General features: G+C 33.9%; 2 protein-coding genes across 3 annotated transcripts; both read right to left on the bottom strand.

Annotated features, from left to right (window-relative positions):
* Positions 1 to 6,922: 6,922 nt before the first annotated feature.
* LOC128214185 (caspase-3-like) lies at positions 6,923 to 18,025 on the bottom strand. Its single transcript, XM_052920530.1, has 6 exons — positions 17,976 to 18,025; positions 12,624 to 12,663; positions 12,196 to 12,409; positions 11,247 to 11,422; positions 10,033 to 10,162; positions 6,923 to 7,173 (listed from the first exon to the last, which is right to left on the bottom strand). Exons 1-6 carry the CDS (start codon positions 18,023 to 18,025, stop codon positions 6,923 to 6,925), a joined length of 861 nt encoding a protein of 286 aa, XP_052776490.1.
* Positions 18,026 to 30,491: 12,466 nt separating this feature from the next.
* On the bottom strand, positions 30,492 to 54,364 carry LOC128223575 (caspase-3-like). Of its 2 annotated transcripts, XM_052932859.1 has the most exons (6): positions 53,841 to 54,364; positions 37,929 to 38,179; positions 36,001 to 36,176; positions 34,670 to 34,799; positions 31,700 to 31,963; positions 30,492 to 31,093 (listed from the first exon to the last, which is right to left on the bottom strand). In XM_052932859.1, exons 1-5 carry the CDS (start codon positions 54,038 to 54,040, stop codon positions 31,713 to 31,715), a joined length of 1,008 nt encoding a protein of 335 aa, XP_052788819.1. In that variant the 5' UTR covers positions 54,041 to 54,364; the 3' UTR covers positions 30,492 to 31,093; positions 31,700 to 31,712. The 2 variants fall into 2 exon arrangements, with proteins under 2 accessions (XP_052788819.1, XP_052788814.1); XM_052932854.1 differs by lacking the exon at positions 30,492 to 31,093 and having other exon boundaries at positions 31,131 to 31,963.
* Positions 54,365 to 72,089: the final 17,725 nt, after the last annotated feature.

The raw sequence follows: 72,089 nt of genomic DNA, 5'->3' as shown, positions 1-72,089 counted from the left end.
CCTTGTTTTGTGTAATAAAGTGAAGGGAGGCTACTACATCGAAACGAAAGTCAGAAATTCACTTTATCGAGCAAAATAAGAACAAAATAATTTATGTGCAAAATTAATAAATTGCTAATACGAAAACAATTATTAAATGCCAAACCACAAGAAAACAACATCAAAAAACGGTACTTATTTTACGAGTATACACTGATCGTCATTTCCTGTTGAAGTAACGCTACCATTTTTAATAAAGTTAATATTCGTGGGAGTTTTTGACGATCATAATATGCAGAATTGAGGGAAGTTCGTGAGTCAGTCACTATTTATATCGAAAAAATTGACGCGAATTCGCCTTCTTCTTTGTATTGGCGAGCTGCTCATATTTATGATAATACACATGGATAATGCAACAACTTATTAACTTCGAAATGGCAAATTACTAGTTCACTGAAGTAGCTGTCTAAATACTTAAAGATCTGGAGCGTGAGTAAAATTGGACAATTTATTGTATTTAAAGGTTGACAGGTTTTACCAGGTTTTTGGTCACGCTATTTTAAGCAACGCGAAAGTAGTTCCGAGACTACACACGGTACTCGCATGATACGGAATCAGAAAACGACAGTATCATGATACGGATTTTTCAATACGGCGTGCTGTATTTTCAATGTTGGATATGGAAAAAGAATTGATAGCCATATAATAAAGTTTAACATACGTTTATTGCCGTGAAATGAATCCACACCATTCAATCTGAAGCATACTCCTTTATCAAAGATTTGACAGTGATAAAACTAACCTCTGATTCAAACGCTCTAAAATTGAGTGTTTAAACTATTATAAATACTTTTCCTGATATAATCGTCGATCAATCAAAATGGTTGTTAAATTAAGTATGGTAGCATTTCGTTCATTGCCGCCGTTTTGTATTCTTTCTTAAATTAAGTTTGTAAGACTCTTTTTCTTTGCTTAAGGAAATATACATTGTATCAATTTCCCTATTACTATTATATATAAATGTGTAACATTAAATAGTCATTTTTTTGTTTTTCTCTTCTAATTATTATTGAATTATTAAATGTATGTTTTTAAACCTTTTCGGTATGGACAGTACAAGAAATATACTTTTTTTAACCTTAGCTAAGTTTTCGTCGAAACGCTTCGTGCACGGAACATTGGGGTTATTTTCATGCGTAAATTTGTATTGCATAAGTGAGGTTAAGTGACAGGAATATATTTAAAAGCCAAAACAAATGCAAAATGTTTAGCATTTATCTGAAAATTGTTTACTTTTTCCTATTGTTTTATTATGTGTCAATGTGGACTTTGTTTGGACATATGACGATCGATGTAAAGTCATGACTTTTACAAGTTTTTAATGTGAAAACAATCGTAAAAAAACAGTCGCTTTTTATCCACTAATTACTAAGTTCTTTATTTTTAAATCGTGAACCGGTTTCAGTTTTAATATTTGTGAAGATCAGATGCATGAATTCTATCCTTACTGGTAATAATTTGTGATTTCAGAAGTCCTCATTACCATTACTCGTTAAATATTAAATGTAATCTGAGAGAGACTTTTGGACTGCTTGGCTTGTCTCTTAAGTTTTCATTGTTTTATTGTTGTCTTGTTAAGAAATAATGTAAAGTTAAGGTTTTTTTTACTACCTTTGAATATTAATGATTACTTTGAACAATAATAATACTCAAGTTTATATTTTACACAAAAGAAAGATCAGTTCGTCTGAAATAAACAAAGTACCCTTTTTGGTTCGATAAATTATTAACAAATCACTTTCACACGGAATTTTATCTTAAAAATGTCTAGACAAGAGCAGAATTTTATCTTGAGAATTACGTGAAGCAATCATCATTAATGCCTTTTGAAATTTACTTTTGCATCAGTAAAAGACAGAATGGCTTTATTGCCCACTTGAAATGATTAATGAAAAGAAATGGCAAGTCTCACACGGAGACAAATTGCACCTTGTTTAAAGCCCTCATCGTCGCGTACAGCAGTTCAATTTTTTGCTGTTAGATCCACGACATACAATCAAATATAACGTCTGAGACGCAAAAATTAACCTGGATACATACAAACTGATATATTGGACTTTAGGATCTGTTCTTGTTAGAACACAGAACAAATAATTCCTTGATGTAATTCTCTTCTTAGGCAGATATGTGTTCTGTCAATATGCAACAACAGATAATCAGCTTTTCTTACGATTCAGTTTAATGCATTCCGCATAATAATACGGACGATGAAGGAAAAAGGCAATAACATCCTTCCGGTATTCCTGCAATATCTTTGTTTTGTACGCGAAAGACAATTGTGACAATATAATGGATGTCTGCAAAACTGTAGTAAAAGTGAAGCTGTTAAACATCTTAATATATTCTACCAATCAGTAACAACATCAATACAAAATAATTATACAATCCAGGAAAAATCATCCATTGATATTTGGCTTTTTGGGTCTGAAGTGGTCTAAAGTGGTCTAAAATGGTAGATGCCTACATCAATTGATATTTGGAATCTTTGGTCTAAAGTGGACTAAAGTGGTAGTTGTCTACACTTTAACAAAAAGTTACCTCCAAGAATAATCATCCACTGATAGTTGGCTTCTTGGGTGTAAAGTGGCTGTCTACAATTTAATATATATATACAGAGTTTCCTTCAAGACTCATCATGCATTGATTGTTGGTTTCTTGAGTCTGAAGTAGTCCAAAGTGGCAATTGTCTGCAATGAAATATGAAGCTACCTCCAAGAATAATTATCCATTGATTTTTGGCCTCTTGTATCCCCAAAGGTTGGAGGAATTATTTATCTTTACACATAATATAAAATGTGCATTGTTGCTTAGGTTGGTTCAAAGAGAAATGATTAAATTGAGGCTAATATATAAACGTTTTCCACAAACATGTTCTTTTTTAGTTCCTGATATACTACTACTAAATTATAGTTTTATTATGTCTTCAATTGGCCCGTCTACATCATGTTTTGACCATTCATATAAAATTTATTATTAGTTGCTTTTTCTCTTGAAATCATAGACATATTAAATTGCATTAAAATTAAATCACACGCTTCAAACAAAGCACCAAATGTACATGAGAAACAAGCAGTATAGCTTTTTGGTTATAAAAGCCCAGTAGAACTGATAACATTTCCTGCGTCTCGTCTGCTCGATGACTACGAGCGAGGAGTGCTCAAAATATCATAAAACAAATAAACAGACTAGTTGATAAACAAAGCAGTGAGTTAATTCTTTAGTTAATATTATGCTGATGTACGAATTCTACCAAACTTTATGACATCACCGGAAAGTTGACCCAAGGTCCGTTTTGGGCGATCAGAAGATCGATATACTAAGGTGAAAATGTGTATCGGTTCAAGAACATCATATATAACTGAAGATAAGCGCTTTCTCTTTATTTATTTGACATATTTAAATAGCCCGTTTATTTGTGAGTACATCATTTTAATATTTTCTTTACATTGGTGATCGGACACATAAACTGGATTGCAAAATAAACCTGTTGAGCACTAAACTCTATATTTTACGAAGTGTTCACGATATTAAATATATATTGCGATTTTACACTGAAACAACATTTTTTTTATTTTATGCCTTAAGATATCATAAAAGGATATTTATCAATTCCTTTAAATAATATGCTAATTGCAAGTTAAAGTTATGCCAGACCTGTCAAAGACTATCCACGTCTTTAAGCCTGATCAATCACACGCAAAGAGGTCCATGAGGAATTGATCAAGATGTTTTGTTAAGCCTGATAAGGATATGACAGCTAAAGACATATAAAACACAAAGGGTACCGATGTGAACCAAGGGAGGCGTCAAACAAACGTCAAACTAGGAGGTCAACAGCTTTTTTGCCAGTTTTATAACTGATTTCCGCAGTTAGGTGCTGTTGTCATCGTACAGCTACTCACGACACGAACATGGCGGACGTTCTTTTCTCAATGTCTGTGTCTCAAGTTTTTATCTACAAACACGTGTAAACTTGGTAAAATGGTAGAGATCGTATCCTACAAATTGTTTTCGGTTCAATACAACTACGAACATCTAATATTACACATGTGCAATGTAACTTTGGCAATAATTCAAAAACTATATTACTCCGCATAATTATGTGTCAACAATTTTATTGGGAAAAGTTTTTTTTATCTTTTCTGCTCAAGTTGTATGCGGACATAATGACATGTCGAAAATGACTTCGTGGAAATTGTGTCCCACCCCTGTGCGCGGTAACGTTTGATTTGGAAGTGAGACGTTTTTGTTTCACTAACAAATCTCTAAACCACCGGAGATCATATAATACAGTTAAATAATGGATTTGTAACATTTATCCGAGGAATGCAACCACTGTTTTTCATGCATTCTGGAAATATTTTACATGGAATGAAGCAATGATTGGTTTGCTGCTTTCCTGAAATGAATAATGAATAAGAAATACATGTCGCAAACCGAAACGAAATCCATCTGATTTATGTCAAAAAGACAATTCAAGACCTTCCCATTATGCAGTCGATAGTAAAGATTTGTTAAGCTTGAAGTGTTTGATGCTATAGCTTGTATATTGACCTTGTTGTTCATTAGAACAGAACGTAACATAACATAATTTAACAGAATAGAACGTAATGTTTTCATATATGCTATCGTTACTATATATGAATAATTTTGCCGTATACTATTTACAAGCATGCTATACAATACCATGAAATCTAATACTGATGTTAACAATAACGTAACTATGTTATTGAATATGTAGCTGAAACAAATATACCAAACGAATGCTTTTGCTTTAACTTCGATCTTGAATCGTGACGACGTCGTTTACATTTGTTCTTGCTGTACTTGTCTAGCTGAATGTACATGTACGGTCCTTTGGTTTTCCCCACGAGCGAGAATGTGCTGCCTAAGAATATTTTGATACATATTAATGCAGAAAACTAGCCCTTTATAAGTCTTATATTCGTACAATATATCCATGCATGTAATATTTCTAGTTAATTTATCTGAGATACTGCTCATTTGAAGATATGTGTCAAAACAACAAACACGAACATGTATGGAATCCCCTGATATTGCCCAATAAATTCGCGGAGTTTCATTGGACATCCTTGCATATCTTTTTTTCGATCATTTTATGCAAAAAATCATTAGTTCACACTGGGGGGGGGGGGGGGCGAATGACGAAGACACGATGGCCCAACAGAATTCTGTAAAGTGTAAAAATGCAATGACGTGTTTGAACACTTGACGCTTGGTAGTGTTATGACCATAACATAGTATAGCATTTGTTTATTGCAGAGATAGGCTTCCTGCCCTCAATTCAAATGTTAATAAGGATATGGTACATACAACAAACCGTATTACTGAGTTGGAAGTAAAAGCTGGTAGACTTCATACCATTTGGATTTGTTTTTGTATACGTTAACAAATGTCGATCGAAATATAGTCACGACTACTACAAGTTTTAGTTGGGGGATTACAATCGTCATAAACTTAATACAATCTCTTCCTAACAATCCTATTTATTTATGCAAAGGGCCGACTTGTAGTTCATTCGCGTAAAATCGAGATCGGGTTTTAGCTTTTTTGTTTATCTTATATAAAACAGTATGCGTCATATATAGATTGATACGTATATGTTTATAGCAAGGCATAGAGATTTCTATTACTTCTAGTCATAAATTGTTATTTTCTAAACCCTTATTACCATCACAAGTTAAATGTTAAATGCAATCCAGTAAAAATTTAGGCTTCCAGGCTTTTCCCTTTAATTTGTTGTTGTGTTTAGAAATAGTATATTAAGTTAAATGCCCTTTACTTCCTTTTGAAAATAGGCGTAATGAAACGTTGCAAAATTTCGTCTGAAAAAAACACAACAATACGCTTAACTTTGGTTAAAAATAATAATTAAGTTGAAATATTATTCTTTTCTAACATTTTATCTCGAAAATGTCAAGACAATAGCGGCGTATTTCCTGATTTTTTTTTTAATCAATCATCACAAATGCGTTTCGAATTTTAATTTGACATCGGTAGCAGACAGCATGGCTGTATTACCTCTTCTAATGATTAAAGAATATAAGGACATGTCAGATACGGAGACAAATGCATCTAGTTTTGTGCCCTTGGTGTTATAAAACCTTTTTACTATTTGACTCATGATATGTGTTCATGCAATCAAAGTTGTCTTCATCAGTCACGCTTTCGAAGATGGGTTTTCTTCCTCCAAACTACAATAATGAAAATATCATCTCTTCTGTAATTGACATTCTGTTTATAACTAAATTTATACATAATGATATAATATTATTAAGACCTAGTCAGAATGCTTACACTGAATAACAACTGTTGAACGTCGTTAGGCGTATACAATCAGCAGAAGTTACTTTTGCATAAATAGAAAACACATAACAAAAATAATAAAAGGACAACTGAAAAAACGTGATTGAAACAACGCCGTAATTTGGTGTTTAATTTGACGTTAATATCGACGAGATCCAATTATATGATTGCTTCGTTGAAGTGACGATACATATGTTTTATTTTTATTTCATATCCACATACAGTATATGTAAATCTGCAATGATAAACATTCCAATACGAAAGTAATCATATGTAACACAGATGGAACATTTTGGTAATGCAATACTATAACAACACAGCGATAAGTCAATAAAAACAACAGTTGATCAAAGAAGCCATATCAGATTTTCATACCGTTCAGTTGTATGTATTCCACATAATTATACAAACGATATCTTTAAATGTAATAACATACTTTCACGTTTTCTCATTCGCATATAATAACGAAAGACGCGATTGTGGCAGTTTGGTAATTGTCTCCACGAAAGTAGAAAAAATCTAAATTTAAAGTGTTATTAATACATTCCAGTAATACTCATCCACAGATATCTGGCTTCTTGGGCCTAAAGTGCACATATCTCGTGAGCATAGATGTTATTGAAGGCATCTGTTTTTGACTTTCTGTAAATTCCTCATCCGAGCAAGATTCGAACTCGTAGGCCACCATGCGGTTGACCTGGGTAAGCATTTGCACCAGTTCTATTTTGTTGGCATAGTTTTCCAAGACTATACATAGTGCTTGTATATACCATGATCCCTCTTGGTGATTTCGCCACGAATAATAGCCTGAAATACAGAAATACTATATGATATAAGTACTTGTTACCTAAAGTTACTTGACAAAAGTCAATGACCATTAATAGAGATAACTCCTCCAGTTAAAAAATACCAAAGCTTCACTGCTGTTTGTGAATATGGCATGCAGTATAATACCTTAAAAAAAGCCTGACTGCTGCTTGTGAATATGGCGTGCGGTTGACCTTTAGAAGAACCGTTCCTAATGTTAGAAAGTTATTTTGTAAACTTCTGTATCCCCTTATTTGAATAAAGTTTTTACAAATAATGATTTAAATTTTAATTTCACACATGAAGTTGTAATATTGTTTTATTATACACTCGTTTTGTTTGTTCTTTTTCACTTCTTATGACTATGCATGAACACATTGACGAAAAAAATGTTAACACATTATACAAGTCAGAAATTAACTATATGTCTTTCTGGCCCGACTGTAAACCGAGTTTACTACTGTGTTTACGGACAAAGAAGGTTGTTGAATGTACAACTTGTGATTGTGTAATGATCGACTTAAATCGAATTTTCGTCGAAGGACGCCAGATATTGGTGATAATGGATCATGATCATCCAAACTCCATTTTCAACTTCATTTCTGACTTAGAAACCATAAAATACAAGTGTTTGATATTATATGTTAAGTCATTACAACGCATATCTATTTTTGACCTTAGAATGAATAATTATTCAAGTTTTAATTTCTTCTCCATGCACATATGTGTTTACACTAATATTTAGTAATGAAATAGGCCTAGATAATTTCCGGTACAATGGTCGATAACGATTATTCATTTTGATTACATTATCGAAAATGAACTTGATGTTCGAGTATTTGATAAAAAGATTTTCTTCATCGATGGATGTATACTTTGTTCCTAAAGTTTGTCATGTACATATGGAGAACAAGTCAGTGATTAAAAGGCATGTACGACCTCATACATAAAATGGAAATATTTCTTGTTAATATACAGTGTCCTATGACACTACATATCCCACAGCCTTGTCCTTGCATGAAATGAATCAATGATACATCGTCGCCCCGCTAGAGATTATGGTATAATTAGAATTCACATAAAAGCATTAATTGCTGGAAAATGCGTCAGAATCTGTTAATATGCGTAGTAAATTGCCTTTTGACATTTGAAAAAGGGTGTTAAGCAAAGTTAGTATGCATTTAAATGTCTTTGAAGCAAATGCCTTGTCATACGAATGATTTGTTAATAACACACTATTTCGCATCAACAAAAAACATATATTAGACTAATATCGCATTGAAACCGAGGATGTTTTCAAGCTAAAAAGGTTCTATGTTTTAAAGAAGATAAAAAACTTTGTCTCGGAAACAAGTCGCTTTGAAGATTGCAACGATCCTTGCCAATTTATTAAACACAGAACATACAGACTGCCTGTCGTACTTCAACCATGTTAGCATGCGTATTATATCACAACCTGCATACATCACAATCTTTCTTGACAATGAAATTGCCACGAACCATGCAACCACCCTCTACATTCAAGATTTAATTTGAATTGTCTCGAAATGGTAAAGGTTTCGAGAACTTTACTAAATCTGTGTTTTAAGTCAATACATTATTTTGTTTAATCCATTTGAAAATGTATATAAGTTGATTGGAAGGGGACTCAATTGACCTTTTAGCATGGTGACCATGCCAATACAGGTGGCCGTAAGGAAAGGTTCGATTTTAGTTAAATATTCTTATGAGGTTAAAAACTTTGAAAACATGAAGTAATTTTATCGAAATTGAAACTGCCTTGATGGAATCAAATCATATCCAAAAAATGAATAATAATAGTTTAAGCACTTAGCTTAACTGACTACACATATTCAAGTGGACTCCAACCCATTGGTCAAAGATTCAAGCCGGCAAACATCATAACCTGGTCTCTCAAAATGGACACAAGTACTTTTCTCAAGCATGGTTCACATACTTGTATTGATGCATTCACAATTTGGCGAATATAAATGAGTATAAATAAAAGAATACAATACTGCAATCAATAATATAGACTATTATGAACTGTTATGGCACTAGTTAAGTTATCCAGAATTGATTTAAGCTAGTTTGCACATAAGAGTAAAATAAATGTCGACAGTTATAAGTGGATAAATATTAATCACTCAATAAATGTTTTGACACACTCTTACCAAAAAAAGAAGATTTATTCAATGGGATACTGTCGGAGATCAGACACGTACGTGTTTTGTATTCATTCTCTGCAAATGCCTCGGTATCTAATATAAGCCGAACAAATGCCTCCGAACTCGAATTAAGTTATCTAATATACGCCGAACAAAGGCCTCCAAAGTCGAATTAAGTTATCCGATATACCCCGCACAAATGCCTCCAAACTCGAATTAAGTTATCTTATAAACGCCGAACAAAGTCCTCCGAACACGAATTAAGTTATCCGATATACCTTGAACAAATGTCTCCAAACTCGAATTAAATTAAGCGATGTACATCATACAAATAAGTTGAACCTTTATCTGAGAAATGGCCATTTGGATGACTGGTGACCCTTAATCTTTACAAAATAATTTGAAATGATGTTACTTAATGATGACCGCACTGTAAATCGTAAAACAAAAGACAGAAACACGTTATAATGTCATTGCAATATGTGGTTTTGATCCGTATTTCAATTTAAATCTAACGTGAAATGAAATAATGTGCATTCTTTTAAGGCTCATCTTAATTTTTCAGGAATAATTGTACGTTTTCCTTTAATACATACCAAAACCTTCAAAACAACGTATACTTTAAGATACACAAATACTTAATAGAAAACTCATGAAATTAAATTAATGAATTTTATATCAATCCGCCTACCAGGCACAGTTGAGTATGAGTAGAGAATATCTGCTTCTACAGGGATGCGTCTGCATCCAGATTCTCGTCTGCTTGGGGATAAGTCCCTGTGGTGCTGTCCACTTTTTTCCGCCCGTCTGTCCGTACACGCCTGCAAAGAAAATGTGCTTTTAGTCAGCTAATTATTTATGGAATGATGATATGATGAAAATAACAGAATCTTTCTATTCCACCATATTTAGTGGGTCCGATATGTCATCGTATTTACCGGTTTATTACAAATTAATATTGTGCTTACATTTCTTACACATAATATAACTATATCAAAAAATATTTTTACAACATAATATATTAAATGTATTACTTCCGAAGATGAAGATATATATTTGTTGTTTTTTTAAAAATCAGCCACAAGGAAATTGACATTGACAAATAATTATAGAATATGCTTCCAACAACAAATGTTAATGTATAAAAATGAGTTTTATGGATCACACCAGAGTCATAACAACCGATTCAATACAATAAATGTATTGTTCAATACATAAATGATTTATTTTCGTGTTCAACGCTATTAACGCCTCATGTTATAACGTGACTGGATCGGAGTTGCCACCCTAAAGGCGGATGATTCTGATGTAATCGTGCAATGCTTTTATAGCTTTTCAGAGCATAAAAACTAGCTGAAACAATATTCATGACTGAGCAAATAGAGTGCACATGCAATCGGTACTAAATGTTTATGTTACTGAGTGAACGAAGGAATGAATGAATGGATGGATGAATGAATGGATGGATGGATTGATGGTGGATGGATGGATGGATGGTTTGGATGGTTTGGCTGTATGGATGGGTGAATGAGTGGTTGGTTGGATGGATTACAAAGTGGTTTGAGAGATAAGATGAAATTGGATGCACGGATGGAGAGGCGAACGAACAAAGGAAAGAATTGGTTCATGAATTATAAGATGCAAAAATATCGATTGTCCGATATAATAATTGATTTCATGCGGATGTGAGTAAAAGTGAACATGCGCGCGCAAATACCTTAACAAAAATGATTTAATTGATGAATTGTTATCTTAAATGAATTGAGTGGGTATGTTAATGAATGAATAGACGAATATACTAAGACATGCATGAATAAATTAATAATACAACCGATTTTTGAATACAAGTTATAGGGGTAGACGCATTTGAATACCAATAATATAGGCTTTAAATACACAAAATACCTGAATGAAGAAAAGCTTTGGTTTCCCGACTAGAGAAGGGCACCTGTCCCCTTTGAAAGGCCACGTGAGTGTCTCGAGAGGCACTGGTCGGTCTGTGGCGTATATATAGCCCTCCCGACCGCAACTTAGCACGGCACAGCCGGAGCAATCACAGTCAGAATGGTCAGCAGAGGCTACTGGAAACAAACGAAGGGTTATCAGAGTGTAAATGTTCAGCAAAGACTACTGGGAAAAATCAATCGCAGTTAGAATGGTGAGAAGAGGCTACTGAAACAAGCAATCACAGTCAAAATACTCAGCATAGGCTACTAAAACAAACCATTCACAGTCAGAATACTCAGCATAGGCTACTGAAACAAACCAATCACAGTGTAAATATTAAGCAAAGACTACTAAGAAAAAGCGATCACAGCATTGTCAATTTGAATGGCCAGCATATACTACTAGAAGCAAAGCAATGACAGTCAAAAAAGTCAGCACGGGCTACTGGAAACAAAACAACCACAGTCTGAATGGCCAGCAGAGCTTTTGAACACAAGGGCATCGCAGTCAGATTCATCAGAAGAAGTTACTTGAAAGACAGCAATGACAAAACTATAAATACAGTGACAAGGCCAGTAGCAATATCATTTAAACAACTGTATAAAAGTTCATGCCTAAGGCCTACCATACACTAAACGAGAAAAATACAACTCACAAACAATACAGACAAGTTTAAAGATTTTTGGAAGGGTCAATTCGTACGTTTATATAGATATGCAGTGCAAAGCACATATATGATGCAATGTTTTTATTGTAGAAAGTATGTTATTATATATTACCAAAGGTATTGTGTGCAAACTTTTCTCAGCGATGTTCGAAACCAAGGTATTATAATAACAGATGTAATGGACACATAGCAATGGTGCTTTTTAGTTTAAAAGTCAGGGGTTCATTCACATTTACATACCTTCATCCATTAGTTTCGTCATTCGGGCACATGTGACGTCATTATAACGGCGCATATCAAATCCCGTGTCCTGAAAGCGTTCTTCCAACCGTTCAGCGTCGACGTCAATTCCATCACGTTCTTTTTGACCCATACTTTCGTGGAAATGCTTGTTATTGAATATAAGAAAGATGCCACGTCGTCGGTAATTTAATGGTTTTTCATCTAAAAACCTCTAAAATAAGTTCTATACGCAACCACATTTAATTGAACATCGGTTTATATTACAAGCAGATAGTGGTAGAATATCCTGAGTGATGATGATTAATTTCAAAGATTCTAGTGATTTATGCATTGACATTCTCGATGTTACAGCAAAACAGAATTGTATTTTTTAGATTAGTTATTTTCGAGCTGGACTGTTACGTAACTGATACATTGTAGCGTACCAAGTCACGCTCGATGCTATTTCCCAGGTGGTAACCAGTACTGTTTCACATTTGAAGAGGCAATAAGTAAGTTGCAATGTTCTGAATAGAATCAACAACCTCCTTGATTCGATAATGACACTAGACAACTGCAATGTGCCTTTTCAATACCATTAGAATGATTTAGGTAAAACTTTAAATGAAGAAATTCCTAGTTTGAAAAGAATAAAGGTATGTATTTTCTAGCAAATATTAATTTTATACTTCTGATTAGATTTAACAGAAATGTTTTGATCTGGATGCTACTGATGCTCATGAACTGTTAAATTGTCCCAAATCTCAGAGAAATTGAATTGTCCTAAATTTAAGGATAAAACTTTCATTTTGATGGTATCATATAATTCTGATCTCATTAGCTAGGCTGCTGAAAGATAATAGAAAAAGAAATGGAATTTGGCGTCGAGCCAAAGGTTGAAAACGGTGACATTTTAATGATACCTTAAATCTGTAAAATGTTGCCAGTTTACGGTAGAAGATATTTATTTTACTCAATATGTTTCAAGACCGACCTACATATTTTGCTTGAAGAGTGTAATAAACCAAAGCAATTACCTAAACGTAATTGGCTTTCTTGTTTAGTTTCTCTTCTGTACCAAAACTATCTGGTTTATGTTATAATGTTTCGATATACTTTGAGATAAATATCTGAGAAGACGGCTGTAAGCATTTTTACAGCTGCACTAAGAAAAAGACGACCATGGAAATAAGGGCTTTATGATTCCTTTCTTGTGATATCCTTTTTGTATAATGCAGTTGACATGGTCTATTAACTTAGATTTGTTGTTTTCCTTATGTATAATGTCTTCATGTTTTATCAATTGTATGTAAAAATTAAATATATCCATCTATCTAAGACGCATTCAACTATTCCGTTTCTCGGTCAGAAATATAAATATGTATACATGTACGCAATATCATAATTTTCAATTTTCAATAAGGTTTTCACATACTTTCACAATTCGTTTATGTTTTAGTGTTTCTTTAGTTTTTTAGCTTGTTAAAAATATATTGGCATAAGCATTAATAACTTTTATTCGTTTTTTTATGCAATGTACCATTTCATGTTTTTAAAAGGGACTACAATGCGACATAAGATTTAAGAATATACCAAATCTTGTTTGAATGCATCAAAAGTCAAAATGCAATCGGAACACCTCGGCCATGATTCCACGTATATATTTAAGCCTATTAACGAGGTCTGTCCCGAAGCTTGACGTAGATAACCTAGTTGGTATGGTTGACTCACCAAGGTCCAATATATCAGATGTTATAGATTTGCTTAACGCTATGCGACAAAGTGACAACGTCTGTTTTGAAATGTCAGGCGGTATAGTGTGTTTATATCTTAAATTAAAAAACACATATTCAGAATATGACAAGAATATATCTGTTCAATAAGTTGAAGGTAGTTTCCATTACCAAATAAGATATGTAGCACATATTATAAATATCAGTTTCATTTGTTCAAAGAACTACCCAACGCAGTATTTATTATATAACATTTAACAGTCGATACGAGATACAACACATAAACCAATGCCTGTTGATTGTTGTTACTTGGTGTCCTTCACAAGTCTTGTCAAATAGATACAACTTACTTGAATCCTATGAAATGCTTCCCTAAAAGGTAACTTTTATTCTAAAGGAGATAGCCTCAGATTCTGATTCATTTTGATCTTAGGAACATGCAGCTTTTATATCTAACAGCTTAATCAGTTAACTATTTGAATTATTAAATTAGGTAGGGTAATAAATTATGGACTCAGTCCAGGCAACTCTAAAGATAAATAACGCATTGAACGCCTTTACATTGTTATTGATAATAAACATCTTCATCATAATAAAAAAGTATGAACAAAGGACTGAAATTGAGTCCTTTGAAACGTTCCCGATTAAATAGAAAATTTCAAGTTCTATCATTGTGGTGGAGAGATATCTCTCCTTAAGAGACATAATTTCGTGATCACTTCTAACACATTACATCTTGTTAATCTGGGAAAGATACCGGACATAAAGCGATTATGTAGCGGTTATTCAAAGGTACTTTAGTCAGCATCGATTCAGAAACGAAATAAGATAGATTTTTGAGTTACTTTTGTGTTAAGTACTTACCGTTATACGATTTGCAATGGATTCATTTTAAAAGAAAATATGCGCCAGAAATCTAAAAACAAAAATGATTTCGTTAATTGTTTTTTATGAGAATGCCTTTTGAAAACTTGTCGTAACATCTATTAATTGGTGAACCATCATTTGGTAATTTCTCAATGTAATCATAAGACTCCATAAATAGAACTATCACGAAATCAATAGGCTCATTTAAAATGTCATGCTTCAAACCTCAATTAAGGTTCTTTATGTCGAACTGGAAGATGATGTTTCAAGTAATTTGACAATGTTGCTTATACAACTGAGATGACACATTTCTTTCGTGAAAGTAGTTACATAGCTAGGGTGAGTAATCACGTGACTTAAAGGGGTTAATACAAGGGTCACCAACGGGTCACAGCCGATGTGATCAAACCCGTTAGTCACGTTTACTTCTAATTCATATTTTGACAGAAAAGCCTTGAAATTTTGGGCAAACTTATGTTTGATTCACAGCCAAGTTGCCATGGAAATACCGGACGGGGATATCATTGATACATTGTCGCAATTTACAGCCATAATGGTAAAATAACCATACACTCCAAACGGGCTTCTTTTCCAATTTACTCATATGTTTTTGAATGTTTTATTTGCACTGTCGTTTTAAGAATGCCATTTAAATTGCAGACGATCACCTCGAAACATATTTGCTGGTACATTTAATCGAGTCTATAACATATAGGAACAGTTAATATAGAATAACTTTAAGTTTATTTTCGACCATTCGCACAAAAATAACTGTGATTTGTGGAATTATATATAAACGTGTTAGTTAATTAACTGTAATGATAATGTTTATTTAATGCCGTGTCTGTGTTTTATATCTATTTAAAAATTCACACTATATTTCGGAGTGTTCGGACCTTTTTCACATTGTACGAAAAAAATATCAAGATTGAAGGCATGTTTTCCCATAAGTCAATATTAACTCATTTGATAAATGCTATTTTGACGGATTAGAGATATTAATATATAGTTTCATTTCGACGAAAAGCTGCATTAAAGTAAACCAGGAATGCTTAAATTTCATTTAATAAGACGTTAAATGACGAACGGTCATCAATAGACAAAACATTAATCAGTACATTATCGATTGATTTTCCTTTTGAGGTAATGCGACATACATATGCCTAATTTTACATCGGTACATCAAGAAACACGATAAGCTCGTTAAGCCATAAGTTATTTTAAATAAAAATCCAAAGGTTGGACAAATTATCTTTACACACAATTTGAAACTTCAAAGGCTGCTAAGAGTCGTTTGGCGTGGAAATAACAAATTGATATTAATCTAAAAAACATTGTCCACAAACAATTTATCTTTTAGTTCTTGATACTTGAGTGCACTGAATTGCAGTAAAACAACTTTATTACGTTTTGAAGTGCCCCGTCTATATCGTGGTATTGATCGTTCATTTTATCAGCATTATGAGTTGCCTTTTTTGCAAATTCACAAACATAATAGATAGCATAAACGTTTGAAGAAACCAATACAAAGTACCAACATACAAGAAGAACAAGCGATAGAATCTTTCTTTGAAGTACAAATAAATGATCATGTTAAAAGCCTAGAAGGTTTTATATTTTTTCCTCAGTCTGATCTGCACGGTGACTACTGCGTGTCTTATACAACATAGAACAAATCAACGGAATGTTCGATTTTAAAAGAATCTGTGAAATACATCTTTAGTTAATATTAAAGACATCCAAAACATTGTTTCCGGTTTAATACAACCATTACGACCATTTAATACTACACATGTGTCATGTTACTTTGGCAATAATTCAAAAACTATATATTATTTCGCATATGTGTAACTAATGCCTTTTAAGTAGTCTCGTAGTATGGGTTAATGTTTCACATATGTATTAATATAAGCTTGGCTTTCGATATTTGTAGGTGTCAAGAGTTGTCGGTCATACTAAGTAAGGCATATGCATCACTATGTTAAACTTAGAACTGACGAATTTGTTGCTATATAACTCTTGTCAAGGTGTGCTTATTTTGAAACGAATGAACTCGCAGATTCCCATGTACGGTTTTGGTGACAATAAATGGAAGAGTAGCACACTCAGGTATATAATGCTTCGAACGAATTGGAAGCCAATGCACGTCTGCGAGATTGATTACATCATTACTTTAAGATTGTTACTGTATTTTTCTCAAGTGCTGGGCTGCTTAATTCAATTCTGATTCAAAACCTTGATTTGATTTACTTCATCCACATATTTATTTGAGATGTTCTTTGACAAGCTTCACCACGAAATGCGTAAAATGATATAAGGAAGGCAATTTTTGTAGACAATATTAATCAGACATTCTTTGTAACTGTGTGCTATCTGAAAATTGTAATGTCTTTATTGAGAATGTGCTGCCTAAGAATATGTCGATAAATATTAATGCAGAAAATTAGCCGTAAATAAGTTTTATATTCGTACCAAATTTACAGGCATGTAATATTTCCAGTTAATTCATCTGAGATATTGATCATTATATGATATGTGTCAAAGCAACAAACACGCAATTGAACGGAATCCTGTAAGGGTCATAGCGACTTAGTCCATCGCCTCTTTTATATTGCCCAAGAAATAAACGCGAGATTGCATTGTACATCCTCACATAATTCTCATTTTAAGTTGCGCACATCTTTCTATCACATCAGTAGTCAAATAAATACGCTTAAAGGTTTGAATTTTACATCCTCGCTTCTTCGTTTCTTTGGCCCTGGACCAAATTTCAAATACAGGAAATTTATACACCTACATCAAAGAATGGATCGCAGTATTGATTGTGATCAGGGGGTCCAACTGCATCACACAAAAACTGCATAATACTTCCACGCCCAACATAAAACGTGTTTCAACATAGAAAAATCGGCCGTATAGTGCCCATGAATGTGAACTTACCGTCGAAAATAAAAAATATTCAAACGAAAAATAGCTAAAATAGGTACAAGAAAGGTGTGTTTTGACTAAAAAACACAGTTTCAAGTCACGCAAATTTCTATTTTCACTTTATAAACCACTAATTGCTCAGCTTATACATTCAATAACATTTTTGTTAATGCCTGTAGAAATATAGGTTTAAAAACTGAAAGAAGCTTACACGTGTGGCCTCCGGGTAGGTGTATTTATATTGCGAAAAAAGTGATAACACTTACTTACCAGGTGAAAATATCCTCCAAAAACACCAAACTATCTTCGAACACCGCCATTTTATTCCGCTTCACAAAATTCCCTCACTTAAATTTCGGCAAACGCAAAACACGTTGGACCCCCTGATAATATGTGTCGTGTTTTGACTCCATTTGATTTCATTACGATAACGTAGAGCTTGTAGTTTCTCTTATAATAGTCCAAAAGGTAAAGAAAGATAAGTCCGCTCTCTTTCAGCGTTTTTAGTTGTACTTTGATATACTTACAATAGAAAACCTCTAGTAAGCCAGTTAACAAAGTACTTAGAATTACGAATATGTGGCATTGGGATTCCTGACGTCGTTCGCGGCAATTGTTTCAAATGACATGCTTCAATGTTGGTAATAATTCACTATATGAAAGACGTTTTAAGGACAGACGGATGGAAGAACAGGGCTTAAATTTAGCCCATATAAACAACCGCTTAAGAGTCCTTGACGATTTTTGACTCTATACGTTAAGGGAACACACTGAATGTCTAAATCTTTAAAAAGTTCCTTTAACTCGCATTATTGTGGCTAGGCCTTAAATACAGTTATTTTGTCCAGCTCAAGTATGATTGTTATGTAAAGTATGCATACACTTTTACAAAACATAAGGCACCTGTTTTGCAAACTTATTGCAGCTCTTGTCGACGTGAATTTCCTCAAGAGGTCTTTTATTATCTCAAGTACAAACTGAAAGTGCTCCACGGGATCATGAAGGACTCCATAGGTCATGATTCGCAATTGTATCGCTTTTGTTATTTTATATCAGTATTAATACTCCTCGCAGGTGTTGTACATACTATCGTGTTCATTTTTTTTCACGCAAGTGATAGCAATATACACAATTATGATAATTTCACTTTTATTTTTTTTTAATTTTTCCACGAGCGTTCATAAGGAGGGTCTTGAGTCCCTGTTCAGCTTTAAAGCTTCTGTTGTTTTTTTCGGATTCTGATTCTGCATCACACACAAAAACTGCATAATACTTCCACGCCCAACATAAAACGTGTTTCAACATAGAAAAATCGGCCGTATAGTGCCCATGAAAGTGCACTGACCGTCGAAAAAAAAAATGCAAATATTCAAACGAAAATTAGCTAAAACAGGTACAAGAAAGGTGCACTTTGACTAAAAAACACAGTTTCAAGTCACGCAATTTTCTATTTTCACTTTATAAACCACTAATCGCTCAGCTTATACATTCAATAACTTTTTTGTTAATGCCTCTAGAAAGATAGGTTTAAAAACTGAGAGCTTACACGTGTGGCCTCCTCCGGGTAGGCGTATTTATATTGCGAGACGAGTAATAACACTGACTAACCAGGTGAAAGTATCCTCCTCTCCTATCCTAACACCGCCATTTTATTCCGCTTCACACAATTCCCTCACTTAAAATTCGGCAAACACAAACACGTTGGACCCCCTGGTAATGGTAACACGGTATTATGGTGAAAATTACACCGACCGCTCTGGAAGTTCGGGGCCGCGCAGCGAAGAAGCGACGATGTTAAAACCACGAAATAAAAATGCGGTTTAAATGGTGCGAAGATATTTAAAGTAATATCGCGCCTTTCTCGTGCATTTTTAGAAGTGAACTCAAATGATTTAAAGCAGAAATCGAAAGAAAAAAGTTGCGCAGATGTTACTAATAAACCTCGTTTTTATCTTGAACAATTTCATGAGGCGAAGGACGAAGACAAGCAGGCCCTACCAGAATTCCGTTATACGTATAATACCATGACATTTTACCAAACCAGACGCTTATGAGCATTGTATACCATTGATTTATTGCAGGGAAAATCTTCATGTCTTTAATTCAAAATTTAATAAGGATACGGTACATACAACAAACTGTATTATTGAGTTGGAGTAAAAGCATGTAAATTTGGATTGTGTTATATATATATATGTTCCTTGTTCGGCTTGAAGTGGAGGCGACACCAGGTTATATGTATATTGTTTTCATTTTTAATATTAAGAATTAATTTGTAACATTGTTAACAACACTAATGCAAATTTTAATTATTTTGAAGAAATAGGTAATCAAATATGTTATTAAGTGTGCGGGCATATGAAAATATCGATCGAAATAGAGACATGACAAATAGAAATTTTAGTTGGGTGATTACAGTCGTCATAAATTTATACAATCTCTTCTTAACAACTCCAATCTTTTATGCAAAGGGACGACTTGTAGTTCATTCGCGTATAATCGTTAACCGGTTTAGCCATTTTGTTTATTTAATATAAAACAGTATGCGTTATATATAGATTGACACGTATATATTTATAGCAAGTCATAGAAATGTCTATTACTTCTAGTTATAAAGTGGTATTTCATAAATGCTCATAACCATCACAAGTTCAATCTGAAATGCAATCCAGTTATAATTTAGGCTTCAAGGCTTTTCTCCTTATATTGTTGTTGTGTTGAGAAATAGTGTATTAGTTTAGTTAAATGCCCATTACTTCCTTTTTAAAATAGACATAATGAAACGTAGCAGATTTCGTCTGAAATAAACAAAACACTTTATTTTGGTTAAAAATAATTAATTAAGTTGAAATAAATTTCTTTTCCAACATTTTATCTAGAAAATGAGAAGACAAATGCGGTGTATTTCCTGAATATTTCGTTAATCAATCATCATAAATGCGATTCGAAATTTAATTTGACATCAGAAGCAGACAGCTTGGCTGTATTACCCCCTTCTAATGATTAATGAATAGAAATGACATGTCAGACACGGAGACAAAATGCATCTTGTTTTGTGCCCTCGGTGTTATAAAACTTTTCGCTGTTTGACTCAAGCTATGTGTTCATGCAATCAAAGTTGTCTCCATCAGTCACGCCTTCGATAATAGGTTTTGCTTTCTCCAAACTACAATAATGAAAATATCATCTCTTCTGTAATTGACATTCTGTTCATAACTAAATTTGTATATATTGATGTAACATTATTTAGACCTTTTTAGGTCATAATGCTTATGCTGAATAATAACTGTCGAATGTCGCGTTAAAAACCAGCTGAAGTTTCTTTAGCATAAATATAAAACACATAACAAAAATAATAAGAGGATAAGTGAAAAAACGCGATTGAAAAAAACGCCGTAATTTGGTGTTTGATTTGACGTTAATATCGAAATAACGAGATCCAATTCTAAAGTGACGATAAATTTGTTTTATTTTTATTTTATATTCACATGCAGTTTATGTAAAACTGCAATGATAAACATTCCAATACGAAAGTAATCTTATGTAACACAGATAGAATATTTTGGTAATGCAATACTATAATAACGCAGCGATATGTCAATAAAAAACAACAGTTGATCACCGAAGCCATATCAGATTTTCATACCGTTCAGTTTTATGTATTCCACATAATTATACAAACGATGTCTTTAAATGTAATAACATACTTTCACTTTTTCTGACTCACTTAGAATAACGTAAGACGCGATTGTGGCAGTTTGGTAATTGTCTGCATGAAAGTAAAAAAATCTAAATTTAAAGTGTTATTAATACATTCCAGTAATACTCATCCACGGATATCTGGCTTCTTTGGCCTAAAGTGCACATATCTCGTGAGCATAGATGTTATTGAAGGCATCTGTTTTTTACTTTCTGTAAATTTCTCATCCGAGCAAGATTCGAACTCGTAGGCCACCATGCGGTTGACCTGTGTAAGCATTTGCACCAGTTCCATTTTGTTGGCATAGTTTTCCAAGACTATACATAGTGCTTGTATATACCATGATCCCTCTTGGAGATTTCGCCACGAATAGTAGCCTGAAATACAGAAATACTATATGGTATAAGTACTTGTTACCTAGAGTTACTAGATATTACCAAAAGTCAATGACCATTATTTGAGATTTAACTCCACCAGTTACAACAAAACCAAAGCTTAACTGCTGTTTGTGAATATGGCATGCAGTTGACCTTTAGAAGAACCGTTCCTAATGTTAGAAAGTTATTTTGTAGAACGTCTTTATCCCTTGATTTGAATAATGCTTTTACAAATAATGATTTAAATTTTAATGTCACACATGAAGTTGTAATATTTTTGTTTATATACTCGTTTTGTTTGTTCTTTTTCTCTTCTTATTACTATGCATAAACACATTTACGAACAAAATATAAACACATTATACAAGTCAAAAATAACTGTCTGGCCCGACTATAAATAGAACACTGGATTTGCGGACAAAGAAGGTCGTTGAGTGTACAAGAAGTGATTGCGCAATGGTGGATTTAAATCGAATCGTCGTCGAAGAACGCCAAATATTGGCGATAATCGATCATGATTATGAATTTTTATCAAACTTCAATTTTTACTTTGAAACCATAAAATACATGTGTTTGATATTATTTGTGAAGTCATTCAATCACGTATCTATTTTCGAACTTAGAATGAATAATTATTCATGTTTTCATTTCTTCTCCTGGCGTTTATGATTTAACACTAATATTTAGTAATGAAATACGCCTAGATAATTTACGGTACAATGGTCGATAACGATTATTCATTTTGATTACATTATCGATAATGAACTTGATGTTTGAGTATTTCATAAAAACATTTTCTTCATCGATGGATGTATACTTTGTTCCTAAAGTTTGTCGTGTACATATGAAGAACAAGTCAGCGATTTAAAGGCATGCATGACCTCATACATAAAATTGAAGTATTTCTTGTTAATATACTGTGTCCTATGACACTACATATCCCACAGCCTTGTCCGTGCATGAAAATAAATCAATGATACATCGTCGCCCCGCTAGAGATTGTGGAATAATTAGCATACACATAAAAGCATTAATTGCTGGAAAATGCGTCAGAATCTGTTAATATGCGTAATAAATTGCCTTTTGACATTTGAAAAAGGGTGTTAAGCAAAGTCAGTATCCATTTAAATGTCTTTGAAGCAAATGCCTTGTTATACGAATGATACGTTAATAACACACTATATCGCTTCAACAAAAACATATAATAGACCAATATCGCACTGTCACCGAGGATGTTTTCAAGCTAAAAAGGTTCTATGTCTTAAAGAAGATAAAGAAAACTTTGTCTTGGAAGCAAGTCGATCTGAAGATTGCAGACGATCCTTGCCAATTTATTAAACACAGAACATACCAACTGCCTGTCGTACTTTAACCATGTTAGCATGCGTATTATATCACAACTTGCATACATCACAATCTTTCTTGACAATGAAATTGCCAGGAACCATGCAACCACTCTCTATATTAAAGATTTAATGTGAATTGTCTCGAAATGGTAAAGGTTTCGAGAACTTTATTTAATCTTTGTTGCGGCCTCCGTGTTTCTTTTATACAAGAAAAATGTAATGAAACATTACAAATATTGGTTTTACTCGATGTTTCTATTGAGACCTGCGGCAGACCCTTTTATCTGTTGAAGCTGGTTTGGAAGGGACTCAAGTGCCTTTTTGCGATTAATATTTTACGTGCATTTTTATTACATGAATTAATATTATTAAATGCATTATTGTCTTTAAACCATTTAAAAATGTATATAGGTTGATGGGAAGGGGACTCAATTGCCTTTTTACGCATGGTGACCGGCCAATACAGGTGGCCGTTAGGAAAGGTTTGATTTTAGTTAAATATTGATATGAGGTTAAAAACTTTGAAAAAATGAAGTAATTTTATCGAAATTAAAACTCTTTTGATGGAATTGTAACTAAATCATATTAAAAAAAATAATAATAATAGTTTAAACACTTAGCTTAACTGACTATACGTATTCAAGTGGACTCTAACCCATTGGTCAAAGATTCAGGCCGCCAAACATCATAACCTGGTTTCTTAAAATGGACACAAGTACTTTTCTCAAGCATGGTTCATATACTCGTATTGATGCATTCTCTATTTGGCGAATATAAATAAGTATAAATAAAAGTATACAATACTGCAATCAATAATATAGACCATTACAAACTGTTATGACACTAGTTAAGTTATACGGAATTTATTTTAGCTAGTTTGCACATACGAGTAAAATAACTGTCGACAGTTAATATTTGATAAATATTAATTATTCAATAAACGTTTTGAAACACTCTTACCAAAAAAAGAAGATTTATTCAATGGGATACTGTCGAAAATCAGACACGTACGTGCTTCATATTCATTCACTACAAATGCCTCGGTATCCGATATACCCCGAACAAATGCCTCCAAACTCGAATTAAGTTATCTAATATACCCCGAACAAAGGCCTCCAAACTCGAATTAAGTTATCTAATATACCCCGAACAAAGGCCTCCAAACTCGAATTTAGTTATCTAATATACCCTGAACAAATGCCTCTCAACTCGAATTAAGTTATCTAATATACCCCGAACAAAGGCCTCCAAACTCGAATTAAGTTATCTAATATACCCCGAACAAATGCCTCCAAACTCGAATTAAGTTATCTAATATACCCCGAACAAATGCCTCCGAACTCGAATTAAGTCATCTAATATACCCCGAACAAATGCCTCCAAACTCGAATTAAGTTATCTAATATACCCCAAACAAAGGCCTCCAAACTCGAATTAAGTTATCTAATATACCCCGAACAAATGCCTCCAAACTCGAATTAAGTTATCTAATATACCCTGAACAAATGCCTCCAAACTCGAATTAAGTTATCTAATATACCCCGAACAAATTCCTCCAAACTCGAATTAAGTTATCTAATATACCCTGAACAAATGCCTCCAAACTCGAATAAAGTCATCTAATATACCCCGAACAAATTTCTCCAAACTCGAATCAAGTTATCTAATATAGCCTGAACAAATGCCTCCAAACTCGAATTAAGTTATCTAATATACCCCGAACAAAGGCCTCCGAACTCGAATTAAGTCATCTAATATACCCCGAACAAATTTCTCCAAACTCGAATCAAGTCATCTAATATACCCCGAACAAAGGCCTCCAAACTCGAATTAAGTTATCTAATATACCCCGAACAATGGCCTCCAAACTCGAATTTAGTTATCTAATATACCCCGAACAAATGCCTCCAAACTCGAATTAAGTTATCTTATATACGCCGAACAAAGGCCTCCAAACTCGAATTTAGTTATCTAATATACCCCGAACAAAGACCTCCGAACTCAAACTAAGTTATCTGATATACGCCGAAAAAAGGCCTCCGAACTCGAATTTAGTTATCCGATATATCTCGAACAAATGCCTCCGAACTCGAATTAATCTAAGTGATGTACATCATACAAATCAGTTGAACCTTTATCTTAGAATTGGCCATCTGGATGACTGGTGACCCTACATATTTTCGAAATTATTTGAAATGGTGTTACTTAATGATGACCGCACTGTAAATCGTAAAACAAAAGGCAAAAACACGTTATAATGTCATTGCAATATGAGGTTTTGATCCGTATTTGATTTTAGATCAATCGTGAAATGAAATAATGTGCATTCTTTTAAGGCTCACCTTAATTTTTCGGGAATAATTGTACGTTTTTTCTTTGATACATAAAAAACCTTCAAAACAACGTATACTTTAAGATACACAAATACTTAATGGAAAACTCACGTATGAAATGAAATTAATGAACTTTATATCAATCCGCCTACCAGGCAGAGTTGGTTATGAGAAGAAAATATCTGCTTCTACAGGGATGCGTCTGCATCCAGATTCTCGTTTGCTTGTGAATAAGTCTCTGTGGTGCTGCCCACTTTTCTCCGACCGTCCGTACACACCTTCAAAGAAAATGTCCTTTTTGTAAGCTAATTATCCCGAAGCTTGACGGAGATAACCTAGTTGGTATGGTTGACTCACCAAGGTCCAAAATATCAGATGTTATAGATTTGCTAAACGCTATGCGACAAAGTGACAACGTCTGTTTTGAAATGTCAGGCGGTATCGTGTGTTTATATCTTAAATTGAAACACATATTCAGAATATGACAAGAATATATCTGTACAATAAGTTGAAGGTAGTTTCCATTACCAAAGAAGATATGCAGCACATATTATAAATATCAGTTTCATTTGTTCAAAGAACTACCCAACGCAGTATTTATTATATAACATTTAACAATCGATACGAGATAAAAACATATTAACCAATGCCTGTTGATTGTTGCTACTTGGTGTCATTCACAAGTCTTGTCAAATAGATATAACTTACTTGGATCCTAAGAAATGCTTCCCTAAATGGTAACTTTTATTCTAAAGAAGATAGCCTCGGATTCTGATTCATTTTGATCTTAGGAACATGCAGCTTTTATATCTAACAGCTTAATCAGTTAACTATTTGAATTATTAAATTAGGTAGGGTAATAAATTATGGACTCAGTCCAGGTAACTCTAAAGATAAATAACGCATTGAACACCTTTACATTGTTATTGATAATAAACATCTTCATCATAATAAAAAAGTATGGACAAAGGACTGAAATTGAGTCCTTTGAAACGTTCCCGATTAAATAGAAATGTTCAAGTTCTATCATTGTGGTGGAGAGATATCTCTCCTTAAGAGACATAATGTCGTGATCACTTCTAAAATATTTTATCTTTTTAATCTGGGAAAGATACCGGATATAAAGCGATTATGTAGCGGTTATTCAAAGGTACTTTAGTCAGCATCGATTTAGAAACGGAAAAAGATAGGTTTTCGAGTTACTTTAGTGTAAAGTACTTACCGTTATACTATTTGCAATGGATTCTCTTTAAAAGAAAATATGCGTTAGAAATCTATAAACAAAATTGATTTCGTTAATTATTTTTTTATGAGAATGCCTTTTGAAAACTTGTCGTAACATCTATTAATTGGTGAACCATTATTTGGTAACTTCTCAATGTAATCATAAGACACCATAAAAAGAACTATCACGAAATCAATACGCTCATTTCTCATGTTATGTTTCAAACCTCAATTAAGGTTCTTTATGTCGAACCGGAAGATGATTTTAATAAATAATTTGACAATGGTGCTTATACACCTGAGATGACACATTTTTTCGTGAAAGTGGTGAAATAGCCAGGGTGAAAAATCACGTGACTTAAAGGGGTTCTAACAAGGGTCACCACTGGTCACAGCCGATGTGATCAAACCAGTAAGTCACGTTTACTTCTAAATCATATTTTGACAGAAAAGCTTTGAAACTTTGGGCAGACTCATGTTTGATTCACAGCCAAGTTGCCATGGAAATACCGGACGCGGTTATCATTGATACATTGTCGCAATTTACAGCCATAATGGTAAAATAACCATTAACTCCAAACGGGCTTCTTTTCCAATTTACTCGTATGTTTTTGAATGTTTTATTTGCACTGTCGTTTTAAGAATGTCATTTAAATTGCAGACAATTACCTCGAAACATATTTGCTGGTACATTCGAGTCGATAATATATAGGAACAGTTAATATAGAATAACTTTAAGTTATTTTTCGACCATTCGCACAAGAATAACTGCGATTTGTGGAATCATATATAAAAGTGTTAGCTAATTAACTGTAATGATAATTGTTATTTCATGCCGTGTCTGTGTTTTATATCTATTTAAAAATTCACACTATATTTCGGAGTGTTCGGACCTTTTTCACATTGTACAAAAAAAATATCAAGATTGAAGGCATGTTTTTCCATAAGTCAATATTAACTCATTTGATAAATTCTATTTTGACGGATTAGAGATATAAAAAATATAGTTTCATTTCGACGAGAAGCTGCATTAAAGTAAACCAGGAATGCTTAAGTTTCATTTTATTAGACGTTAAATGACGAACGGTCATCAATGGACAAAACATAAATCAGTACATTATCGATTGATTTTCCTTTTGAGGTAATGCCACATATATATGTCTTATTTTACATCGGTACATTTAGGGCCATAAGTAACGCATGCGTTTATTGAACTTGATCGCCCAACAACACGATAAGCTTGTTAAGCCCAAATTCTGTGTTTATCTCCCCCAAAGATTGGATCTTTACACACAATTTAAAAAGTCCAATGCTGCTAAGGTTCGTTAGGTGGGGAAATAACAAATTGATATTAATCTAAAAAAACATTGTCCACAAACATTTTCTCTTTTAGTTCTTGATACTTGAGTGCACTGAATTGTAGTAAAACAATTTTATTACGTTTTCAAGTGCCCCGTCAATATTGTGGTATTAATCGTTCATTTTATCAGCATTATGAGTTGCCTTTTTTTGCAAATTCACAGACATAATAGATAGCATAAACGTTTAAAGAAACCAATACAAAGCACCAACATACAAGAAGAATAAGCGATAAAACCTTTCTTTGCAGTACAAATAAATGATCATGTTAAAAGCCTAACAGGATTTATATTTTTTCCTCAGTCTGATCTGCACGGTGACTACTGCGTGTCTTATACAACATAGAACAAATCAACGGAATATTTGATTTGAAAAGAATCTGTGAAATACATCTTTAGTTAATATTAAAGACATCCAACACGTTGTTTCTGGTTTAATACAACCACTAAGATCATTTAATACTACACATGTGTAATGTAACCTTGGCAATAATTCAAAAACTATATTACTCAATTTTATTGGTAAAACATTCCTTTTAAGTAGTTTCAAAATGTGGGTTAATGTAAGCTTCATTTTCGATTATTGTTATTGTCGAGAGTTGTCGGTCATTCTAATTAAGGCATATACATCATTATGTTAAACGTAAAAAGAACGCATTCGCCGATATATGAAGGCGTAATACGAGAATGGAGGTGCTCTTACTTTGAAACGAATAAACTAGCAGATGTCCATGTACGCTCTAGGTGACCATAAATGAAAGGATAATTATACGTATTTTTATTGCTTTAAATGAACTGGAAAGCAGTGCACGTCTGCGAATTTAATTACACCATTCTTATCAGATTGTTACTGTATTTTTCTCTTGGGCTTGACTGCTTAATTCAATTCTCATACAAAAAGACGTAAACCTTGGTTTGATTTTCTTCATTCACATATTTGTCTGAGATTTACTTTGACAGGCTTCATTGTAGAATGCACAAAATGATATAAGGAAGGCGGACTATCTTAGACAATAATAATCAGCGAATGCCCCAGCTGGTAGCTGTGTGCTGCTGAATATTGTTGTGTCTGTCTTTCAGTCCAGTGAAAGTGGTGCCTAAGAATATGTCAATACATATTTATGCAGAAAACTAGCTGTTAAGTATTATATTCGAACGAATATATCCATGCATGTACTAGTTCTAGTTATCTTATTTGAGATATCGCTCATTTAAAGATATGTGTCAAAACGACAAACACGAAAATGTATGGAATCATGTTAGGGCCATACCAACTTAGTCGCCTCTTTGAAAAAGCCCAATAAATAAACGCGAGGTAACATTGTACATCCCGGCGTATTCTTTTTCTGATCATTTTATGCAGAATAGTATTAGTTCACACATCAAAATGCATGGAAAAGACGAGAGATCTTATTTTTGTCGGTATATCTTGTTTACACTGCAGTGTGTTTTTTGCATAGCCAAAAATGCACAAGGTTTGATATGTGAAAAACTACAAAAACAAACTCAGTAGCAAAAGGTTTAAACATAAACCCGGTTTAATGGCACTGGGTAAACGCCAAAGACATAGAAGACAAAAACAAAAAAATCACAAACAAGAAACATGGAAGAACAGCACAAAACTCCTCAAACAGCACAGTGCATATTTACTATATAACACACTATGTATGTTTATCAAGGATTGTTAGGTACTGCCTTGGAACGGTCAGTAAAATGTAAATTTATCCTCGCTTCCTCGTTTCTTTGACCCGGACCAAATTTCAGATACAGGAAATTTATATAACTACACCCAAAAATGCGGTATTGTATGTAATGGTAACACGGTTTTATGGTGAAAAATATAACAACCGCGAAGATGCGACGATGATAAAACCACGAGAAAACACAGTAGTTAAAAATGTGCACAGAACTTTAAATGAAATATCGCCTCTTTATCGTGCATTTTTAGAAATAAACTAATATGATTTATAGCAGAAATCGATAGAAAAACAGTTGCGCGGATAAAACGAACAAACCTCGCTTTTTATTGAGCAATTTCATGAGGCAAAGGATGAAGATACGACGGCCTTAACAGAATTTTGTTATACGTATAATGCCATGACATGTTACCAAACTAGACGCTTGGTAGTGTTATGAACATAACATTGTATAGCATTGATTAATTCAGCAGAGAAAGGTTTCCTGTCCTTAATTCAAATTTTAATATGGATATTGTACATACAACAAGCTGTATTATTGAATTGGAAGTAAAAGCAGTGGATGCGGCACCAGGCATACTGTTTTTATGTTCTTTTATACAAAGAATTAATGAGTTACATTGTTAACAACTACTACAAGTTTTAAACTTAATACAATCTCTTATCTATTTATGCAAAGGGACGACTTGTAGTTCATTCGCTTGAAATCGTGAACCGGTTTTTGTTCTTTTGTTTATTTTATATAAAAACAGTATGTGTCATACATAGATTGACACATATACATAGCATGGCATAGAGATGTTTATTATTTCCAGTGATAAATTGTAATTTTATAAATACTCATTACCATCACAAGTTAAATGTTAAATGCAATCCAGTTATAATTAAGGCTTCCGGGCTTTTCTCTTTAAATTGTTGTTGTGTTCAGAAATTGTATATTAATTTAGTTAAATGCCCATTACATTCTTTTGAAAATAGACATAATGAAAAGTTGCAAACCTTCATCTGAAATAAACAAAACACTTAACTTTGGTTAAAAATAACTAATTAAGTTGAAATAAATTTCTTTTCCAACATTTTATCTCGAAAATGTCAAGACAAATGAAGCGTATTTCCTGAATATTTCGTTAATCAATCATCATTAATGCGTTTCGAAATTTAATTTAACATCAGTAGCAGACAGAATGGCTGTTTTTCTTCTTCTAATGATAAATGAATAGAAATGACATGTCAGACACGGAGACAAAATGCATCTAGTTTTGTGCCCTCGGTGATACTCTTGCTATGTGTTCATTTCAATCAAAGTTGTCTCCATCAGTCACGCCTTCGAAAATAGGTTTTGCTTCCTCCAAACTACAATAATGAAAATATCATCTCTTCTGTAATTGACATTCTGTTTATAACTAAATTCATATATAATGATATAATATTATTAAGACCTAGTCAGAATGCTTATGCTGAATAATAACTGTCGAACGTCGTTAGGCGTATACAAACACATAAACACGTAATAAGAGGATGACTGAAAAAACGTGAATTATAAAACGCAATAATTGGTATTTGATTTGATGTTAAGACCGAAATAACGAGATCCAATTCTAAAGTGACGATCAATTTGTTTTATTTTTATTTCATATTCCCATGCAGTATATGTTAAACTGTAATGATAAACATTCCAATATGAAAGTAATCATATGTAACACAGATGAAACATTTGGCAATGCAATTCTATAATAACGCAGCGATATGTCAATAAAAAAACAACAGTTGATCACCGAAGCCATATCAGATTTTCATACTGTTCGGTTTTATGTATTTCAAATAATTATACAAACGAAGTCTTTAAATACAATAACATACTTTCACTTTTTCTCATTTAACGAAAGACGCAAATGTGGCAATTTGGTAATTGTCTGCACGAAATAAGAAAAAAATCTAAATTTAAAGTGTTATTAATACGTTCGAGTAATACTCATCCACGGATATCCGGCTTCTTGGGCCTAAAGTGCACATATCTCGTGAGCATAGATGTTATTGAAGGCATCTGTTTTTGACTTTCTGTAAATTCCTCATCCGAGCAGGATTCGAACTCATAGGCCACCATGCGGTTGACCTGGGTGAGCATTTGCACCAGTTCCATTTTGTTGGCATAGTTTTCCAACACTATACATAGTGCTTGTATATACCATGATCCCTCTTGGTGATTTCGCCACGAATAATAACCTGAAATACAGAAATACTATATGATATAAGTACTTGTTACCTAGAGTTACTTGACAAAAGTCAGTGACCATCAATAGAGATAACTCCTCCAGTCAGAAAAAAACCTTAAGATTCGCTGCTGTTTGTGAATATGGCATGCCGTTTTATAACCTTAAAACAAAGCCTCACTGCTGTTTGCGAATATGACATGCGGTTGACCTTTAGAAGAACCGTCCCTTTTGTTAAGACTTGATTTTGTAAAACCTCTTCATCCTCTGATTGGAATAAAGCTTTTGCAAATAATGAATAGAATTTTAATGTCACATATGAAGTTGTAATACATTTGTTTATACACTCGTTTTGTTTGTTGTTGTTTTTCTCTTTTTATTACTATACATGTACACATCGACGAAAAAAATGTAAACTGTCTGGTCCGACTGTAAATAGTACACTGGGTTTGCGGCCATAGAAGGTCGTTGAATGTACAAGTAGTGATTGCGCAATGATAGACTTAAATCGAATGTCGTCGAAGAACGCCAAATATTGGCGATAATCGATCATGAATATCCATTTTTATCAAACTTCATTTTTACTTAGAAACCATAAAATACATGTGTTTGATATTATTTGTAAAGTTATTACATCACATATCTATTTTGGAACTAAGAATGAACAACTATTCATGTTTTAATTTCTTCTCCTGGCATATATGTTTTTACACCAATATTTAGTAATAAAATACGCTCAGATAATTTCCGGAGCAATGGTCGATAACGATTATTTATTTTGATTACATTATCGATAATGAACTGGAAGAACGAGTAATTCATAAAAAATATATATTTATGAATAGTTATATACTTTGTCACTAGCGTATATCCTGTATGTATGGAGAACAATCAGTGATTTAAAGCCATGCATGACCTCATACATTAAATGGAAATATTTCTTGTTAATATACTGTGTCCTATGACACTACATATCACACAGCCTTGTCCTTGCATGAAAAGAAATCAATGATATATCGTCGCCCCGCTAGAGATTATGGTATAATCAATATATACATGAAAGGATTAATTGCTTGAAAATGCGTCAGAATCTGTTAATATGCGTATAAAATTGCCTTTTGACATTTGAAAAAGGGTGTTAAGCAAAGTAAGTATGCATTTAAATGTCTTTGAAGCAAATGCCTTGTCATACGAATGATTCGTTAATAACACACTTTCGCTTCAACAAAAAACATATAATAGACCAATATCGCATTGAAACCGAGGATGTTTTCAAGCTAAAAAGGTTTTAAAGAAGATAAAGAAATTTTTGGCTTAGAAACAAGTCGATCTGAAGATTGCAAACGATCCTTGCCAATTTATTAAACACAGAACATACCGACTGCCTGTCGTACTTTAACCATATTAGCATGCGTATTATATCACAACCTGCATACATCATAATCTTTCTTGACAATGAAATTGCCAGGAACCATGTAACCACTTTCTATATTAAAGATTTAATGTGAATTGTCATGAAATGGTAAAGGTTTCGAGAACTTTATTTAATCTTTGTTGCGTCGTCCATGTCTCTTTTATACAAGAAAAATGTAATGAAACATTACAAATATTGCTTTTACTCGATGTTTTTATTGAGACCTGCGGCAGACCCTTTTATCTGTTTAAGCTAGTTTGGAAGGGACTCAAGTGCCTTTTTGCGATTAATATTTTACGTGCATTTTTATAACATGAATTAATATTATTAAATGCATTATTTTCTTTCAACCATTTGAAAATGTATATAGGTTGATGGGAATGGGACTCAATTGCCTTTTTTACGCATGGTGACCGGCCAATACGTATTCAAGTGGAGTCTAACCCATTGGTCAAGATTCAAGCCGGCAAACATCATAACCTGGTCTCTCAAAATGGACACAAGTACTTTTCTCAAGCATGGTTCATATACTCGTATTGATGCATTCACAATTTGGCGAATATAAATAAGTATAATTAAAAGTATACAATGCTGCAATCAATTATATAGATCATTATGAACTGTTATGGCACTAGTTAAGTTATCCAAAATGTATTTGAGCTTGTTTGCACATAAGGGTAAAATAAATGTCGACAGTTATTATTGGATAAATATTAATCATTCAATAAACGTTTTGCCACACTCTTACCAAAAAAAAGAATATTTATTCAATGGGATACTGTCGGAGATCAGACACGTGCGTGCTTTATATTCATTAACTACAATTTCCTCGGTATCCGAAATACACCGCACAAATGCCTCCAAACTCGAATTAAGTTCTAATATACGCCGAACAAAGGCATCCGAACTCGAATTAAGTTATCCGATATACCTCGAACAAATTTCTCCAAACTCGAATTAAATTAAGCGATGTACATCATACAAATAAGTTGAACCTTTATCTTAGAATTGGCCATTTGGATGACTGGTGACACTACATTTTTTCGAAATAATTTGAAATGGTGTTACTTAATGATGACCGCACTGTAAATCGTAAAACAAAAGACAGAAACACGTTATAATGTCATTAAAATGAAATGATGTGCATTATTTTAAGGCTCATTTTAATTTTTCGGGAATAATTGTACGTTTTCCTTTGATACATACCAAAGCCTTCAAAACAACGTATACTTTAAGATACACAAGTACTTAATGGAAAACTCACGCATGAAATGAAAGTAATGAATTTTATATCAATCCGCCTACCAGGCACAGTTGAGTATGAGAAGAGAATATCTGCTTCTACAGGGATGCGTCTGCATCCAGATTCTCGTCTGCTTGGGGATAAGTCCCTGTGGTGCTGCCCACTTTTCTCCGACCGTCTGTCCGTACACGCCTTCAAAGAATTGTGCTTTTAGTCAGCTAATTATCTATGGAATGATGATATGATGAAAATAGCGTACACGTTCTATTCCACCATATTTAGTGGGTCCGATATGTTATCGAATTTTCACCGGTTTATTACAAATTAATATTGTGCTTACATTCCTTACAGTTAATATAACTATATCAAAAAATATCTTAAAACATTATATAATAAATGTTCTGCTTTCGTAGATGATGATAATTTTTTTAAACAATCAGCCACAAGGAAATTGACATTGACAAGTAATTATAGAATATGTTTCCAATAACAAATGTAAATGTATAAAAATGAGTTTTATGGTAATCACCACAGTCATTTTCTTCAAATTGTTCAATACATAAATGTGTTATTTTCGTGTTCAACGCTATTTAACGCCTCATGTTATAATGTGACTGGATCGGAGTTGCCACCCAAAAGGCGGATGATTCTGATGTAATCGTGCAATGCTTTTATAGCTTTTCAGATCATAAAAACAAGTTGCAACAATATTCATGACTGAGCAAATAAAGTGCGCATGCAATTAATACTAAATGTGTATGTTACTGAGTGAACGAACGGATGAATGAATGGGTGGATGAATGGGTGGATAGATGGATTTGGATGGATGGATGGATGAATGGATGGATGGATGGATGGATGCGTTGGTGGGTTAATGGGTGGGTGGTGTATGGATTGATGGATGGATGGATGGATGGATGGATGGATGGATGGATGGATGGGTTGGTGGGTTAATGGGTGGGTGGGTGTATGGATGGATGGATGGATGGATGGATGGATGGATGGATGGATATATGGGTTGGTGGGTTAATGGATGGATGGATGGATTAATGGATGGATGGATGGATGAAAAAGTGGTTTGATAGATATGACAAAATTGGGTGGACGGATGGAGGGAAGAACGAAGAAAGGAACAAATAGGTCTATGAATTATAAGATGTAAAAGTATCGATAGCCCGATATATTTATTGATTTAATGCGGATGTGAGTGTAAGTGAACATGCGCGCGCAAATACCTTACCAAAAATGATTTAATTTATGTATTGTTATCTTAAATGAATCGAGTGGGTGGGTATGAATAAATGAACAATACAACCGATAAATCTTTGAATACAAGTTATAGCGGTAGACGCATTTGATAACCAATAGTATAGGCCTTAAATACACATAATACCTGAATGAAGAAAAGCTTTGGTTTCCCGACTAGAGTAGGGCACCTGTCCCCTTTGAAAGGCCACGTGAGTGTCTCGAGAGGCACTGGTCGGTCTGTAGCGTATACATAGCCCTCCCGACCGTAACTTAGCACGGCACAGCCGAAGCAATCACAGTCAGAATGGTCAGCAGAGGCTACTGGAAACAAACGAAGGATAATCACAGTGAAAATGTTCAGCAAAGACTACTGAGAAAAATCAATCGCATTTAGAATGGTGAGAAGAGGCTACTAAAACAAGCAATCACAGTCAGAATACTCAGCATAGGCCACTAAAAGAAACCAATCACAGTGTTAATATTTAGCAAAGGCTACCTCGAAAAAGCAATCACAGCTGAGTGGTCAGCAGAGGAACTGGAAGCGAAGCAATCAAAGTAAAATATTCAACAAAGGCTATTGAAAACAAAGCAATCACACTGTAAATGTTCGGCAAAGGTTAACTGAACGAGTTTACTTGAAAGGCAGCAATGATAATACTATGATTACAGTGACAAGCCCAGTAGCAATGTCATTAAAAACCTGTTTGAAGTTTCATATCTACCGTACACTAAACAGGAAAAAACAACTCACAAACAACACAGACAAGTCTAAATATTGTTAAAAGTCAATTCATATGCATATATATGCAGATAAAGTGCAGAACGAAGCACATATGACATCATGCTAGGTTTAAAAAATATAGGATCTGACACGAGTTGATTTTATTAAACGAGTTTATGAAATTTGTTAGTAAGCGAGCCTCTGGCGAGCTTACTAACAACTTTCATGGACGAATTTAATAAAATTCTTGTATTAAATGACAACGAGTGTCAGATCTTTTTTATCACATGCTTAAAACGGTGTTTTTATTACCAATTTAGTTCCACTTTCTGAATCGATTGTTTGACAGCCAAAGTACTCAGAGTAGAATGTCAACGATGCGCCATATAAATAGTTCCAAATTAAAATGACAAAAGTAACTAGCAGTTATCACGTTTTTATTCTGATAAAGCGCTTAACAAGTCACAACTATAAAAATATGTTGTAAAATATCCAACAGCATGAATAACGAACGATTTTAACCAAAAAAACCCCAATAAGTACATAATTTGATGACGTCACACTCAGAGTACATGCATTTACGCGGCTTATGTGACCTACATCGGTCTGTCAAGTTTTACTGTGTGCACGGATTTAAAAGTTATTCGCTGTCGCTTTCTACGATGATCTTGCAGCGTTTTCTTAGTGTACATCGAGTTTCACAACATGCAGATGATTACGGCGAAGCCTTTCTCTGTACTGCATGGATGTTGATGTTGAAAAAGTTCCACCAAGAATGTTTCCAGAGAACATGATGTTCTAGCCGCCATGTGATGTGTAAGGAGATGTCTGTGCTGCGGAATTCGTATTTGTGTTTTCGGTAACCGACAGCTGATTAAACTGGCAAGCAAATGGCATTGATTGCATATTGCTTGTGTTGGTCAAGATGGAAATGTTTGAAATGTTTTTGTGGTGTTTGTCACTAATGTGGCTGTATTTGTTTTGTTGACTGACTGGATATTTCTGTGACTAATGATCTTCATTATCTGGTTGGCGGAACATTGTTATCAGAAAGATTTTGTACAAGATGCTTTCTGGCACTATGATTCGTTAGCCATTTGTCTCCCGGAAGTCTTACAGCTTCATTATTGAGGTAAGTATTTGTTGGCAGTTAAACCATTTTGTTTACAAATAATGCGGAGGGATATCTAGGTTGTGTGTGATTAGTCTAGCCAATAGAAATGTCTGATAGGTTATCTTACACATGTGTAAGATAAAAATATTCGTAATGGGTTTATTATTATTTATATAATGATTTATTACCAAAGGTGCTCTTCCAATTACAAGTCTGAAGTTCATTCACATTTACATACCTTCATCCATTAATTTCGTCATTCTGGCACATGTGACGTCATTATATCTGCGCACATCAAATCCCGTGTCCTGAAAGCGTTCTTCTAACCGTTCAGCGTCAACGTCAGTTCCTTCACGCTCTTTTTGACCCATACTTTCGTGGAAATGCTTGTTGTTGAATATCAGAAAGATACCACGCCGTCGGTAGTTGAAATTGTATTCATTGGGCTCAGATGGGGCACCGGGTCGTACATGCTTTTCACGGTCTGCGCTGGAAAAATATATCATTGATAATAACCTTCTTTATACTATATATTCATGTATCATAGAAAAAGCTGTAAAGGCTTACAGCTCTCCGGTCAATTTGAATTCGCTTTAAAGATCTAATGGTATTTGATGGTTTTTCATCTGAAAAACCCTGAAACAAGTTCTGTACGCAGCTGCATTTAATTGAACATCGGTTTATATTACAAGTAGATAGTGGGAGAAACTCCTGAATGATGATGATTAATTTCAAAGTTTCTAGTGATTTATGCATTGACATCCCCGATGTTACAGCAAAACATTATTGTTTTTTTTTAGATGAGTTATTTTCGAGCTGGACTGTTACGTAACTGATACATTGTAGCATACAAAGTCACGCATGATGCTATTTCCCGGGCAGTAACCAGTACTGCTGTACATTTGGAGAGACAATAAATAAGTTGCAATGTTCTAAATAGAATCAACAGTCTCCTTGATTAGATAATGACACTAGACAACTGCATTGTGCCTTTTCGATACCATTACAATGATTTAGGTACTTAAGTTAAAACTTTAAATGAAGAAATTCCTAGTTTGAAAAGAATAAAGGTATGTTTTTTTCTAACAAATCTCAGTTTTATACTTCTGATTAGATTTAACAGAAATGTTTTGATCTGAATGCTACTGTTGACAAAGATGCTCATGAACTGTTAAATTGTCCCAAATTTCGGAGAAATTAATGAATTGTCCTCAATTTTAGGATAAAACTTTCATATAATTCTGATCCCATTAGCTAGGCTGCTGAAAGATAACAGAAAAAGAAATGGAATTTGGCGTCGAGCCAATGGTTGAAAACGGTGATATTTTAATGATACCTTAAATCAGTTAAATGTTGCCAATTTACGGTAGAAGATATTTATTTTTCTCAATATGTTTCAAGACCGATCTACATATTTTGCTTCAAGAGTGTAAGAACCCAAAGCAATTACCTAAACGTAATTGGCTTTCTTGTTTAGTTTCTCTTCTGTACCAATACTATCTGGTTTATGTTGTAATGTTTCGATATACTTAGAGATAAATATCTGAGAAGACGGCTATAAGCAATCTTACAGCTGCGCTAAGAAAAAGACGACCATGAAAATAAGGGATTTATAATTCCTCTTTGTGAAAATTCTTTTTGTATAATGAAGTTGACATGGTCTTATTAACTTAGGCTTGCTATTTTACTTATGTATAATGTCTTCATGTTTTATGCATTGTATGCTTTTCCGTTTCTCTGTCAATATATATCTATTTAAGACGCATTCAACTGGTCAGGACTATAGAAAAGTAAAAAAAATACGTGTATTGTACACAAACTCTGTGTATGGATCATAATCTAATTGCCTTATTGTCCTGTTGTGCAGTTTTGGAGTGTTTTTATCTTGATAGAAATGGACCCTAAATGGCCCTGAGCCAATAATCAAATATACAGGAAATTGGCCCCTACTGTGACATCAGTGCAATAAGCAGAAGATGCACAGCAGGTGATTGTCATGCCAAACATTCCTTAAACTAGGCATTTAACGAGGTCCATCCCGAAGCGTGACGGAGATGACCTAGTTGGTACAAATTGACTAACCAAGGTCCAAAATATCAGATGTTGGAGATTTGCTAATATTATGTGACAACGCGACAGAGTCTGTTTCAGTTTCATTTGATCATAGAATTACCACACGCAGTATGTAATATATCACATGTAACATTCAAAACGAGAAACAACACATATACAAACGCCTGTTAATTGTTGTTACTTTGCGTCATTAACAAACTTGATCAAATAGATACAACTTAATTGCTTCTTCAGCAAAAGCTTCCCTAAAAGGTTACATTTATTCTAAAGAAGATTTTAAGCCTCAGATTCTGATTCATTTTGATCTTAAGAACTAGCAGTTTTTATATCAAACAGTAAAATCAGTAAAATAGTTTAATAATAAATAAGCTAAGGTAATATGGACTCATTCTAGTCAACTACTTTAAAACAATAGTGACACAATGAATGCCTTTTCATTGTTATCGATAATAAACATGTTCATGAAAAAAGTATGACTAAAATTGTGTCACTCGAAACGTTCCCGATTGAATAGAATATTCCATCATTGTTGTGGGCAGATATTTCTCCTTAAGTTAAGAGACATAATGTCCTGATCAATTCTAAAACAATTTCATCTTGTTAATCTGGGAAAGATACCGGACATAAAGCGATTATGTAGCGGTTATTCAAAGTATTCTAGTCAGCATCGATCTACAAACGGAATAAGTTTTTCTAGTGTAAAGTACTTAGTGTTATACGATTTGCACCTAATTCACTTTGAATAAAAAAGCGACAGAAATCCAAAAACAAATTTGATTTGATTATCTTTTATGAGAATGCATTTTTTCAAACTTGTAGTAACAAGTGCTTGATAATTTCCCAATGTAATCATTAGCCTCCATATAAAGAACTATCACTAAATCAATACGCTCATTTGTCATGTTTTGTTACAAACCTCAATTAGGGTTCTTTATGTGGAATCAGAAGATGATTTATTCTAGTGATTTGTCAATGGCGCTTTTACAACTGAGACGACACATTATCTTTGTGAAAGTTGTTACATAACATTTAGTGTGTGTATACCACGTGATAAATTGCGTCATAAATGTTTAGTCGGAAGGCAATATTTTGCTTCGAATGAAGCCTAAAACAAAGATAACTTTACTATTTTTTCACGTTTTTACATGAAACAAAGCGCAGTCTACGATGCTTACAGAGCCCCGCCTTTGGCCTTTTACCAGAGTTTGATTGAGAGTTTAACAACAAACCATTCACAAAACTGCCGCAATGATTGGGACTGTCTAAACATTAATTGGAAACAGTGTTTAAAGAAACTAATCGCCTTATTAAACTCCGGCAATAAAACAAAGACGGGGCTCTTTAAGCGGCTAAGAATGCCATTTGTTTCATTTAAAATGGTGAAAGAACAGAATAGTTAACTTTGTTTAAAATCATCATTCGAAGCAAAATATTGCCTTCCAAGGTAGCGTTTATGACGTAATTTTTCAAGTGGTATTCACAAACACTGACATTTAGAGTTAGCCAAACAATAGCAATACAATCACACGCCAAACTCGTAGATCAATTGAAGAATTAGATGTTGTCAGGCTAATTTCTCCGTTATTCATGGAACAATCGGTGTTAATTACCCGCTATTGTCTAGTTCATTACTGCAGGCGTCCAATTGACCTGGCTGGATTTGGTTGCTTTTACCATGCGTCGCTTTATTCTATTTATTGGTAAATATTAATTGGAGCTTAGTTATAGATGCTGCATCAACTACCGTGTTATTGAAATAATTTATTTTCAATCACAGACAATGTGGATGAAGTAGATGTTATGTATCATGTTACCAATGACAACGTTTAATAACGTACCTATACCTGAATTACCCTATTGATAGGGGGGTGAACGCTTATTGATACTTGCACTCGGACCTTGCCCATTCGGCGAGTGCTCTGATAAGATTGTTAGTCATGTTAGGTTTTTGGAGCATAGTGCTAAAACAGAATATAACCCTTGTTAGAGCTACTCTGGTTCTTTAACGTGAACCAGTGTATAGCGCTGTCACACCAGACCCCGATTTCACGTCACTCTCGGAGGACAATTAGTATATTTTTGTGTGGTGCGTCGAGGAAGCAAACTCGCGACTCCTGGATTGACAGTCTAGTGTGTTACCACTAGATCACGGATCCGCCACAATAGCGTTACTATATATCAACACCCGACTTATATCACCGCATACTTGTATTTCCTTCGATGTGGGAACAACGTTAAGACTTAAACTAAAAAAACACTCTATTAATGGTGCAAAAATTGTTTCATGCCCTTGTAATGTTTTCTTATCTTTCAAAAACAATCAAGAACTATTAAAACAATAATATTGATTGTGGGAAATGTTATTTGGGAATAAGAGTAAATCTTTAAAAGAAAAGTCATAACTGTCAATTTAAGTTTAGAGGTTATTTAGTCTTTTTTTGATAAAATTGGGTATTAAACATTTGTTGCTCAGCTCGAATCCAAAAAAAGGAAAAGAGGTACCGTTGTATAATGGTTCTTATGAAGGATGCCGAGTTTAATTTAAAAGAAATGAGCACAAAACACAGTATTTCTACCTTATGAGACTAAAGTACACCATAGAAAATCTTTGAGCATTCACCAACCATTTAATATTTTCCCGTTATCTGCTATTTAAAACAAAGCTGCAATCTTGTTACCTGTAATTAATATATCCATAAATGTATTATTTAGTAAGTAGTTAAGTCAAAATTGAAGTTTGTTATAAATTTTGATTTTGATTAAGAGTCATTTTAATTTTTGTGTCAGAATTAGCCGATTTTGGCATCAATGCATTCATTTGAGTTATTTAAGATACTTCACAATAGAACGGCTATCAATTGCTTGAAAATCTCATTTTTCTTCCGTTCTCTGTAACTTGGCCCATAAACACTTACGTCTTGACTCGGAGTTTGAGACTCAGGCTCAGAAAACTAAAAAGCCTATAGCATAGTATCATTTATTCTAATTTAATTTTCTTATTGCCATTGGAAATAATCTCCGGCTCTCTTTGGCGTAAACGACATTGCCATTAAGACTCGTGTTAGTAAAATGTTATAACATTCTATTAAATGAATAAAAACATTAGTATATGAACGTAAATATAGAAACTGCGATCTGATCTTTTGTCTGGTTTAATCGCTATATCAACTTCTGTAAGTTCACTGAAAGTTCATTGTTCTTGTATATTTAATAAGATTGGGTCGAAATAACACCTTGAACATGAATATGATGTTCGATAGGATTAGACTTTTCACAAAATATAATATCAAAACACCTTTTTTGGTCACGTTTCACAGCATATATAGGAAATCATGACACTGGTGAAGAACTGAACAGCCAATATAACATAGCTTTTTATAATTGTATTTAAAATCTAAATATATAATATATTCGAAGCTATAATTAGTTTGCATACGTCCCTTCAAAAAGATTAATTAATAAATAATAGCGTTTGTCAAAAGCGGTATCCGACTTCGACATGCAACATAAGCTCTGATCTATTTCTTTAGGCATGTTTCTTTCAAAGGCACTATTGTTAATGACATTCTCAACCTAACTAGCGTTGCGATATTTATCAAAAAGGGAGATTACAAAATGAAGACATTTAAGTATAAAGCATTACAACTTATATACAGTTATTACTTAACGACAAAACCGGCATCACCTAAAATACATAAATCCAGGCGTAGCAACATAGCCAATGTTTTTTTTCTCTCCCACTTTTAAGGGAATGGTGGTAGGGCCCATTAACATGGGAAAAATAGCGTCGTTTAGGCCAAAAGGGGAATAAAACTAACATGATTCATATAATGCTCAACTTGTTTTCAAAACCGTTTTTTCGACAAACCTTTGGTAGTATTCATGAATGGCATTATTTTTGCTACAATTGCTAAATGTTTAGAGGCCAATACTCCTTTTTGTAACTTTTTTAAGGGGATTTTTTTACCTAGGCAGGGATAAACATACGTTTCAGGAGGGGAAAAGGGTCTAATTCCCCCCCAAAAGGACTGAAAAACACTGCAAAGCCCTTAGATTGATATAAAAAAATGCTTGAGCTCAGTTTCGGCTTACTGAATATGTTGATTTGGTTCCCTACTTGCAGTGTAAGCGCTGCGGGGGAACAGGGATACAAAACATACACTCAGTAAACTTGAGCGGTTGTTCGCTTCAACTGGGACGAAAATCACTCAGGCTAAAAAATAAGGAAATTCTAAATGTTTCAAAATCTATATAATATATCATTTTTAGACAAAATTTGTGTGCATTTACGTATGACAGTATATAGAAATAATATCTGCACGTGAAAAAATATCTGTTTTTCTGAGTCTGAGTCATAAATTCAGACTGAAGACCGCTCCTGAAATCAATTTATCGCATACAGTCAATCACGACACATTTTCTAAGGACAGCAATTTCAAGATCAGAAATGATATTGTTCCTATTCTATTATACTTAAGGACTGGAAAGGATAATGCAACGAAAGGTATAAGGATAGGCACAAAATCGCTTCATTTAAAACTTCCCAGAGTACGAAGTTCGTCACTGACAGAATCGTTAACACGCAATCAGACTTATACAACATAATTGCAGAGGCATTAAATAATAAGATATAAACGAAGAGAAATGTGTGTTGATGTTTTTTTAAATTCATTGATGACAAGAAACCCATTTAAGAGAGAAATGTCAACCAATGAATATATGTGTTGTTGTTTATGAAATTATTTGAAACGTTCTTTTGAACCACGCGTTATCAATATATATTTTACAAAAATGTTAAGATACATAGATCCATATTGTATACGTTCAAATTCACATCGACCAAGACAATAAAATAAAAATATACTTAGGTACCACCCTTATTTAAAATCAATACATACTTATGCATAACAAACATATATTTATGATGGTGAATCTTTAACTACTTACTTAATAATACATTTATGGAAAATATTTTATAGTGTTTTGAACAAAATTGAACGATTTAATTAATAGCTGAAAACGCACAAATAAAAAATGACTGTTGAGTGCTATAAGATTTACAGCGATAAACCTTCTCTCATAAGGTAAAAATACCCTGTTTTCTGCATCTTTCCTTCAAATTATACACGATATTCTCCATAAGAACCATTGTTCTCAAAATTAAGTCATCCTTTTCGGTAAACTAAAAAAAATGTTTTAATTGTGGGACATCTTATTTGGGAGTAAGAGTGCATCATTATTTGCATTGTCACTAAGAACATTCAAGCAAAAGAAGAGTGTTTTCAGTATAGTAAGTTCTGCATTTAAACCCGAGTAAGCTTTTTATCTTTACCTGACTTTTCTCAAAAGATAGGGTAAAGTTGAGTCATTAGAGATCGAACTCAGGCGCGGCGAAGCAGACGACATCTGGAGACTTTGACTAGAACCGTGAAAACTTGTTCCATCGGTCCGGGAACCGTCCCAGTTTGATTTTAATTCCGCACTTGAATGATATTCCTTTGCCATAAGTACATGTAACATTGCTATAAAGTGAGTGTATATTCTTTGTATCCAACTGTACGGAATTTACCATTATTTTACATTATCTCTGAATTCTTAGTCGTGATTTTTATCATCCAATATAAATTTACTGCTTGAACTCCAGGTCTGTTTTATTACAGTCTGGTCGCTCAAATGAAAAGAAGCCAATTCTTAGACGTGATTTATTTTATCCAATATAAAGTCACTATTTAAACTTTAATTCTGTATATTACAGTATGGTCGCTCTAAAGTAAAGGAGCCAATTCTTAGTCGTGATTTATTTTATCCAATATCAAGTCACTGCTTAAACTCCAGGTCTGTTAATTACAGTATGGTCGCTCTAATGTAAAGAAGCCGATACAATAGAATCCAGTACAATGCGAAAGAGACGTCCAAGAGAAATGGTTAACAAACGTCCCATTTCATCCATCAATACAAGCTAACTAAAGTCGATAACACTGTTAAAGACATGGAGAGACACGCAGCCTCATATCATGACGAATTCTGGCTGCTTTATGCCATTTTGATTGATTTACATTGGTCATTTGACTTACATATCGCGAATGTCAAATTGATGAAATTTTATTTCTGGTATAAATTTTAAAATTAGTCAGAAACTCAGATCCGATAAATCACAAACAGACATTAAATTCAAAAGATATGTGTCGCATTGTTAAATTTGAATGTTTTTTTTCTCTGAGATACTGTCTATGGCTGATTGTTTGCAAATGAAACTTAAAGGTTAAAGCATGGAATGGGTGTTGCTGTTGCTCCGCCCAAAACTAGCAAATGCAACGTCTAGGCCGGTTAGACGAAATTGCCCGTCAAAGAAACAATAACTGTGGCCGTCAGGGTCATGGCGTATCTTTTAATGTATCACGAGGAACCTACTTCTGAAGAGGCAAGCCCATTACCCAGCAACGAATCAGTATAGATAGCCACTAGCCACTTCGACCGGCCAGTTAAATAGTAGCTTTATGATACCCTCGCAATTACCACGCGAAACTCTTTGAAGAGATAAAAGCTGACTGCCGGAAAACGCCGTTAAGTCAGTACAAAGTTACTGTGTCTTTAAAATGGCATTTCGATTGTGCTTTATTTATCTGATTGACGGGCGCATTTAGCAAAGTTGATTTACAAACAGTAGTTATAATGAAATATAGAGTAGGCAAAAGAACATCTTTTTCACACGGACATCGTAGGGGAAATGATTTATTTATATAAAACAAGTTAATTGTAAACAAACTAGGTAAATGAAGAATATGTCCTCTCGCAGGCATGTCTCTTTAATTGGTACAATTGCCATTGGTGCTAATGTAATTGAGATGGCACATTTCCTTCGATAAATAGTTATATAACCTTCAGCTGATCGCCTCATGGGAAACTTGGACGTCGTTTAATTGGAAAAGCAAATATGGTCAGGCCGATATTGCCTGTATTCGAGGAACAATTGGTGTAATTTACATCCTATTGTTGACTTCATTACCGCGGGCGTAGAAATGGCATCAAATCTAATTGTCCAGCTGTGTATATTCCGGTCAATTCCCATCGCCGTTTTCATTGCTTTATTTATTAACAGACAAACATGAATTGAAGCTTAGCATTGGTTGATGCCTTGGCATTTGAACACATTATTTTGTTTTCTTTCTGTTTGCAAGACAAGGGGCTAGACGCCAGATGGACCCAAAATTGGCAAATTCAGTATTTCCACAAAAAAGCCTAGAATTGTTAATACGAGCTAGATTGAGGCCGATGATACACTAGTTTACATGCTTTAAATACTATTTTCTGCTGTCTCAGCTGAGTTTACCCGTTAAAACAGCACAATGGTTTCCCATTTTAAAATGAGTATTCTTAGCATGTGCAAGTCACGTGATTTGTACAGATAGATATACCGAAGCAGTTTTGAAATTAATTGGGATTTATGTTGTAGACAAAACAAGTAAATTTCTTATTATAAAAAAAATATGCAAAAACTGCTAAAGCTGCATGTGTCGTAAGCGGAAGTGATACATCAGTAAGTAAGATTAAATGCGTTGTACACGACGGCATAAATTGTATAAATGTTTTTGACAATTTTCTTTTATTCTTGCACTTGTATAAGCTGGTGTCTAGTCCCTTGAATATCAAGAAATTGTATAATCAAAACATAATTATCGCTCCAATAGTCTTATTATATTTTTGGTTACTCAAAGTATCACGTCCGAACGCTAGTCAAATTTGTTGTATTCTGCAATTTTTGAGATACTTTAAGAACTATTAAAATAGGCCAGTCAGAAAAAAACCCGTATACTTAGATACATAATCTTGTCCAAAGGCATCGACTTTAGGAAAACAATGTTGCTTTTGTCTTTTACTTAAGCATTTATAAAGTATATTCGATTATATCCTACATTCTAGAATTCGTGTTGCATTTTACAGATACGCGCAGCTGCCTTAAAGCTGCACTCTCACAGATTAACCATTCTGATTTTTGATTTTATGTTTTTGTCTAGGAATGAACCAATTTTGCGTAAATATCTGGAAACCGGTGATATATCACTGCTGACAAAAGATCAGATCGCAGATTTTCATATTTCTGTTCTAAAGCTATTGTTTTATGGCTAAAAGCGTTACTAACGCTTTACAAAAAGTACATGAAACACCATTTTTTGAAAATAAAAATGAAAACCTGTGATATGATTTTTGTCACTTGTCTTAAATCACTAGTTTCCATGCATTTTCAAAACAATTTGCTCGTTCCACGGCAAACAAAATAAAAATAAAATAAAAAAAAGTTTTCAAATCGGTCCATCTTTGAAAGTGCTAATTTTAACCGTTCTGATTTACTGAAAGTTTGAGCAATAATAATTTACAATATTTCTCGTTTTTAACAGTGTGTGAATCAATCAATATTTGTATTTTCTATATTGTATTGACGTATTGGATAATTATATAGTCTACAATTACGCCTTTAAAAATGCATGAGTAGCGTAATAAAACAATAAACGTCCGGCTGATAGGGATCGAATGACAAAAGAAATGGAGGGAAATAAAGACGCTTTGTCGTCTGTAAATTCACTAGAAATAATACCGGCTGTTGAACATGAAGCTATCTATGATGTGTAAAATTACTTTCTGGAAATATCTGAAACACGAAGAATTTAACATGTCATATAAAATATCCACAAAGACATTCACAATTTAAATATTTATTAAAATGGACGTAAACTCGTTATATTGATAGCAAATCGAAACCAATCAGATACGACAATTGAACCAAGGGGGAAATGATTGATACCTAAAGAGAAGAATATTGAATATCGATATTATTTCATTTCATCAGCTATGTTTATGCATTTCATTAAGGGCATGTCAGGTTGTTTCCCCTTTAATTGGTATTCACCACTGCCACAAACGCTGTTCATACTGCCCTGAATGCAATGACATCACCAATACGTCATAGCTTATATCTTATCAAAGGTTGGTAGTTCGTCACCTGAAAATCGCACTGTGAATGTAAAAAAGTAACTTTTCTTGTAAGAAGTGTGTTAAATTTAACATTTCGGAGAGAATTTCGAGAGAAAGTCGGCCAATATGAATGTTTGAGTGAAAGGGACTAGACACCAGATGATACAACTGTAAGAAAAGGAGTCAAAACATACGTAAAATTAAAATCGTTGTGTAAAACGCAATTGACCTTAACTTACTGAAGTATCACATCGCTTACAACGCATGTATCTTTAGCAGTTTTTGCGTATTTTGTCAAGTCGAAAGTATGTTTAAAAACAGCGTCGGTATTTTTATAAACACTAATCACGTTACTTTCACATGCTAAATAGATACATTTCGTGGCTTCCCAAAAGAATTAACCGTGCTAGAATGCGGGAGACTGGTGTGAAACAACGTAGACACGGAGACCGACAAATTACCATTAGTGATCAAATTGAGCGATGGAAACTTTTGAAAGAGCTACATACTGCTGAAAATGACAGCGAGTTGGCTAAAACGCTCATAACACGGGTTAGTGTGTGAAACGTTAGCCTGAATGTAAACCATTCGGCGCTATTTTTAAACGGGGGAAACTCAGCTGAAACGTTTGGGGCGACATGATTGATACATTAATTTTATTCTTTAAATCATTTAAATGATGTATTCTCGACCACATACTAGCTCACATTTACAATTCTAGGCTGGTTTGGATGTAAAACTTATTTGCCGATTTTGGGACCGTCTGGTTTCTTAGCCCCTTTAATATTTCAAATGGATATATTTCACCCCCTAACCTTTATCTATTCGCTTAAACGCAGCTTAGTTGTTGCATCATAATATTATAAATGGTTATCATAATCCACATTCGTTAAAAAAAGTCTTAAATTTTAGTCAAATGTATTAATTCCTCGACCGCCTTTTCACCTCACCGAAAAGAAACATGCTAAATGGAACTGATAGTTGTTTCTCTTACAAATAATTATTTACAAATAAGGACCATGGTAAGTTGTATGATCTGGATGCATAAACATGGTTTCCAATTGACCTTTGTTCTAAATCAACGGTTTTGAAAAGTACGAATCATTTTGTGTAATTGAACGCTCTTTTTGTGAAAAAATCCAATCAATGCATTCAATTTCATTACGTCGTTTAAAAAATGATTCCAGCTCGTGTTCTCTATATGTATCCACTCATAGTACGCCTTTGGACAAACGGTTCTGCTCTTCAGATCCATTGACTGATGCTTCGACGCAAACATAAATGTACAATAAACGGTGATGACAGTTTTCAGAGCTATTCACGGAGGAAAACACATTGCCGATACTGAGCATAAACTGATAGCATTCGCTAGATTTATATCTGCAACAGATCTATTTATTAGGGAAATGAAGCAATATCATGAATGTTTAGCGGTATTGGTGGTAAAATGGTTGGTGTTATTGTTTATGTGGGTAGTCTTGTGGTTGTTTTTGTTGTTGTTTTTATTGATTTTGGTAGTGGTTGACGTGGTGGTGTTGTAGGGTTTGTTTAGATAGTGTATGTTTTTTTGTAATTGTTGTGATTGTGGTGGGTGTGGTGGTGTTGGTTGTGGAAGATGTGGTAATGGATGTTTTTTTGTTGTTGTTGATGGTGTTGGTTGTGGTTGTGATGGTGGCAGTGAAAGTGTTAGAAGTGGCAGTGGTGATTGATTTGCTTTTGTTATTGTTTTTATGCTGTCGCTGGCGGTGGTCGTAGAAGTGGTTTTGATGCTGGAGATGTTGCTGTTGTTGTATATTTAAGTGGTAAAGTAGTGGTAGTGCAAGATGTGGTTGTGATTGTGGAGTTGTTGTTGGTGACTGTGTTGACAGTGGTTGTGGTAGAAGCGGTAATGGTTGTCATGGAGCTGTTGTTGTGGTTGTAGTTGTAGTTGATGTGGGTAGTTGTTGTTGTGGTGGTGGTGGTGGTGGTGGTGTTGGTGGTGATGGTGGTTATGGTGATGGTATTGTAGTTTTCCCTTTGCTTAAATGAAGTTGATGAATGGAAAAAAATGATGATGTCGTGATTCAATCGTTTAAAAATTGATTCGAGACAGTATCCACAACTTTTGTCAACCTAAATATGATACCATCAGCAAAACTTCGTGACAGTGACTGAAAAGCATACCTTTTTATGAAGGAGAAAACCGCTGATAATGAGCATTTGCGATATCACAATGTCGTGATTAATTGCAAAAGGGTGATTATCTTGTTAATTTATCTGCTATTCCAGAAATAAAGCAACTTAAGGAGTACAATTTAAAAAGAAACAGCGATCTAAACGGGAGAGAATTATACGACTACATTTATATAGAACTGCTTTGAATGCAATAGGAATCATTGGTCGAAATTATATTTTGTTAAATTTGAGATGTAAACACTATTGCATTTGACAAATGAAATGGAAATGCGACATGTGTCGCATCAAACTATGTATTTAAGTGGATACAACTTAAAACATTTCTTCATGAAACTAATACGTCAACATCGCTTTGACAGCTGTGTGAAGTAAGATTAACATACGACTTGGACATTAGACTTTCAAAAATGAAAGTCGTGCTCGTACGACATTGGACGTTGGATATTCAAAAATGAATTTCGTACTGCATGACATTGGACATTCAAAAATTAAAGTCGTGCTGGCACGAATTTGGACGTTGGATATTCAAAAATGAAAGTCGTGGTAGCAGGACATTTGACATTAAAATTAAAGTCGTGTTGGCACGATATTGGACATTGGACATTCAAAAATGAAAGTCGTGCTGGCAGAACATTGGACGTTCAAAAATGAAAGTCGTGCTGGCACGACATTGGACGTTGGACATTCAAAAATGACAGTCGTGTTGGCAGGACGTTGGACATTCAAAAATGAAAGTCGTGCTGGCAGGACATTGGACATTCAAATATGAAAGTCGTGGTGGCAGGACGTTGGACATTCAAAAATGAAAGTCGTGGTGGCAGGACGTTGGATATTCAAAAATGAAAGTCGTGGTGGCAGGACGTTAGACATTCAAAAATGAAAGTTGTGGTGGCACGACATTGGACATTGGACATTTAAAAAAATGAATGTCGTGGTGGCACGACATTGGACATTCAAAAATGAAAGTCGTGCTAGCAGGACATTGGACTTTCAAAAAGTAAAGTCGTGTTGGCACGACATGGGCATTCAAAAATGAATGTCGTGCTAGCAGGACATTGGACTTTCAAAAATTAAAGTCGTGTTGGCACGACATGGGCATTCAAAAATGATTGTCGTGCTGGTAGGACATTGACTTTCGAAAATTAAAGTCGTGTTGGCATGACATCGGACATTCAAAAATGATTGAATTCTGGCAGGACATTGCACATTGGGCTTTAAAAATTAATGTCGTGCCAGCACGACATTGGACATTGGCCATTCAGAAATGAAAGTCGGGCTGGCAAAACATTGGACATTTGGCATTCAAACATGAATGTCGTGCTGTAAGGACATTGAACATTGGGCTTTTCCAAATACGATGCCGTGCTAGCACGATATTGGACATTGGACATATAAAAATGAAAGTCGTGTTGACAAAACATTGGACATTTTGACATTAAAACATGAATGTCAATGCTGCCTCGACATTGGAGTGCGATAGTTGTCGAGTGAATAAATGACAATTTCGTACCCAAGAGAGAGAGAGAGAGAGACTTAAAATGATACTTTAAGATAGCTATGAGCAGTGCACGCGTCCATGGGCTGACTCATACCGGAACAGTACTCTAGTCGATCTGAACTGTTTTTCATATTTGAATCTGTAACTTTGATTGAGAATGATATATGAAATGTTGCAGATGATAGCGCAAATAAATATATATATATCACATCATATTTAACAATTACAATATTTTTTGTATAACCCTTCTGTGAATTATTGTTTGGTGGAACACATTGTTGCAATAGATGTTTTTTCCTCTTTTACTCGTCAACTGTGTTGTTAGGTATTATTGTTGGTATAAAGCATAGGTCGTATGTCAATTTTGAGACCCTCATAACATTTTTACTTTCTCCGTGGTGTCCTTTTCTTTTAAAACATTCTTTGGAGGGAGTAGTTTAGAATTTACGCTTAAAAAAATGAGTGTTTCGGCATAAATCATCAATTTCCGAACGTTAACAAAAAAAATGCGACCTCTTACTCTGTCAGCAGTCTAATATCACTAGTTCTCAGACATTAACGCAAAAATTGATTAAATCCAAGGCAATAAATAAAAAATCTCAAAACGTTCGATCTGTGAGAGTGCAGCTTTAAATCATATAGCCGGGAATGGTTACATAAGCTGCTAAGTTTCTCTGTCAATACATTCCCTTGTACGAGCGAAGTAAATTGAGGAATCAAATAGGATAACGCTGAATTCGTCTGAATTCAAAGAACAAGTGGTGTCAATTACACCCAATTGACATCTTCTCTCCTAATTGCGAAGAAATGGCATGCAATCAAATTTTCCTGACGCAAGTAATTCGGTCAATTCCCATGCCACCATGATTGTTTTTATTTATTCATTGCCAAACACGAGCTGGAATTTAAAGCAGAACTCTCACAGATTGGCCGTTTAGACAATATGTTTTTGTCATGGATAAACCTATCTTTTCGTAAATATCTGGAAACGTATGAATATTAAGACTTCTGACAAAAGATTAGATTGCAGTTATTCATAATTACGTTCGAAAATGTATGATTTTAGGCTAAAAGCGTTACTAAGTCTTTAAGAAAAATGTGTTTTTTAGCATTTTTTCCCAACAATACCGATCTGTTCTATTGTTAGTTATCTTATATGACTGATTTGGAGGCATTTATGACAAAACCAGCTGATTCTGAGACACAAATTAAAGGAAAAGACAAAATGTCTTTTTTTGTGAGAGTGCAGCTTTAATATAGCTTCATGCTTTTCCTTTCCATATGCAATAAAAGTGTATTATCAAAAAAAATAAGTAATTGGCCATTGCATGAAGGCATGTCATGCAATACGAATATACCCATGTACAATTTGCATTCTGAATTGAACCAAGCAAAAATGATTGTCTTCAGTTTTTTAGCACTCGTAATATTTACCTGACTTTTCTCAGCAGATAGGGTGACGTTGTGTCATTAGAGATCGGACTCAGACGCGGCGAAGCAGACGACATCTGCAGACTTTGATTAGAACCGTGAAAACTCATTCCATCGGTCCTAAGAGACGCCTGGGAACCTTCCCAATCCGTATTCAACTCCGTGCTTGATGGATATTCCTTCTCCATATGTACGTGCAACATTATAAACAATTGGTTTTACTTCCTATGTGCAAATCACATAGCATTGTCATTTAAGGTTTGCTTCTAATAATTTTGAACACCTTTATATTTTAGAGATGTGCTGTTTTACTCCAAATTTATTCTTCCTTGAAATCTAAGACACTTCTTTAGTCCCAAGTTATTGTTGAACACGATATGGAAACGGAAATGGAAGGAAACCAATAGTAAAATTAAGCGTCCACTTTATTTCTACACAATGTGGAATAGATGGCCAAGAGAGATTGTTATAACAAATGCCCTTATTCCGGCGATCAATCCTGGCTGACTGAGGCCAATATTGCTGCACAAGGCATGGGGAGATTCAAATGAGTATTGGTCCTCGCGTATTACGGCAGATACTTTCCGTTCACTGAGCTGCGATGTTTTGAATAACGTTCTCTATTAACAACTGTCGCGACTGAGGTCAAAATGTTGAGAGCGAAACTTATTTTAACTAGATAATCTAAAAAAAGGCGAATAAAAAGATTTTATACAGAGCATGTTACTATTTACAGTTGTTTCTAGAATATTGATTTCAATAAAACTATTTCAGCAACTTCTCCTTCCCTTGAATTTCTCTTTCCGTTCTGTTACTTCACTCCTGTCCTAATTTAAGGACATTCATACGCACTTAATGAGTCCCGTTTTCTTTTAAGGATCATAGTCGGAGTCCACAGCAACATAACAAAAACAGCAACAAAGACAACACAAACAAAAACAACAGCAACAAGAAGAACAACAACAACAATCTTTATTACATAGACGATTATAAATCGCAACAGCTCATAGTGACTCGCAGCGGTTATTTTCAATAATAATTGCATGATGGTATCAGAAAAAAAAACCAAAAAAAAAAACGTGATGTTGTAAATGTTTATTGATAAGTTGCCTCAAGTTTATGCATACTTTGATAAGATTTACCTTTTGCGTTTTATCTTTATTAAGGATTGTTGGGATAAGAGTGAGGTTTGTGCACATAAACTGGTTTAAACCCTCAGAAAATTCTTGATAAACATACCAATTATTTATATGTATATATAGTATTTATGCACTGTGCTGTTTGTAGAGTTTTGTGCTGTTCTATGTTTCTTGTTTGTGATTTTGTGTTCTATGTCTTTGGCGTTTGCCCATTGCCACTAAACCGGTTTATGTTTAAACTTTTTGCTACTGAGCATGTTTCTGTAGCTTTTTGCAGAAATATTGTTAAGTTCAAACGCATATTTATATTGATTATTACAAGTATCAAGGATGGCATGAAAAAGCGAAAACTATTTATAAAAAAGGCCAAAAAATATTCATACTTATTTGCAAACAGACACTGATTAAATGCATTTAAGAGTTGTACGCATACTTTTACAATCAGATATCATATAATCATTCAAAACAAACATAAAAAAATACACAAATAACGACAACATATAATGATTTATTTAAAGTACTTAAACATGCACAAACAATATGAGCCTGTAATTGTAATGATTCTGAAGCGATGCAAACCAGATCTCAAACTATATTATTTAAAGTGTTTAGGCCTTAAGTATATGGATATCGTAGAAGACATATGCACGAGGATCACGGGTCGTTGCAGCTGGTTTATGAATGAAATTGCACGAACGGGATAGGTCATGATGTTTGTACAGTAGATGCCATATGACTTGACAGTTAAGTTTACATTCAAATTATGGAAACAAATATAAATTATGGATATATGTGGAAGTCTCCGAAGCTACTGTTTGAGAGTATTGGTTGTTTTTAATGGATGTTATAATTTCCAAGTTCTGTTTTAATGTTGTTTTTTTATGGTGTGTGTCAAATTTTGGGAGGAAAGTACGGCACCAGTTGAGGAATAGGGGTAAGTGTTATTTGAAAACCTAGTAGTACATGATTGTGATTGTTCCCGATATTTCAACATATTACGGGTGCGTTCTGAAATATTTACTGATATACTCTAATATATCTCCATTCATCAGAAGGTAGTGGTACATTTCAATTTAATCTCTTTTGTCACACAAATTTCAATATCTTTGCTCAAAATGAATATTATTCCAGCGACCTGTTTCAGTCTGAAATTAAATGTTTATGATTCCTAGTCTACAAAATAAATTGCTGGTTTTAAAGAAACTATGAAATATATATGTCAAATCGCATTTATCCTTAATGGCATTATAGTTTTCCCTTTAATGATGATTGGCATTGACTTTGACCATGTTTAACTGAATTGATCAAAAAAAGTTTATTTAATAACTTTGCTTATTGTCTTAAGATGTACCGTTATTTTAACAGAAACGCATTTCCTGAGCTACACAGTACATATTGGATTGTATCTAACCTTTAAAATTGGATTGGATCGTTTAGCATTGTCTTATTTACAGAGAGCATCTATTTATATATATTTTTTTAACTTATTCCAATAATTTACCATTCAATCCTGTATTTTGAGTCTTATGATGATGTCGGTCAAATTCCCCACATAGCGTATTCGCTGGTGTGTATTTATTAATTCTGCGAATAAAACAAGTGGATTTTCATAAGGCAATCAATGGTTTTAAAGCCCCAGACCTCGCAGGAGTAAGTCATGAAAGGCATTATTTTATGTCCAAATAGTTAAAGCTGCAAATTAGGGATGCAAACGAATATTCGAATATTCGAATATTCGATCGAACGTTTGATATTCGAATGTCAAAATCGGTATTCGAATATTCGATGTTTTTTTGTTTGATAACAAATAAACCTTTTGCCTACAACTGTGTTGTTGTATTTATTCACTTGTCTTTTTACAACGACTGATCCCTTATGCCAGGGGCGTGAACGCTATGACACTATACACGTGTCACATGTTAATAAGGGACATATCGTCGGCGACTATATAAACAGTACCCGTAAATTTACGAAAAATGGCTATTAGACAAGTGACATCAAACAATTATTTTCGGTAAATTTTAATGACCATGCCAATAAAAGATATACGGAAACAGCAACCAAAGTGGTGTCATGGCTGCCAATTAAGTTGTGCAATATAGCTCAAATCGCCGTAATAATATGAATGACATGTGCTAGTTATGTGCTCTAAACTATCTTCCATGTTTCAAAATGTCGCTCGTGCGATGAAATGTAACTGTATAGTATAGCGTTTTAGGATAATGTTGTACAATAAATGAGTCAAAATTCAGGGTCATTTTCGTTTTATTACTGAACTAATCCCCGATTAGGTTTGGATTTACATAGATATATTAAGTAGAGATCAATCCCAGAACGTGGCTCTCGTCCTACGGAAAGACCCTCTGTTGGTGATCACGACATTCGACCGGGAATTTACGATCATGTTTTTTTTTGCAAATATGAATGCTGTGGAATTGAAATTAATTTGGCTTTTTATTTGTTCAAAATATTTTGCTTTTTGTTGGATTTATCAGGGTCCGTCGCGTGTACCGGCTATGACAAAAGCGCCGGCTATAAATGTAGAGAATAATAATAGTAGTTAACTACATTTCTTAAATATCAATTTTGTTAATCGAATATTCGAATATTCGATCGAAAGAATAACCGAATATTCGAATATCAATTTTCCCATTCGTTTGCATCCCTACTGCAAATCAATCGGTAAATCTAGACTGTTTATTTTATTTGTACAGAAGACGCGTTGTTGGCTTACTTGGCATGGTTGACTTTTGTTTTTACAGCTTTCTGATGGAGTAAAATATACATCTACATATGTATAATTGTTGACAATTTCTAACTTTGTGTTATTTAACATAAACTTGAATTGAGGCCAGGATTAGATCAAAATACCATATGTTTTGTCTTTGCAGTATAAATTTTAAGTTTCCATAATGTACAGTATTTTTCAAAATCAATTAAGCACATTTTGGTTAACTGAATTCATTCCCTTGGCCTTGTTGTTCATGTTTCTTTTGGTACGGCTGTCTCGTCCGAACCAAGGTTGGTCGGTGCGAAATTCACCATATCAGCCAGTTAGTTTGTTGCTGCATTTATAATTGTATCAGAACATTTTTCGTGGATATGCATTCAAGAGTAAGTTGTTAATAGCTTTCAGACAATTTTTATCGATATCAGCAATGATTTCTTTGTCAATTTACCATCTTCGATGAGTGCGACAATAAGAATATATTTGAGAAAACATTTTACAGTAATTATAAATTTAGAGTTAGGCTATGTAATCTGCGGCAATCCGAAAAAAGGCTGTCGAGATGGCATATTTCAAATAAAATTTTAGCATTTCATATATACTTCCATACGACACATGGCCGAAACATCCCGAAATTATGATTTACCGATGGTTTTGTCAGACGAAAATATTCTATTTAAGACATGCTATTGTTATTTATACAAAATATCCAACATAACGTTTCTATCTTGGGAAACTCTTTAAATAATTTAAGTTCCATTCGCGTAAGTATTATAAATGGTTAAGTCATCAAATCCTTAATACTCATAAAGAAAGGGATAAAGTCATTTAAATTTGAGCGATGGTCAAAATTACAAATAGGGATCATACATATTTTACATTTGGTTCAACTACTAAGTATTGATATAAAGAAACATATAACAAGTTCGTTTGTTTTATTACATCTGCTTTTGTTGTGTTTTTGTATTAAATTTACTGAATAAAATTCAATCCAAAAATAGCAATATAAAGGAAAGGTCATTCTAGGATAGTCCGAATTAAGATCTAAAAATAAACGGCCCCAGTTGGATTAACTTTTTTCTATTTAGGATCGACACATTTTCGTCTGTATATGAATGAACTTCGCCATGTCTGTACATGAATGAACTTCGCAATACAAGGTGTTGGGCATTGAATGAAAACGGCTTTTGCTCTGCTCCAATCCATAAAGTTAATTTTGAATCAGCATCTTCTGCCTGTCAAGCGACTTAAGATATGAAAGCAACAAATTTGTTTGGCGTATTCTTTATCGTACCACGTGTAATTTACAACTGATGAAGCGAGCTCCTAACCACCATTTGGAACACAATGGCTATTTTCAACCGATAGCAGCTCGGATGTATGCCTGTTCATCGACGAAGATCGTAAAATTTAAAATATTAGTATTTATAAACTGTAGTGTTTTAACTTGTGTTTTGTATTTTTAAGTTTAAAATGATTGCCAGTAAGATTAATTATTGCATAAATGATTTAGATTCCCAACAGTGAAGCCATCGAGTTAAACTTCTTAATTGACATTACTACGCGTTCTACTTGCAGCGTAATTAAATGTAAAGATTTCTGACATTTTAAACTGTCCTGATACATCCGAGGTTGTTCTCGATAGAAAATGGCCGAGGAGTTCCGACCGAACTTACAACTGATAGATTAATGTCCTAACTCCGCAAAGTATCCATACATGTACAGTTCGCATTATTTTCAATTCAACAAGCCAATGAACGCGTAGCTTTACATTCAACCTCCAAGAACTGAGCGTCAGTGCCAAATTGCAATGCGATCGTTCTCAGTGAGTGTATACCACGTGATAAATTACGTCATATATGCTACATCTAAAGGCAACATTTTGATTAAAATGAAGACTTAAGTCAAAGATAACTTTTCTTATACTACACAATTTTAAATAAAACAAAGGGCAGTCTATGCCGCTTAAAGAACCGCGCCTTCGTTTTATTACTGGAATTTGATAAGGTGATTAGTTTCATCAAACACTTCAACAATCATGTTTCCAAAAAAATGTTTTGAAAATGCTCCGTCAGACGGCCATATTGTGAAAAGGTTTGTCGAAGTGTTTTAAGAAACTACACGCTCAATCAAACTCTGGTAAAAGACCGAAGGCGGGGCTCCGTAAGTGGCGTAGACTGCGCTTTGTTTCATTTAAAATGGTGAAGAAATAGGAAAGTTATTTTTGTTTAAGTCTTCATTGGAAGCAAATTATTGCCTTCCGACGTAGCATTTGTGATGCAATTTATCACGTGGTATACACACACCGGTTCTTTGTGTTTCAAATAATTGACGAGCATGTTATGCAAAGCTTATTTGCAAACCGAAGTGTGAGACAAAGGTATTGAAACAGTGGTAATGGCTAAACACATTATTGTCTAGACAACATGCCATTAGAGAAACATGATACACAATCGTCCAATCACATCAATTTTCACCGCATGGTTATGCATAAATAACAAAACTGATTTTCATTCCGTTATAAACTGAGTGTTATCTACGAATAAGTCTGCCATTTTTCACACAATACGAATCCGTCTGACAAGATTAAAACTACCAAAAAAACCCCAACAAATCTGCTGGCGAAATTCCGCAAATTATCGTCGTCGTCGGAAGTAATCATGAAAATATTGATATATCAAATAAGTTAGTGATAAAAGTGTGATGGCGTGTTCTCCTTTTTGCCGTCTTTATAATTGTTATCTTTTTGTCTTATAAGCCTACATTTGCAATGACGCGATTTATAGATATTATTGAGCAAGAACTATTCAATTAGCTTTGGGCCGAATTCAGATCATCCACTCTCACTTACACTCCAACCATATTCCCGTAAGGGACACTCAAGTGATCACTTCGGTGAAATAAGGGGAGTGACACTCAAGTGATCTGTTCGTATTCACACGGCCCGCTAACACTCCACTTCATCATAACATAACATAAAGTTTATTCTGGTATAAGCATGTACAGCTTATTTTCAATTACACAATTTTTCAAACATACATGTATGTAAATGGTAAACAGTCAAACAATAACATAGATAATGATACAAACACAGAAAGCAAAATAATAAGTTAATTGACATGAGAGTGTATAATACAAAATGTAACATATCACACAGGAATGTTGATAACAGAGTTTCTTACTTTATTTGCCTTTATCAAATAAGTTGCTATTTTGTGTGGTACGTGTTTTTTCGTTGTATTCAGCATGTTTACAAATTTGAACATATTCGATCTTCTCCGATAATACGAAGGAATATATTTTTCACGAATTTCCCTATATGTTTGGCAAATAAGAACGAAATGAAATTCGTCTTCTATGTCATTATTTCCACAAATACTGCACTTCCGATCACTTCATGCAATGTTCATATATCGTCCTTGTTCTACGAATAGTTTGTGCGAAGTCAATCTAAGTTTACATAACTCTTGTCGATGTTTAACATTATCTATAACTAACAGATATCGAGACATATTAAAATTTGATTTTAGTGCACTAAACAGTGACAATGCAGACGACGCTTGAACTCCCTTTCGCCATTGCCTAATGTAGAGGTCCTTTAATCTGAGTTTAAATTGTTCGGTGAAAAGGAGCAGATTGGCCACAGAGTCTCTGAATGTCCACGCATCACTAAATCCAGTCAATTGTAACATATCCTTATCATTTCTCACCAAATTATTTTGGCCTTGATCAAATCTAAGTAACAACGTTTATACATAGTGTACAGTTTATGGTTAGAAGTGTAACAATTCATAAGTTTAAACCAATATTTTACAATTCTGACTTTCCTGATAACAAATAAAGGGAAACGTTCCGTTTCTCCGTATAAAACTAGGTTATTTATGGTCATTTTCACATTAAGTGTATTTTATAGGAATTTACGATGCAGTCTCTCTAACTGTAGAAAATCCCCACAACTCTGAACAATAATTAAGGATCAAGGGAACATAAGAATCAAATAAATCAAATGTGATATTAATTGGTAAATATAAGTCGATTGTCATATTCCGTAGTGACATAATTGATTTCAATACCCTACTCGCAATATTATCGATACCTTTACTAGCCCCAGAGCTCATAACAAACCCTAAGTAATTGTAATTGCCCACTACTTCTATGTTTTCACTGTTATACGTAAATATATCACTTCGTTGTAACTGACCAGCCTTGCGGAAAACCATTACATTGGTTTTGTTGATATTAACTTTAAGCTTCCTTTGATCACAGTACCGATGTAATATGTCAATGTGACTTTGTAATCCTTTGGACGTTTCGCTTAATAAAACACAGTCGTCGGCAAACATTTTCAAGAATATTGACAGCTGGTCTAGCGTTAATCCTGAGTTCAAATTCTCGTGTAACATTGTCTCAATGTTATTCACGAATAGGTTAAACAATATCGGCGAAGTGATCTCCCCTTGAAATAAGCCGATGCCATTCTTAAAAAACTCTGATAGCCTGTTCGTATGTTTAACACATGACTTAACATCTTTATACATTGATCTAAGAATTTTTAGTATCTTTCCAACTATCCCTTCTTTTATTAGTTTAAACCATAGCCCACTTCTGTTGATCCGGTCAAAACACTTTGAATAGTCGACGAAAGCAACGTAGAGCATTTTCTTTCCATCTAGATACACTTGGACGAGGTTATGCAATACAAAGATCGTGCCAGTAGTGCTATGGTTAGCTTTAAAACCAAATTGTGCGTCCGTTAGCTTCTAATATTTCAATGCCCAGCCTTTGAGCCTGTTATTTAAAACATTGGTAAACAGCTTTCCGAAACAGCTAATTTGTGTCATGCTCCTTTCGTTATGACATCATCTGAGGTTGGTTTCTTAAGTACTGGCACAATAATTCCCATTGACCATACATTTGGAATTGTTCCAGAGTCAAGTATCCTATTAAACAATATCTGCAGCGGTCGGGTTAAGTGCTCGGCACATTCGATAGAATATTCGATTAAAACGTTGTCTATACCGGTCGGTTTATTCCTTTTTAAATGTTTGATGCCGTTTCTAATGTCACGTTCTGTAAATTGTGAGTCTAGTTCACTATACAAAGTCTTATATGTGTCTTGTTGCTCGTCAACTGTTTACAGGAATGATTCAATACCCTCGTTGTTTTCAGCATCTGAATTGTCGGAAAAAATGTCGGAAATGCTCGAAAAAGGTCTCTAGAGAAATGTTTGGATTTGTTTCAGATTTCATTTTCTTAAATTTCGTCCAGAAAACTCGTGGTTGGGAATGCCTTAGGTCGTGCATTTGTCGGCCCTTATATATCTGATAATTGCGCTTAGTGTGTCAAACACAATATTATAGTCCTTTCTACACTGTTTCATAGTGGTAAAATTCGCGTCATTTCTTGTACAGTTAAATTGTCCAATGGCTTCCTTATACCTGTACAGTTTGAATTTACATTCATCGTTAAACCACGATTTCCGCTCCTTGTAATCGCTGTCAAGAAAAGTCCGTTTTTTCGAGTGTATTTTCTTTTTAAAATATTTATCTGCCCTTGAAAAAATGTTCTCGGTAAAATATGACACTGATTGTTCAATGCCGCCCGCTGTATTGCCATTACTTTGAAGAGTTTCAATCATTGAATTTAAATCCGACGATATATCCCTAACAAAGCTTAATATATTTGAATCGTTCCATTTGCAAATTTCAATGTCCTCATTTCTAATGCTCTCGATTTTCGTACCAGTTCTAAGTTGTAGAGATATAGGAGCATGGTTTGAAAATTCATTGTACGAATGAACTTTAAAGTCATTAATATATTTAAAATTGCTATATCTTGTTAATGCATAGTCAACAACACTTTCACCATTGTGCGTATAACAGGTGTATTGTCCATTGTCCTCTTTAAAACCCGTTCGACCGTTCAGTATACATATATTTGTAGATTAACAGATATCAATTAAATATTCTCCGAATATATTATTTCCATAATCCCGTGATAGACGTCGCGGTGGTTCATCATTTAATGTACCGTAAAGATCAATGTCTGTGATCCGTTCATGTTCAATAAAGTCAATTTTTTGGCCTATTCTACAGTTCAAATCCCCGATCAAGAGTGTCCTTCCGCGCTGAGTGAAAAGGGTCAAATCGTCTTCAATCTTGCCAAAAATGTCCATATTATTCAACAATGACCCCACTGGACCTTTTCGCGCGTCGATGTTGGAACTTTCTAAACGAGTGTATAGGTTTGCTATATCCTTTTAATCGTATATCTAAACTACTGTTCTTCAAAGCAAATAATTTTATATTGTAAAATCAAGTCTTTGCACGACTTTTTTGCTTTAATTAAACCTTCAACATTCCAGGAAAGTAAACTAATACCACTCCCATGCTGGTCCTAGTGACTGCTTAGGTTTGTTGGCTGTGGGATGAATTCCTCACCGTCGATGATGAGCTTGTCGTATCTAAAGAAAGCGCTTGTCTTATCACGTTTAGCCTTTTTGAACTCTGCCATGAGCAGTTTACGTTTGTCCATGATTTTCTTGGGCTGGTGTGGGCTCACACCAATTGTTTTGTCCTTCAGTTTTGGACATGACCGTCGAACATGGTCTTTGTCCCCAATTGTGTCGAACCTGACTAAAATGGGACGAGTTAACCCGGCCCAGTACTTCCCAAGTCATTGAACCTGGATTTGCATCCTCTTTCCGGCGTTGTCGATCAACATCTTTGTTTGTAGGATGTCTACAACCGCGCCCCGCCAGTCTCGAATCCTGTATTTTAAAGAACAAAAGGTTGTTCTTTAGTTCATCACATTTGAGCTTGTTCATGAGGTCATCGCAAGTTGACCTTTCATTTTCCATGTGCTTTAGACGCTTGGTTAGTTAATCTATGTCACCCTGGCGCTTTGTTCATCAAGTGACCAATACAGTACATATACATGTATGTTTTTATGATCATATCGGATTATCTGTTTGAATATGGTGGTGTTTACATTATACTTGTAAACATATGTTATTTGAGATTTGAGTACCTAATTGTTATATATGGCGACAATCAAATGACAATAATTATTATTGTGAAACTGAATTTAACATTTTCAAACAACTGGTTATTTGTTTTAAATATTTTGGATTGTCGATAACTGTTGCAAAATGCGTTAAAATGCATGTTTGTTTTAAATAGTTAGATGTTTCCCATCGAATCACGTGATTTGAACATGTATTCGTATACAATTTTACTTTTGTAGTCTGCATAAAGCGGTCTTAACGTTTGAAAATAAAAGATGAATTGGAAAAAAAGAAAAGAAATAGCACATGGATATAATTAGCGAATGAATGTACTTCTAATCGGGAAATTACACTTCGGAGTGAAACCTAACTCAAGAAATGAAGGGACAATTGATGATGATGACAATTTCACTGTTTTAAAACATTGATGTAACATATTGATATTTTTCAGTTTTGAAATTCAAGTCCGCTCTCACGCCGAAACCAAACGAACTAGGACTCAATTTTAAAGACGTCATTTCCAAAATAACGTTATTTTTGCATACTATTTGCGCCCTTCTGAAAATCTACAATTTAACGTTATCTTATATCATTTTAAGGCATCTAATGAATACAAAATTGCAGTGTAAGATCGACAAATATTTAACTCGTGAACATCAAGAGTAAATATTTCACACGCGTCTACTTTAAGATCGTTTTCTTTTTCACGCAGCTAAGGCAAGAGTGAAAACATAGTTTTTCTATTATCACGAGTGAAATTATATACGAGCTGAAACTGAGAAGAAACCAGAATGTTTTGTTAAAAATAGTTCTAAAAGTTGTTATTTTCACTGCTTAGTTTGCAGTAAAAAATTAAAATAAAAGTTGAAATTTTCACTCCTTAGTCGGCAGTAAAATTATCAAATTGATATTTTCACAGTTGTTATATCACGAATAAAATTCAATACTTTTTTTAAAAAAGCATAAAAGAAATTACGATATTACACTGAACCAAACACTTATCCTCTATGAGTACTAAGTGCGATGTAAAAAGTTATATTTGTAAGTACATAATTATACACCCAGCATACATGAAAATCACAACTAGGTACTAGGATATGATGTTTTATATATTTATTGCTGAAAATATATTTTAAAGGCAAATATGAAGTTTACACTGTATGATATTTAAGTTCCATGCTCGTAATTGCGGCACAATTTGTCACGTGTTGATACTATATGTATTTGCATATTTACTAGTTTGAATATCATTGGCAAAAAACTGTTGCAATTGATAAATAAAAATACATATAACGAAAAAAAAACAACGTTTGATCGAATATTCGAATATGCAAATATTCGTTTGTATCCTTACAAATAAGTTAAACCCGTATCATCAATTTTGATTCATTGACAAACTGTTTCCATAAAATATTTTGTTCTAATCATTGACCAAAGAAGGAAGTTCAAACTAGATCTATTTGCAAAATTATGTTTTAAGCACCAAAAAGCGAATAAGTTTTCAGTCTTTGGATCGTTACTAAACACAATATCGAACCCCAAACTGAGCCTTAGGAGCTGATAGAGATTAAAATGAGTCAAGGACAGTATAATGAACTATCAATTTTTTTTTCGAGCTATGAATCATATCAGTTGTTCTTGTCATATATAAATCATATTTGTGCAAATATGCATATGTTTTAATCAAGAACAAAAGTTCTCTTGAAGCTGTTGCCAATGACTCCAAAGCAGAAGTCAATGAGCGACGGATCAATAATGGAGTACAGTTATCGCTGATGTCGAAGCTGACTTATAACATTTGATACATCTCAACGTCGTTATGAATTGCAGAAAGATTTTATCTCGTTAATCTGTCTGGAATATCCGGCAGTACAGGAAATGAAGACATTTGAGCAGTTCAATTCAAACCGCTCAGCCATTGATCACAACTAGGAGTTCATTTACATTTTGAATTCGCTTTTAATAGACGAATAGCCGATCAAATTGTAAAAAGAACTGTTACTGACAGTTGTTCTCAAAGGTAATGAAAGATACGGAAGTCTGCGGATACGTTTTGTTTTCTTATCTTAATACGATTTATTAGAATACAAATATAAAGAAAAATGGACTTGGTTATTTCCTGGCTTTGTCAGAAAGAAATGGTTAGCGCACGAAAAGAATTCCTTATATACTTGAGTATGCACTTCAGAAAAAAACAACATTTAATCGGTCTTTCTGATACACCTTAAGTAATATAAAATGTTTCCTGTACAGCTTTAGACAGTAATTAGTAAAATTTCTAAAGTTGACACTCTCGGTAGTTAAATTTAGATGGTCCATTCTGTAATAAATTGTTACCTAATATCGTTGAACAATTGGTGAAAATTAATACCCATTGTCTTTTTCAACAGTGCATGCGTAGACATGTCTTGGAAATTCAATTTGCATGCTGGGTTTTATTCAGTCATTTTCCAGCAACGTTTTGATTGCTTTATTTATTAATAGGCAAATATGATTTATTAACGTAACATGACATCGCTGCATGTCATTGTATTCTTGTTTTGGACCCACCAAGAACATCGGTGGTAATCAAAACCGATTTATCGAATTTGACGGCTCGCTATTATGTGTTCAATATCTCACAGAAGCATATCCGAAGAAATCTCAATAAATCAATAATCTTTTAATAACACATCTATAAATAAGATTTGCTGCGACTCGAGTATTGGATTTCATTTTTGCACTGTTATATGGACTATGTGGCCATGTGGAGAATAAGTTTGCCGACCTGAAACCAACCTTTAAAGTGACACTCTTATTCAAAATCCATACATACACATGTATAACAAACATAATTTTTGACTGATAAACCTTTAACTACTTACCAAATAATGCGTTGATGGAAAATAGGAATTACTGATAACAAGTTTATAACCATGTATTTTAATAGCTGAAAACGCAAGAATATTAAATGATTGGTGAATGTTTCTTTCAAATTAAACTCGGTATCCTTCATAAGAACCATTGTTTTCGACATTCATTCATCCTTTTTGGAATATTAAAACAATATTAATAATTGTGGTAAATCTTATCTGGGTGTAAGAGTCTATCTTTAACTTTGAAAAAGGCAACGTCAAATTTTGATATGCGACGCATGCCATTCGCTGTGATAATATGGTTTTTAGAGCAAAAATCAATGTTAAAATAAAACAGGAGTATTTATTGTTACTCGCACGCGAATAAGAAGACAAAATCCGTGTACTGGTCTCTTCTAAGCGGTGAACCTTTTAGAACTCTCCCAGTTTGTATTTTTCTCACTGTTTAAAATATATTTCTGTTTCATTTGGTACGAAATAAATAGTAATATACTTCTCATACAGCGTGGACATTTAAAGCATTGGTCAATGCCTTGTGTCAAGCAGAATATGTTGTCTTGGTTTCTTTTCTTCCCGTTATCGTATGTCTACGGAACTGTTGTTGTTTTTTCACTCGAATTATTGAGCACGATGTGGCAGATTCAGGGAGGAGGCAGCTGATAAAGAAATTAGTCGTCCACTCATACTTCAACACTTCGCAGAAGAAATGTCTGAGAGAAATGTCCAATTTCCTCCATCAATACTAGCTGACTAAAGCTAATATCTCAGGCAAGGATTCCCAAAGTGACTTACAGAAGACTTATTTGGCCTCGTATGAAAGACGACATACTTGTTATATTGATGTACTGCAATCGACTACGTAATGAATTTCCTACAGAATTAACGAGGGATCTTGTTCAGACGGAACAATTTGAGAGAAAAATGATTTTACTTAATATGACGAAATGACCCAATAAAATGGAAATACAAAAAACGCATGGGCTATAAAATGTTGTGAACTACTTACTTTAAAAGACAGTTTTAATTCGTATTGACTTACCCTCACAATATAATCAACTCTTCAAATAGTTGTTTAAGAAAAGTTTGAAAAATTGAAAGATTGTCTTTTGAGTGTTGAAACACAGCAGCTTTTTGGGCTGATAGACTCAATGATTTGAATATCTAAACCGTGGATATAACGGCAATACAATAAAGAGTACTTGCTTCTTGTTTTGATGATTATGGCGCCCTTACATAACAAAACGTTCAGTCATTTGATAATGGCGTCCTTACATAACTAAACTTTCAGTCATTTGATTAAAGATATGAATGTTTGCAGATTCATGTTATCTCTAAAGCCGTTTGTTTTTTGTTGGCTAGGAATGTTCCAGCGTGTGAGGTCTCTTTCTTTTATAAATTTATTTAGGTAATCATTTGGAAGAAAGTTTAGCTTATACATATCGTTTTTATTTTTAATAATGTTTTCTTTGTTTGTTCCCAGTTTTAGTACAATGGTGCTTTTTATTTTGAAACACTATGATCGCACAGTTTTAAACATTTTATTTACGATTGCTCATAGTTTAAAACAATAACTGTATTGATCTGTTTTTGCATTAGGTACTCTGAATTGTATTCCTTCGTCTACAGATAGAGTTGGGATCCCTTATCATTGAAGTACTTGGAATTTACCTATTAGTCTATTATTATTTGTTTATAAGTTTCCTCAAGTTAATACATACTTTTATACAATTTTACCTTTACCGTTTTTACTTTATTAAGGATTGTTGGGATAAGAGTTAGGTTGTGCACGAAAACGGGTTTAAACACTCAGTAAATTTACATTTTACTGATCGTTCCAAGGCAGTAAATAACCCCTCCCCCTAGATAAACAAATCTAGTTCATTATATAATATATATGCACTGTGTTGTTGTGGAGTTTTGTGCTCATGTTTCTTGTTTGAGATTATTTGTTTCTTTGTTCTATATGATGTGCATTTAAACAGGGATTGTGTTTAAACCTTTGGCTACTGTGCTTGTTTCTGTAGTTTTTCACATAAATATTGCTTTTACAATACCGTAATCTGCCCGAAAGAACTCATTTATTTGAAGACTTCATGATATTGTGAGAAAACTCAATATTTATAGTAAGCAGTAGAATTTTTTTATTCCATCATGTTTTATATTCCATAAGGTTTTCGTATTTCATTTTATTTGGCCATTCCGTCATGAGTTAAGCATTTTCCTCTCAGATATTTTTGTCTGAACAAGACTCGTCGGTTATATTGTAAGAAATTCAAAACATAGTCGATTGCAGTACATCAATATAACACGTATGTCATATTATTTCATTGAAGGCCGAATATGTCGGTAAGTCACTTTAAGAAGCCTTGCCTTTAGTCAGCTAGTATTGATTGATTAAAATGGACATTTCTCTTAAACGTCTACACTGCACTGTGTCGAAGAATAAGTGAGCGCCTAATTTCCTTATCGGCTTGCTTCTCTCTCGATTAGCCATATCGTGTTTAATGATTCTAGAGAAAAATAGCCGTGCCGAAGACATACAATTACAGAAAGAAAAAAAGCCAGGATAACATTTCATGGTTGGCACAACACAATGGGCAATGCATTAAATGTCCACACGGTATGAGATGAACATAACAACTTAAAACATACGAAATGGGTTAGATATACAATTTAAATATTGAGACAAATACAAAAGGGAGAGAGCTTAAGCATTAGTCGCTTAAGAGAGACTAGCCAGAATACTCAGAGTTCGTCTTCTTATTTGCGTAATAATTAAGTAACAGTCATTAATCTTTTTTATTTCAACATAGGATGATGCTTTAAACGGATAATATCAGAGTGAAAGGTTTGCGTTCAATATGAAAATTTGACGTTGCCTTTTTTTAATGTTTGAGGTTGGTGTAAGGTCGGGCGACTGATTGTCCACATAGTTAACAGGGCACCACTGAATCCAATTCTTGAGTCGGAGCAAATCGAATTGCATGATAATAATTGTTTATTGAGATTTTCTTTGGACAGGCTTCTGTGATATATTGAAACACCGAACAGCGAATGATCAAATTCGATAAATCAGTTTTTATTATCAGGTTTTCTTTGTGGGTGCAAAATAAGAATACAAAGACAAGCAGCGATGTTATGTTCTAAATCATATTTGCATATAAATAAATAAAGCAATCAAGACGTAGCTAGGATGTCACTGGATAAAACCCAGCATGCAAATTGGATTTCCGAGACATGTCTACGCATGCAATGTTGAGGAAGGCAATAGGTACCAATTTACACCAATAATTCATCGAAAACAGTTATGATAAGCACGACCATATTTGCTTTCCAAATTGACCGGCATTCAAGTTTCTTGCGCGGGATTAATGTCGTAATAGTAACTTAACTTTATGTATCAATTCATTACAGGAACTGATCCAACTAAATTGCAAAACCGACAGTACCAACTTCACAAACTTTACTTATTACTTTATAGAGCTTTAGAGGAAACATATTCAATTGCGCTAGGTGAAAGACCTATTCTGCACTGATATGTGTTCGTAACAAAATCTGAGAGTTTAAATACCAAATGCAACACATTAAATATTTCAGGATATACGAATTGTATTCTATTTTTAGCGTTAGGTTAAAGTTTAAATGATACACTGAAAACTACAGGGACAAACCCAATGGTTAAAGAATTTTAAACTTTAAACCCTGTTAATGCATAGCTTATGTACTTACCAAAATGGTGACCATCTATCCTTGATAAGCAACCTAAGTTATATATGTTGAGTGTTTGTTTAGTTTCGTGTTGTTGTTCCCTGTTTCAGGTTTGTGTTATGTGTTGATGGCTTTGGCCCCTATTTCATTATACGGGGTTTATGTTCAAGCTTTCGGCTACTGGGCTTGTTTCTGTTGTTTTTCATTTAAATATAAAAAGCCTTAAAAGAAGCTGAAAGACAGACACAAAATGTACAAACACGATAAACAGACTTAAATATTTATGCAAAAAACTACAGAAACATTATAAACCTACTTATCCGACAGGAAAAACCCCCCAAAGAGGTCCTTGAAAGAATTACTATTTTTAAGTCTCTTGGATCAGACATTATTCAACTATTTAAGATTCGCGTTAAGCAGTATTTACCGTAAATAAAAAGGTAATTATGAGGTCAAATACATTTGCAGGGCCATATCCGATCAGCCATACAATGATGAAGAACAATTAACAATAATTTGTTGATATCATGGATTTTCGTGATTATCATTTGTCGGAGAATATAGTACAAGTATGATGACAAGAGTATGGATGGCAAGCAGCATCTATGGTGCACCATGGTAAAATGTCCAAATGCCTATTAACTGTTGTTGTCACCATAGTCTTAAACTACAATACTGGTTGATGCATGTGACAAAAAAAATGTGATCATTTTAGTATTATTCTTTCGATAAAAAAGAAAAATGTCCTTCCTGAAACATAATATCCGTGCATGTAAAAGGTATCGTTCTGAACAATAAACTACATCCGTCGGTAAG

Source organism: Mya arenaria, chromosome 2 (genome assembly GCF_026914265.1).
Source record: "Mya arenaria isolate MELC-2E11 chromosome 2, ASM2691426v1".
Lineage (NCBI taxonomy): Eukaryota > Metazoa > Mollusca > Bivalvia > Myida > Myidae > Mya > Mya arenaria.
This window is presented reverse-complemented; position numbering and strand designations above follow the sequence as displayed.

Bases quoted from the DNA above. Each gene is read 5' to 3' on its own strand.
- LOC128214185 (XM_052920530.1), bottom strand. From the start codon at position 18,025: ATGGCGGTGTTCGAAGATAGTTTGGTGTTTTTGGAGGATATTTTCACC. The intron at 11,423-12,195 runs GTATGTAAATGT...GTTTGTTTCCAG, and splicing joins GACGAAACTAATGGATGAAG to TAGCCTCTGCTGACCATTCT. The intron at 10,163-11,246 runs GTATTTTGTGTA...TTTTCTTTGCAG, and splicing joins CAAAGCTTTTCTTCATTCAG to GCGTGTACGGACAGACGGGC.
- LOC128223575 (XM_052932859.1), bottom strand. From the start codon at position 54,040: ATGTTGCACGTACATATGGAGAAGGAATATCCATCAAGCACGGAGTTG. The intron at 36,177-37,928 runs GTATGTAAATGT...GTTTGTTTCCAG, and splicing joins GACGAAATTAATGGATGAAG to TAGCCTCTGCTGACCATTCT. The intron at 31,964-34,669 runs GTAGGCGGATTG...TCTGTATTTCAG, and splicing joins CTCATACTCAACTGTGCCTG to GTTATTATTCGTGGCGAAAT.